Source organism: Culex pipiens, chromosome 2 (assembly GCF_016801865.2).
Source record: "Culex pipiens pallens isolate TS chromosome 2, TS_CPP_V2, whole genome shotgun sequence".
NCBI classification, from domain to species: domain Eukaryota; kingdom Metazoa; phylum Arthropoda; class Insecta; order Diptera; family Culicidae; genus Culex; species Culex pipiens.
Window position 1 is genome coordinate 118347785 of NC_068938.1, and position 72089 is coordinate 118419873.

Below are 72089 nucleotides of genomic sequence, written 5' to 3' on the forward strand. Positions count from 1 at the left end.
GATTCCAGAAGGTCCCGGTGGCATTTTTCGAGACGAGACTTGTCTGACGGGGAACGGAGAAGTAAATGTTGGTCCCGGATTAGAAGGAGATAAGTGAGTGGTTCGAACTAGAAACTATTGCTACGATATATGCGTCATTGCAAAATTTTACATTTTTTTCTGTTGTGTCTGGAAGGTTTTGATGACAACCAGTCATGCATCGGCACTAAGAGCTCTTCTTAATGGCACTTAACTGGGCCTGAGGGAGAGGAGCTAATCAATCGAAATAGCAAATTTTGAGAAATGCATAATAGCACGGTCTTGGAAAATCTTGACAGACCTAAAACTGTGACTCAAAGTATGACTCAAGTTTGATTGAATCTTCTTCTTACTCATAAGTTCCATTTTTTTGTGCGTTGCACAAGAATATACATAACCTCCGCAGCTGTGAACATATTTTTTTCTTTGTTTTTTTCCCGAGGGAAGAAGGGAGATGTGGGGCACCGTATGGGCCTTCATGAATGCACCCTGAATAATCCCGCCTGTCAGTTGACGAACAGGCGGGTTTACACCAACTGTAGCCGAGAGCAATGACAGCTGTAAGGGAACACGAACGTGTGTGTCTACCGAGGTAGCTCGGCCTCTTTCGGTCGGCAGCCTTTGGACGAAGCGGACGTAGGTAAGCGTTCGCTCTCTCGACGGCTCGGGGCAATTCCTGCTGACGGTGGCTAGTTTCCACAGTTTCGGTGGGCATATTGAATTGAGCCCAAATCCCAAATATGAGCTTGATTGGACGTAACAGGAGCTGGCGCTTTGTATTTGAATTTCAAATGGGATTTAACTCGTAAAAAAGACTTTTTCAAAAATGTCAATTTTTGAGGCACTTTGGCCACTTAAGCGTTTGTTTACAACAGTACTGGCGTTTCCTGATCCTTGCGCATCTTTTGGTTTATATAAACAGTATATGAATTTTGGAAGGTTGGTACTTACTTCTTTTATGATGAAATTTAAACTCGATTTAGACTGAAAAAGCGACATTTCAACAGAAAAGTGATAAAATTACACATTTTCAGAGGTAAAATTACACATTTTTCTGACATAAAAGATTAGGGGTAAAGATTTAATATTACCATGATTTTTATTTCTGTGTTACATTGCAGTTTGGAGTACCCAGGAGTTCGGGACAGACCTTCAAAAAACATTTTTTTCGAATAATCGGCCAAAGAAAGAAAGACGCAACTTTTGGTACCCAGACATGTATAGGTCATCGCTGAAATTTTAAAGTTATCGCAGTTTTAGTGGAAAAAGTTGATTTTTTGCCGATTTTGTCATTTTCGTGTTTTTGCGCGCGGCGCGTCGAAAAACACGGATTTTATTTTCAAAAAATCATATCTCAGAATCCTGTTAATGAACTCCTCCCATTTTTTAGTATGTTTTGTAAAAATGTCCGGGGAATCCGATAAAAATATTTCCAGACATGGGCTCTTTGGTCCAGACACCATTAAAACGGCATTTTAAAGTTTCATTCGACCTTTTCATAAGTAAGGATAGATTTTTGAAACTTCTTATTATTTTTCTTTGAAAAGCCAACTTATCACCTTTCATTTGCGTATAAGACAATTGAAATCGGTTGAAATGGCGAGGAGTTATGATTTTTTGAAAATAGTGGTTTTTGCGAAAATCGACGAAAATGGCCATTTTTCAGACCACCCTAAGACGGCGTAGGACACCCTAATGGCCAAACAAAAAATTACGGGTCTAATTATTTCGGCCAGGGAACCCCCAGAAAAATGTTGAGCCCGATCCGAGAACTTTTGTTTTTTTCCATGCTGTTTTCGTGGGGAATTGCTGTATATATATTAGGGTGGGTACGTTTTTCAAAAAGTTCTCGGATCAAGTTTTAGTATGGTTCCCCTTGTAGGGCATGCCCATAGGGACTTTCATGCCAAATATCAGCTCATTTGGTTGTAAACTGGCTGCGCGCATCGAGGTTAAAGTTTACATGGGAATTACTATGGGAAATTGGAACATTTTGTTCAAACGCTCCTACAGGCCTGGGAAAATCATGCGCCAACTTCTGGTATGGTCAGGCCTATGGGGAATGGTCTGGAGAACACTTTTCCCAAAGAGAGCATATGGATTCTTTGTCCCTAGACCGGGCGCATTGGCAAACAATCCGATGTCTCCGGAAACAACGGTTTTCCCTCAAAAAGCGTCAAATTTTCCTTAGCACACTATGAAAGCTTGATGAACACCGTGACGTCATATGTCAGACAGCTACCACGTGGTTGAAATATTTGCAAAAAAATACAAATTCGCTAAGCAAAGATTCTGAATTCGACTAAATAATATCAGGATTACTCGAAATGATCATTTTCATTTGCCGATGCGCCAGGTCTAGGGACAACGAATCCATATGCTCTCTTCGGGAAAAGTGTTCTCCAGACCATTCCCCATAGGCTGACCATACCAGAAGTTGGCGCGTGATTTTCCCAGGCCTGTAGGAGCGTTTGAACAAAAAGTTCCAATTTCCCATGGTAATTCCCATGTAAACTTTAACCTCGATGCGCGCAGCCAGTTTACAACCAAATGAGCTGATATTTGGCATGAAAGTCCCTATGGGCATGCCCTACAAGGGGAACCATACTAAAACTTGATCCGAGAACTTTTTGAAAAACGTACCAACCCTAATATATATACAGCAATTCCCCACGAAAACAGCATGGAAAAAAACAAAAGTTCTCGGATCGGGCTCAACATTTTTCTGGGGGTTCCCTGGCCGAAATAATTAGACCCGTATTTTTTTGTTTGGCCATTAGGGTGGCCTACGCCGTCTTAGGGTGGTCTGAAAAATGGCCATTTTCGTCGATTTTCGCAAAAACCACTTTTTTTGAAAAGTCATAACTCCTCGCCATTTTAACCGATTTCAATTGTCTTATACGCAAATGAAAGGTGATAAGTTGACCTTTCAAAGAAAAATAGTAACAAGTTTCAAAAATCTAGCCTAACATATGAAAAGGGCGTATGAAACTTTAAAATGCCGTTTCGACGGTGTCTGGACCAAAGAGCCTATGTCTGGAAATATTTTTATTGGATTCCCCGGACATTTTTACATAACATACAAAAAAAATTGGAGGAGTTCATTAACAGGATTCCGAGATATGATTTTTTGAAAATAAAATCCGTGTTTTTTGACGCGCCGCGCGCAAAAACCGGAGAATGACGAAATTTGCAAAAAATCAACTTTTTTCACTAAAACTGCGATAACTTTAAAATTTCAGCGATGACCTATACATGTCTGGGTACCAAAATTTTTATCATTGAAAGACGCAACTTTTGGTACCCAGACATGTATAGGTTTTAGTGAAAAAAGTTGATTTTTTGCCGATTTCGTCATTTTCCTGTTTTTACGCGCGGCGCGTCAAAAAACGTAGTTTTTATTTTCAAAAAATCATATCTCCGAAACGTACGGTTCGACATCGCCAATTTTTGGATATGTTATGTGAAATTTTCCGAGGAAACTGATAAAAATATTTTCAGACATAGGCTCTTTGGTCCAGACACGGTCAAAACGCCATTTTAAGTTTTCATACGACTTTTTCAATAGTTAAGCTAGAATTTTGGAACTCCTTACTATTTTTTTCAAATAGCCAAACTCATCACCTTTCTTTTGCGTCTAAGACAGCTAAAATCGGATGAAATGGAGCGGAGATATGATTTTTCAAAAAAAGTGGTTTTTGCGAAAAATGACGAAAATTGCCATTTTTTGAACCACCCTAGCACGATGTAGGTCACCCTAATGGCCAAACAAAAAAATACGGGTCTAATTATTTTGGCCAAGGAACCCCCAGAAAAATTTTGAGCCCGATCGGTGAACTTTTTTTTCGGTTTAGGCTCTTTTCAAATGGAATTGCTGTATATATATTAGAGTGTACTGCCCACCATTGAAAAATCGGCTAATATCCACTTTTGGCAAAAACGAGATATTAGCACCAGGTGGTAGAGGGCGTTTCAACGCATCTTCTGGAACTTGAATTTTACTGAAATAGTGTCTAGACTTGGCTGCCGATGCGAAAAACCAAACGGCTAATATGCCACTCTTATGGGAAATTACCTTGACGGAGATTTTGTGTCAAACACTAAAACGCGTTTTTCTCGGAATACTTGATTTGGCATAATAGCCGAATTTTCAATTATGGGCAGTGTAACAAAAATGACTTTTTGGCGGGCATTCAGGGGTTTGTTCAGGTGGGCATACTGAGCCTAAATCCCAAATATGAGCTTGATTGGACGTAACAGGAGCTGGCGCTCCGCCCTTCAATTTTAAATGGGATTTAACCCGTAAAAAAAGATTTTTTCAAAAATGTCACTTTTTGAGGCATTTTGGCCACCAATGCGTTTACCAAAAACATCACTGGCGTGTAGGCCAGATCCTTGCGCATCTTTCGGTATATATAACATTGAAGTTTGGAGCATCCTGGAGCTCGGTACAGACCTTCAAAGTTTGGCATTTTTTCGAAAAATCGGCCCCGGCAAAAAAGATATGCGTCGCACCTCGCGACGCCTGAGACGCCATTTGATTTTGCTGGGACCGATTTTTCGAAAATATGCCAAACTTTGAAGGTCTGTACCGAGCTCCAGGATGCTCCAAACTTCAATGTTATATATACCGAAAGATGCGCAAGGATCTGGCCTACACGCCAGTGATGTTTTTGGTAAACGCATTGGTGGCCAAAATGCCTTAAAAAGTGACATTTTTGAAAAAATCTTTTTTTACGGGTTAAATCCCATTTAAAATTGAAGGGCGGAGCGCCAGCTCCTGTTACGTCCAATCAAGCTCATATTTGGGATTTAGGCTCAGTATGCCCACCGGAACAAACCCCTGAATGCCCGCCAAAAAGTCATTTTTGTTACATCCTAATATATATACTAAAATTTTTCTGTGGGTTCCCTGCTGATATGCTGTTTTGAAGGTCTCGGGACCAAAGAGCCTATGTCTGAAAATATTTTTATCGGATTCCTCGGAAAATTTCACATAACATATCAAAAAATGGTGAAGTTATGTTTTCGTTACTCTGAGATACAATTTTTGAAAAAAAAACTGAGTTTTTCGACGCGCCACGCGCAAAAATGGGAAAATGACGAAAACGGGAAAAAATCGACCTTTTTCACTAAAACGGCGAAAACTTAAAAATTTCAGCGATGACCTATACATGTTAGGGTACCAAAATTTTCGTAACTGAAATACGCAATCTTTTTTTTTTGCGGGTAAATCTCATTTAAAATTCAATTGCAAAGCGTCAGCTCCTGTTACGTCCAATCAAGCTCATATTTGGGATTTGGGCTCAAACCCTTGAATGCCAGCCAAAAAGTTGTTTTTGTTACACTCTAATATAATATAGAAGCGATTTCCTCTAATAATTGTTAAAAACAATCAAATGGAACCCTTAAAGTTACATGTCCCTATCTCCAACTCTAAGTCCAAGCATGATTGGTTTCATACTCTGGCTTGTTCATCGCAGTCAAAACTTGCGCGAAGCACCAAGGGGGTCAAACAAGTTGGAAATGCAACTTATACCGGCTGTATCTCGGCGAAAACTCAAACTTGTTGCATTCGATCCGGAAGGATGTCAAAAATCACCTCCAACAAGGTAGATCCAAAACAGACGCGTCTACCCTAAGTTACTAAGAAAAGGGCATGCCGGTGAAGTTGCATTTCCAACTTTTTGACGCCGTTGGGGCTTGTAGCCCCAATAATCAAATGATTTCTTTTATCTCGAGGATAATGAGGTCAGCAAGGGCAGAAAAAGTTCACAAAAAAACTACAACAATTACTGAAGAAGGGGGATAGGAGAAGGAAAAGCTTACGACTATATCATAGTAAATTAAGTCAGATTTATGTTGGCGGCGTGGATCGATGTGTCGTTGAGGATTCAAACTATGCAGACATATGGAGCCTAACATTTCAAAAGGGCACATAATTTTTGTAAATAATAGTGTATTCCTTTCACTTAATTGACACTTTACATAAGGTGTGAAAGGGACACACTCTTGTTTACTAAAGTAATATGCCTTAATGAAATGGCAAGCACGAATATGTCATCATGAGCTCCGATAGGGCCAAGAATTGTTGCTGCTTATTACGACAGCTACTCAGACGGTGAAACATTTCCCGCGGAGGATGAGGAACTCCGACAGCGAAAACAGGTCTCCATCGGTAGAATCGACCTGCGCCGGGGCGGGTTCTATGCTGGCTGCTGCTACGCTTGCGTACGTTCGCGACCATCTGGGATGGATACGCAGAACTGTTGTCAGCAGCGGGTTTGGCAGATGAACTGGCAGGCGGCTCTTATTCTCCTGCTGCTCAATGTACGACTTCTGAGACGTGCACCCACGGAAGTTGGCGGTGTAGTTACCGCCACAATTGGCGCATTTCACGCTAGGCTTATGCTGAGGCTAATGGCCTAAATTGTATGAAAATCGATAACATTTTTTATCGTTTATTTTTCATTTTCAATCAAAGTAAATTTTTAAGGGGGTCTTTCACCAAAATTTGTGCTGATTTGGAGATTTTGTGAACAAAATGTTCTTTTTTTTTGATAAAAATGTCGTATTTGAAGAAACGTGATTTTGTTCTACACAAAATCCGTCGAAAATTTTACCAGGACCACGTGTTTGCTAAAGACGCCTGTTTTGATCGACAATTGAAAATAAAACTCAAATTTCAGCCCTCGTCCTGCTTGAGAAACGACCACCAAATGTTCAAATAGATCCGTGAATCCGCATAAAATTCGCTGTTTGTAAAAATATGGTTTTTATAAAAAGTTTATTTATTAGCACTTTCAAAGTAAACTTTTTTCTGTTGAGTGGAATGATAAACTTGAAGTGTAAATTATTTTTGCTAATGTTGCTGCAAAGTGTAATCTAATGAAATACCAAAGGATCTCAATACTTACCAAGCCTAGCGTATTCCGACTCTTCAGATGCTAGAGTATCATGTTATGTAGTAAACAATCGCCTTTGCCGCCATCTGGGACGAAACGGGACAGCTGAACCACAAAAATAGTGCATCGTACTCGTTTTAATATAACTGTCCCTTTTCAGACTGTAATCCCAATTCGCCCCAGTTGACGGTATCTACAGTAACAAATTGTTTCACAGTCAATTAAATGGTGCATAGTTTGGAGTTCAAAAAAAGGCTGAATGTTACAGCGTAGAAAAAAATGTTTGATTCTGATGTAGTTTATTGAGGGCCCGTATTATTTCGAATTCGTATTCTAACAATCAAATCATAATTGACCTAACATGACTAGGCTTGAGTCCTGAATAGCATTAAAAGGCACAGGGAAATCAATTCAATTTTGTTAAACGCCCAGCCTGCTGTGTTATGATGCGCAAGCGACTATTGATTTCTGAAATATTTTACTGTGAAACAATCAGCTGAACTAGAAGTGTTGAGAGTATATAAAATACGATAAATATCGAATAAAGGCGAGAAGGCCATTATTGTTAAATATTGGAGATGCTTTTCTTTACTGAATAATAGAAGGTTTTCTTGATATTGGTAAACTTTCGTTGATTTTTAAAATATGCTAACAATAGAAGCTGCTCTTTGATATCTAGTTATTTGAAAAAGTTGGTCACATTCTGATCATGAATTTTTAGAACTATAAACAGAGATAGTAAAAATTTGCTCCAAACATCCTGATAGAATGTCACACAACTGACGAACTCTTCCCTACCGAAACTTGCTGCAAAATTCTTATGTCATAATGTATTATTACTTTTCTTCTTTATTATTAACAATCGACCACTGCAGTGGCACTCGCGTCGTTTGAGACATAGTATTTCCAGAGTATTATTATAGCTATATTTTTTTCATTCACACGCGAAAAATTCCGTTTTGCTTACTTTATACACTTTTCGTGTTAACCCTTCCTTCAGATCTGCTTATTGAAGTCTAAATCCATTGCTAAATTGGTGTCGCAAAATTATGTGTTATCTACAGGTATATTTTTTTGGTGAAAATATCTTCTCTTCTTTCATAACTGCAAACGTTGTAGCCGTGTAGGTATTCATTTTTTAAGTGATATCTACTCTAGTTTTATAGATTTTTGTTTAATGATTTATTTCATTACAATGCCTTTTTTAATCTAAAAGATGCACTTTTGGCATAGCTAAAAGAGAGTGAATGTGCTATATATTCAAATATGTTTTATATCTTCTTTTAATACAATAATACCTCCTGGGGATAAGAATAGGTTGAAGAACGATGTATTTAAACTGATGGCGATTGGCACTAAGACGACATCTCGTTGCATATGCTCCTTCGAAAAAGATTTTTGTATCAAAACAAAACTTGTTTTCAATTTCATAACACAACTGTATCAACAAATAATTTAACGAATGGCCCCAAGGTACACGGAGAAAAAAGAGTTCCCAAAATCGTGAACAAGTGCTCATGAAAATGAAAACCACGAACAAAGTGTTCAAATTTTATGGTACGTTTTTCAAAATCGTACCATGGGATTTGAACACTTTGTTCGAGGTTCCCATTTTCATGAACGCTTGTTCACGATTTTGGGAACTCTTTTTTCTCCGTGTAGAGAAGATACTTAACAGGAAATGAAGTGTGATCAAACATTTAAGAGTACCTAACCAATGTAACAATTAAGATCCAAATTGCAATTAACTTCATTCCATGTGTATTCTCAAACCGTCGCTTGTATGCAATCTTGTGACACATCCGATCTTTTTACAACAGCCGTGTCACAAGATCTCACAAAGCGAAAAAAATCGTTAAGGATATTTACGGCTGTTTGTGTGCCTTCAATTGTTGGCTTGAAATCAAGTTTCAAAAAACAAGTGTGAAAAGCTAGTCGTCTTAGTGTGAATTGCTTTTCTTCAAATATAAATGTATATAATTTGTAGTTTTAGATTAATTATTGCAACGTTTGTATTGTGTTTTGGTAACTTTTTCTTGTAGGACAGTGCTTTCAATGGATGCTACAGTTCATTCAGCAATTTTAGAAGTAAATTTGGTGTTTATTAATGATTTATTTTGCTTCATTTTATGCAGGATAGTTTGTCAGCTGCACCTGGAACTTTTCAAGTACATTCTCACAGAAATCGGTTTTGAAAGCTTTGTTATGAAATAATTTGCAACGTTTCGTAATCATTGAGCGTAATATTTCTAAAAAAAAACTACGTTGAAACAAGTTTTAAGCCTTTTGTGGCATGACTTCGAATTTGTTTAACAGAGCATAAAACAAACTATGTTTGGCACTGCAGGCATTGCTTGTAAAGGCGAGTAAACAGTACGTTTTTGCTGATTTCTAGCTTTTCTGCAGAATAAATTAGCTTTAAAACTATCGCGTTAACAAGATTAGCTGAAATTTTACCTATGTATAGTTTTTTTGATTCACGGTCACACCTTATCGAGATTTCTCTAATTTATAAATAAATAATCTGATATCCGCTAAGTGGATAAACGGACGGTACAATGCCTCAAAACTACACTTTTTGCCTACTGGCTCTGAACATTGGTTGCAATACACTTTGTATTAATAATTAAAAATGTGAACATTACACGTTTTACTACTGACAAACTAAATGTATACCAAATCAGTTTCGGTTTTTAATTATTGAATAAGTTACAGTTACTTAGTGTAAAAAAATTGTCAGCGAGATTTGCCAGTGGAGGTTGCAACAGAAAATTAAAAAAAGTGTTCAGATAATAAACTTTGTTTAATATTATATTATCATAGAAACACGATACCGTTAAAAGGTACATGAACCAAAATCAATTACCAAATCACTTGATTTGACCATTTTTAACTTCCAATTATTTTTGGATCAGTCACAACGAATTATGTTTAGAAAACAGAAAAGATGAATAGAAATTTTAAAACCTAAAAAAGATGAAAATATAAAATATAGGTAAAAGGTTATTAGTTTGAGTGTGTCGTTTCTTACTTATTCTCACCCCAACTGAAGATACCTTGAACTGTTTTAGAGGCAGAGTGCTTCGGCAGATGAAAAATGTAAATTTGTTTTAGCAGAACCATTTCACAATTTTTAGTTAGCTACGTCTGAAACAAAGTTCTAATTTTGCGATTACGCTGTATTTAAATATTCTCCATGTGAAATTAATAAATTTCTATATGTTTTGGCTTATTTTTAACTAGTCGTGTAAATAAAAAATATAATCTTTTTCTTTCTTTAAGTGTTTGGTATTGCGTGATACGTTTTGACGTAGGTTCATTCTTTTCATACGCGAAAACGAAATGATAATAAAATGATTGCCAATTAAAGTTTAGATGAATCTGAGTCGAAAAAATATTTCAAATTTAGTAAGAAAAAGTTTTCGATAATTCAACAATTTGTAGAAACAAGAGTACCTCGATAGCAAGCAATTTTTTTATCTAGTTCATTGCTTTGTCTAGAAAAGGTTTCCTCCAACAAAGTAGCCGTTTTTCTTTGTAGATTAACCTTCTAACTAAGGAAACTGAAAACCAGTAACAAAAAGTACAAAAAATTTATATCACAGTTGCTTATTATCAAGGTTGCTTACTATCGAGGTAAATCTACAAATACCAACAAACATGAAATAAGCTTGTAACTTTCTGGAGAAGCTAACGGCAATTTAGTTCAAATGTTCGCACCTACGATCACTGAACCTGTTTGTACAGTGACCCTTCAACGATCCTTTTTTCCGATTCACATAAATAAAGTGATATTTTTTTGTAAGATTCTCTAAATTGCGAGAAATAAATACCAATCATAATCAAGTTGCTTAAATGACAAAAAATGTTGAAAAAATGTAAATTGTTATTTCGACCTCGACTGCTTCCATGTGGCAGTGTGTAACTTTGTCCAAACCGGCCGTCCTTCTAATATGCCATGCTGGTGCGACGGTTCCTCATCCCTCGGGATATTCCACCATGGGACATGCTCCGACCAATCTTACCCTCGCTACCCTTGCGTTCCCGAGCCTTCCGGAGGAGGTCCGATGTGCTTGGTTTGCGGCTCTCCAGTACGGAGCCACAGGAAGATTGATGAGCGCTGCCTTTTCGGCTACAACTGCCACCGACGCCACCAGCGCTCCCACCACCAAGGATGTCAGACGTGGACGACCGCCGGATGTTACCGGTGCTGACCGACAGATACGGTGAACTGCTGTGAGGAGATTGTGCCAGTTCCTGATAGTTTGTTTGAGTGCTTAAATATTGTGAGCTGGTATCAAAACTACGACGATGCTGCGGTGATTGAGCATAAGTTAGAAGCAACTTCTGAGATTCATCAGAAACCGGTTCTACTTTGAGATACGGTGCGCGAAGGATACAATTAGTTTTCTGAGTTGATATTGAATCATTGCGACACTTGTCGCTATTACTTTTGTGACCTTTAAAGGACAAGATCGACTTAAGACTCATGTCCAAAGATTTAAAACTAATTAAACTTGAATTGCGGCGAATCTTTGTTTTGCTATTTTTTACATTCTCTTCTTGCTCATTGACACTGACTATCATTGTATCAATTGACTTTTTATGATCTAATTGGCGTGCATTGTTATTATCTCTGGTTGAATTATTATCGTTTTTAGTAATTGTCGGATTACTATCTAAGCGAGTACTGGACAAAAGAGAAATTTCCAAATTGCTAGTCGACTCAGACACTTTCGCGTATTTAATGGTATTTTTTCTACAGCTGGTTTTGAGATTCTCGGAATATTTCGAGGACTTGGAGGAAAATTTGTTGCTGTCTAAATTCCCCTGTTGTCACTGAATTTCGCAAAAGCTGATTTTTTGAGACTCTTTTTGATCCTCTCCCATGCTGATGTCTTCTTCTTTTGGTGACTCTGCCCCGCAGGGAACTCCCGTTGAACTAGGAGGCCCCGGAGGGCAGGCTGATTGTCACCGAAGCGCCAGGGTTGAGATTGGGGGCGGTCTAACAGGCTTGTTGTCCAGGATGCGTTCGATTTCCAACATTACGCCCGTTGACAGCCGTGGCAGGAGCTGGGGAAAGTATTCAAATTTGTATTAAAGGTTGCATTTAAAACTGTAAATGTTTACGTTTATTTTCGAATTTAGGAATGATTTCTCATGTGTACTAATTAAGTGTAAAACTAAATTGTATGGGGTTCTGAGCCTAGAAGCCTAGCTGCCGAGAGCAACTCGCCGATTGCCCGTGCTCTTCTTTGCTCTCGCGACAAAAAGGCGAGAGCGAGCGAGGAGAGGAAAAGATTGAAAGTTCTCTCCCTTGCTCGCGAGCGAGCAAAGCTTTCTTTCTTCTCACTCGAATTTCATCACTGGCCATTTTTAAGATTTATTTTAACATCATAGGCGTTGCGATTAGGTTTACTTTTTTTTATGGTAATTTGTTTATGTTGCTTGCAGTTAACGTCCGTCAGTTACGTACTTTTTCTAAACAGCTAAACTATTCTATGATACTTAACTACCATCATCAGAAGTGACATTGGGTCTGGGGGGTAAGATTGGGTTATACAAAAATGCTGAAATTTGTATGACCCAATCTCACCCCAGACCCAATGTCACCCCTGTTGACGTATTCTAAATTAAATGGCCATAACCTGGCGGCCTTTCGTTATTCTCTACACGGAGAGACCGTGCCCAGAAATTTTAACAAGTAAAATTGTTGATTTTACTTTCGTAAATTTTAACAAAAACGTACTTGTTACTGCCAATATTCCGTTAAAATAAATAAAATTTAGTATTAATTTAATAACCTGTTTGTTGAAAATGCTAGAGGCAAAAAGCTAACAGATTTCCCGAACTCGAATGAACGTGCTCGACTGTTAGCTTTGGTTTTAGGAAAATCAAAAATTTTGTTGGTTGAATATAATTTACATTAAGTTAAATATTTAAAAGATGAACTTGGGTTTGTTTACGTCTGTCATTTGAAGTCAGGATTCGAACGAGAACGGTCGATTTGTTGAGTTTGTGATGTTAATTATGAAGTGAGAAGATGTGAAAGGTGAAAATTACACTATTTGGCTAATGTTGAAGTGGCAAATCAAAGTGTTGCAACTGGGGAGGTGGAATTGGTGAGTATGTTTGTTGATGATTTCTTTGCAGGTGATAAACTATGAAGAGCAAGAGGACGACCTTCGCCATGAGGACCTCCAATGCGAGTGAGTTGAACACGTTAGAAGAATGTTTGATGGAACGAGAGGGCAAAAGAAGGGAAATGCGGGCCGACTCTTCACGGATAGAGCAGCCCGGGCAAATTTAACAAAATGTTGGTTAATCCAAGTAAGTATGGGTTTATTTTTGCACAATAATTTATCTTATGTGATTCTTATTAGAAAACTGAATCATTAAAAAGCTTCGTGCTTACGACGGATAAAATCTTAATGAACCATTATTTTTTCAGAATCATCAATTATAAAATACATAGAAATGCCATGTGTACGCAACATAAACACCATAAAAAATAAAGATGAAGTAAAATATAAAAAAATATATATAAAATATAAAAAAGAAGATAATTATTATCTTGAAAGTTTTGTTGCAATACGACTGCTCAATAAACTGGTTGGTAAAACTCAAAATATTTTTTTCAGGAATCGGAGTACGTTGAATAAATTGAATCAAATGCAATGAAAGTTTGTTGCCAAAAGTAATTGTTAAATTAATGCAACCTTGGTAAGTAGCATTATTGATATTTCTTCTTTCCTCAATATAATTTCATTTATTTACGTTCCTTTTTTCAGTTTATAACCGAAATTAAGAATTTTGTATTAAATTACTAATACATTTAACATGTCTATTTGCAGCAAAAGGTTCACTTTAGTGAAAATTCTGTTTCCAACCACAAGAAAAATAACTAAACCTGAGACCATTGTAGATGATGATGACCTATCGGATGATTTCACAGTGATGGTAAGTGGATACAATGCTTAATTTTATACAACATAATAAAAATATAAGCTTAAAACATGGTGAAAATTTTGCTCGATTTTTATTTTTCAGGAATTCATGTTAAATTAAACATCTTTTTTAAATATGTTTACCAAAATTTGTAATATGCTTTTTCATTATTTTTAGTTTAATGCAACGTAATTTTTTAAAACATTAATCAAACTTTACATGTTTTATAACAACAGTTAAAAAAAAGTTTTGTTTTGATGCTTTTTAACAGTAACTTAAAAACTTCATGCAAAAAAAACAAATTAGTACAAAACGTTAAATTTTTAGGCAGAATTTCTGAGGCATTATTACAAAATTTACTGCAAATTCAATAAAATATTGCTAACAACAGCTAATTATTGACTACATGTACGAATATTTTTCTGTATTTAAGTAAGACAATAGTTAACCCTCTCCCGCCCATGGTTACTCCAGAGCACCAAAAGTTTGAACTCAAATATCTCGGAACTGACACAACTTTTCATTGAGCTTTAAGTTGCAGGTGTTCATGTAGAATGTATACTAACATCTCCCCAAATTTTATCAAATTTGGTCGAACACAAGCAAAGTTACAGTACGAAATGTAAACAAAAATGGGCAAATTTTAGGGAAATAAATAAGACCTGTTTTCAAAAGCCCGTAAAAATTACCAAACACAAAATTTTATGAAACAAAAAATGTTTTGCTATCATTTGAACCTTGGACAAGAACCCCTGTGAATAACATTGTGAGTTTGGACCAATTTTGAGTGTTTTTCAACCCTTTTCATTTGGTGCACCAGAGCACCACCTAGGCATATGAGCAACTAAATATTTAGGAGCACTTTTTTCTAAATTACAGAAAAAGTTTATTTTTACCAAAACAAAAGTTTATAAACATTTTGACTATTCATAAACAAGACAAAACATTGTTATTAGACCGATGATTTTATTATTTTCCTTATTTTTCATGAAAATTGTTGTTTGTGAGTTTTGAATGAGCCAATCAAAGAAATCTAAAAATGCTGAGATTTTTGAATTTGTAATTCATACTTCAGAAATATAGTCTTACAGCAAAGAATAAGTAGTTTTAACACATTTCGAAGCATTTTCAAACAACTGAACCAATAGATTTGAAGAAAACGAGATTTTGTGATTTAAAATAAAGTTGCTCATCTTCCTGATGGTGCTCTGGTGCACCACTTCAAATTCAACTTTTTTGCACCAATTCGATGTTTATGGGTCAAAGTAAAGTATTTCCTGCAATATTGTACCAAAATTTAGCCATTTACTATTTTTACGATAAGCAAACAGCTCTGGGCGTTAGAGGGTTAAAATATAGCTAGAAATTCGGCCCAGCCTATATCGCTAGATAATTAAAGAAAATATATATCGACACTTACATAAATTATGTCTAATTAAGAAATGTTTTGTTATAAAAAACTAATAATTTGCTGCATGCAAAAATATTTCGGTTAAAACAACGAAAAAAAATTGTTGAAAAATAGTTGAAAAACATTTCCCAGCCAGTTTTTAACAGAATATTCCACAATATTTCAGCTGAAAACAAGAAATCTTTAGTTAATTTTCTGAAAAAAAAATATTCAAGCAGTCGACTGCTTAAATTTTTTTCGGCCATTTAACCAACAAAAATGGCAATTCCAAGTATTTTTTTAGTTAATTTTAATTACCGGTGGTCATCAATTTCGGGTTAGCAAAATCAACAATCGATTGTTGAAAAAAAGCTGTGTAAAAAAATAACCCATACTTTTAGTTAAATTAACCAAGATTTTCTTAGATTTGCCCCGGCCGGTCTCTCCGTGTAGAGCTGCTCTAAATGCGGAATGATCAAAACGACCAAACGGCTGCTCATCGTTGTTGTAGACTTCAGTTATATACTAACTATTGATTACTGATCGCTCTAGAAAGCAAATAAGGTGAGATCCTCAAATGATCATCATTGGTGATTGTCATCTACGACTCATGTTGTTTGCTTTCTAGAGCGATCAATAACTGGAGTTTACTACAGCGATCGTTTTGATCATTTGGCTTCCCTGCTCTACAGTCCAAACAAACATGTGTCTATGACGAATTATTAAAATTTTCATGGTTGCCACTATATTTTGTTTTCAAATTAAAAAGGCTCTGCAAAATAATAAATATGTCTCATCAAAGGAGATAGGCATCAACTGACAATGCCTAATCTTTTTGTTTGGGTCGCAATTTTTAACTTCAAAGGGCCAACTTTATTACAAGAAGTTTGCCTACATGCCTATGATGTTGATATAAGTCGCTAATAATGGCTTATATGGCCAATATGCTTAAAAATTACCATGATTTAAGAACTGACTTTTTCTATACCAAAACGTTTGGAAAATCGAGTCCAATCGAGCTCAGAATTCAATTCATAAAAGATCAAAACAAATATTTTGATATATTTTAATGGCAATCATTTGGAAGTTAGACTAATCTCAGCCTGAAGAGTAGGTACGTCATATGAAGCTTACATAATTTCTAAAACAATGTGCTAAAATTATTCATGAACCAATGTAGAGTGTTGGGATATCGACATTAAGCATAGTTAATGTAAAATTCGTGAAAGATTGAAAAGATTTCTCTGAAGTTACAGATTCACAATTTCCATCAATCCTTCATCATCCTAAAACTTTACATTTCCTTCCAGTAAATTAATAAATTAAAAAAATAGAAGTTCATGGAAATGGAAATACTATAGTATATGCTACTAATAAAGTTTCCCACTATAAATAACAACAAACGTACCTGCAGGGCTTGCAAGCTTTGGTGCAATTGTTCCGGAGATGTTGCTCCCAGCAGCAAGCACTGCACGGGTTCGTGCTTGAGCGACCAGGCAATCGACAGCTGCATTGCGTTGCATCCAAGTTTTTCCGCTAACGTGCTGATATCTCTCGCTTTGTCGAAAATGCGGCGGGTTTCCTCCAACCGTTCCTAGTGAGAGGAGGAAAAGTTTGATCTTGTTCTGTACAATTTCTACGGCATACGGCAGAAACCTCTTTGTTTACTTCGTCTTCTGTCCAGGAATAGCTTTGACTCTTGGTTTTGAACGATCCTTTTGGCAACCAGAGACGTTCGGAATTCTGCGTATCCCCCAGACACATCGATAAAGGACCCCAGGCCATGAAACCGACGCCGATCTTGTTGTACATTTCGGGAAGATAAAGTTCGGCCTTTTCCCTGCAAAACATGTGATACTCGGCTTGCTCCACAATCGGTGTGACACAATTGAACTGTCTGCAGTTTGTGTAGGCTTCCATGATCTGAGTAACGAAATTAAACCTCGTGAAAAGAAACTTTTAAGACAATATTTAGTGAAGGAAGAGTTACCTCAACCGGTGACCACCTGGCTGTACCCCAATACATGGACCATCCTTGAGAGATGACATAATTCATGGCTCGAACAATTTCTGCAGTTTAAAAGATCAAGCTTTATCATGCAAATCAATGATCTTGCTATTTCAATACTAACCTTCCATCGGGCACATGGAGTCAGCTTTATGCACTAATATGATATCTATGTACGACAATTGCAATCGTTGTAGACTGGCTTGAACACTCTCTATTATATGTTTTCTGGATAATCCTCGTTCATCGGATCTGAAAAAAATAAATAAAATTTAATGTAGCTTTTACATATAATTTTAACCTTTGTCAATTCACATACTTGGTGCTCCAGTAAATTTTGGTCGTGATAACAAAGCTTGTTCGTTTCCACCCGGCTTTTTGAATAATTTTACCCAATTCAAGTTCTGCTCTCGTGCCTGAAATAAACACAAACTTCGAAGATGATTGAACACATAAATTTTAAAGCACCGAATACCTGAGTGAGCTTCGGAAAGATCGAACAAATTGATGCCACTGTCGATGGCTAGACGCAGGATGGCTTCCGCCTGTTCCTCCGAAACTCCGGGCGAAAATATGGGCCATGTTCCAAGGCCGACGTTCGAAACGCGGAGGCCACTTTTGCCGAGATTTTTGTAACGCAATCCGGGCGTGGCCGTGGCATTATTGCGCACAGGAATGGCCGGGTTCGAGCCCAAGCTTATAGAGCGACCTGTTAAAAATTGCAACAAATTTAAGAAATAATATTCCAGGGTGACTGATTATAACACTGATTAAAAGAATTCAAAATTGTGCCTTTTTGAAAAAAGTACATTGCCATCTTGACGATCGAGGGCGTAACGGTTTTTCTTAAATCTCTTTTGTAACTGTGTGTTATGTGAAATGAAACACGAGTATTCAGCACTTGTGGAATTATTTTGAATCGTAGTTTATAATAAAACAGAAAAGTATAAATAATTTATAAATAAACAGAAAAGGCATCTCTAGAAAATCATTTTTCAATAATATATAAAAATATCAACAATAGTTTCATGCAAATAATACGACCTTAATGTGTGTACATTAAACTATGATATAACTAATTCCTCGACAAAGAGGTTGAAAAAAGGACACAAATACAACAAATCAAATTTAAAACAACTCTAATGGCTAGGTTGTATACAATAAACAATCGATGAAAAGATGTATACCGAAATCTAGTTGAGCAGTCGTACCACTGAATTCCTCCATACAATCAAGTGATGCTATCGGCGCACGACACCTGGAAAGAAAAAGAGAATAATATTTGAAAGTTTTACAAAAATACGCACAGATTAATATGCTTTGATTACAATGATTACAACGATTATAACCGCATTCAAAATTTGAGCTCATTTTAACACGTTGATTGATGCCAATTGTAACATTTGCAATAGAACAACATAACGATTGAAATACTATTTCAAAACTTTATTGCAACAATTTTTGAAAAATAAAATGCAAAATAAAACATTAAAATCTAATCTATTTAGTCAGTTCAACTTTTCCTTAAATATGCCCAAGTGTTTTATATGAATATTTATATAATTATTTTATTATGCTGTCCAAATTTCTCCTAACCTAATAAGGTAATTTTTTGACACCCTTCAATATTTTTATTAAAAAAATTGGGTACACTGCAAAATGCATCCATCTTGTATTTTTAATCATCTGAAAAATATCCGAAAATGTTACGTGAAATGTTGTCAAATGTCCAAATAACTCTAAATGGATTTGATTTCCGTGTCAGGTTTGGGTATATCACATATGGTCGTACTAGGACATGTTTCATTAAGTATCTTGCGGGTTTACTCCAGTTTCATGGATTCCCTAGCCGGCTACAGCACTGTTGTTAAGTTTTCGGATGTAAATTCACATCCACTTTGGCCCCATTCGAGTTAATAAAAAAATTGTAAAAAATACAAATTATAGATGTGATTGACGTGTTTTGAAGCGTCCACTCTGCCAAATCGTCATTTGTGTGCTACATTCTGAAAACGAACATTTAGTACTTTTTGAGAGAATCGATTTAAGTCTGAAAAATTAAAAGATTTTCAAAACTGATGTAAACAAAAATATAAAAAAGCATGTGTCACAAATGTGCTTTGAAAGTACAAAAAATGTACATAGTAATTGCCTTGAAAATGTAAATCAAAATAAATTTAAGAAAAAAAAATCCATCAATTTGTATGACGTGACACAGATAGGACGGTAATTTTAATGAGAAAATGCTCATGTCACAAGCTGCGATGGAAGAATCATCATCAAAAGAAAATCTTTGAACGTTCATCAAGAGAAAAAAATCCGAAGGGAACATGGCTCTCCTTTTTCGTGCACGAATAATCGGTAAAAAAATCTAGAAAAATCATCATCTTGATTATTCGGCGGAACATCTTTTTCAATACTACACTTGCAAGTGTAACGTCACACGTCGAAAAATGACCTGTCACTATTTGTAGATGGACAATGTGTGTAAACAAAGCGAAATAAATAGTTGCTGACAAGGAAATTCACAAAGAAATCATCAACAGAATGATTTTCTTAGCGAAATTCGGGAGCAATTTTCTTTTGTTTGATTTTCCTCCTCTCTCTTTCGCGGTTGAAGAAGCTCGCAAGCGAAATTGTTTTTTTTTTGCAATTATTCCATCCCTGGTCACAAGTGTGTAACAGAAGCAAATTTCCGAAATCGGGTTGAAGAGTTTGTTGAGTTTAACAAAACGTTATCGTTTACTCATTTTCGAACAAAAGGGTCGTTGTCACAAAAAAGCACACATGCGATGAAATGAAGACATTCAATTCTAGAGTTTTTTTTTAATGGACCTATAAGCTATTGTCTTTCATATGTTTATGACCTTTTCGAAAAAAAAAACTGTAGATCCTTCTTAAAACATATAAAAAGGTAACAAACAAATTAATTATTACGGGGGAAAATACACTTATGGATCACGTCGCATTTGAATGATTCCTAAGATCAAACTTAAGGTCTTCTTTCAAATTTGTATGGAGAATCATACTACTTCATACGAGTCAAACACATTTGGACATTTTTATCAATGATTTAATCGCGGTGTTAAAAAAATCATGTGGTAGGATAAATTTTTGTTTGAAGCTTAAGCTCACACTCATTTCAAATAATAAAGAATAAGAAAAAAGTTTACAAAGCAAATACTGAAGACATTAAGTTCCTTGAGATTTAGTTTTATTCTAGTTTTGGTTCATACACCCTATAAATCCATTCCACTAAACAATGCAGAAAACCTACAGCTCAATCGAATACAAATTCGATAAAATTGGAAATTTTGACCAAAATTCTATAAATCTGAAAGTTTTATTTTAATGTTTTTGCCTTTCTTACTAAAGAAAGGTATAGGTTTTACTTTATGGCTGGACGTCATTTTCAACTTCATAAATAAGACGATACAGCATGCATATTAATCGGAAAAATCGCCAAAAAATCACACTGCATTGATTTTCGACGCTCTATCGATTCATCTTGACAGAACTCGTCTATTTCCAACCTCCGAATTTTGAGAAAATAAATTCCGTGGAGATCGAGTGATGTTCGTGTGTGTTAAAATTTTGCCAAATTTTGTGTCGCGTCGTTCTCAGCTCCCCTGAATCCGATTTTGATTCTTCTGGATGCAGATGAAAGCTAATGTGCTGAACCTGGGCGAGTTGCCGTTAAAATTTCGAAATATCCATCTGTTTTCGGCTGTGGCCAGACTTTTCAACAAAATACACAATTTTCAAATGCAAAAAAAAGGTAAAAAAATTGCATTTTCATATCTTTTATTTATCTCAAAAATTGCATTTTTCGAGCTCTACAACCTCCCAAATTTTCATCCAGATTCATAATATGGTTCTGGAGTTAGAGCCGTTTGATTAACCTACCATAAGAAAAAAAAATCCCTAAAAAAAGGTAAAAGCCCACCTGGTGACCTTCGCCAACATTTTTCGTTTCTAATTTTATCCGAAGTTTTTCCTACATTCATAGTACAGACCATGAGTGAGCATCTGAAACAAATTTTACATCAATCGGCTCCCGAACAACTTTTAGAACGATTTACTTTTTGCCTTTCTTACTAAAGAAAGGTATAGGTTTTACTTTATGGCTGGACGTCATTTTCATCTTCGTAAATAAGACGATACAGCATGAATAATAATCGGAAAAATCGCCAAAAAATCACACTGCATTGATTTTCGACGCTTCGTCGCCAAGTCGACAAGTTGTCAAGTTGAGCTTCGAATACTGGCGCGAGAATGCTGGTGCATATATGTTTTGGCTCGACTTATACTCGTTTGTAGTAGCTTGTCTACCGATGTTTCCTTCAACATGTAAGGTATCGTAGTTTTTCGGTTTCTTTAGTTCTGTCCGTTTTTGCATAACTGTCCAATGTTTTTGCAAAAACTTTTGTGACATAGGACATTCATCCGGGTACGAACAATTTGTTTCCCGTGTGCTCCTAAAATCGCCTTTAAGTAGGCTTCATTTTGACGTGATTTCGTAAGTTTATTTAACAGAGTTCATTGGATTCCAAAAGGAGCTTTCGAAGCTTCTAAGCTTTATATCGTTTTCAAAGTTTTCAATGCTCGCGACGCCAATGGCTATCTACCTAAGGTATTGCGATTGAGTGTGTAGTGGTGCGGTTGTAAAAATAGTTATCTCTGACACTCTCACTTACGTAGATGCTGAATGGCAAGCTTCCCACTGTGCGGTTTTGCTTTGCGCCTGCTTTGTTCGGTTTTTGGGCTCGTACCAAAACTAGAACACCAAAACCGCGGTGTGTGTCGTCACTGGCGCATGGGAAGCTTGCCATGCTTGCGTTTCTTATAAACGCTTGTTTGATTAAGAATTTGTACGATTAAAAATATTCTATTGGTGAAAATTGCGTTTTAAATTTCTTTTAGAAAACACATCATTAATAATACCTTGCTTTCATCATAAGATTTTTTGTATCAAGTCGATGTTATGAATTAAAAGAAGTTATATTCTTAAGTAAGAAAGGCTCTATCTCACCCCTGGTGAGATTGAATCTGATTTTTTTGTACGAATTGTAGGGTTGAGTAGTTGTTTCTTCTTTATGTTAATCATTTGCACATTATTTAAATAGATCATTGCCCATTATTTAAATAGACAAAACATTATAAAACACTGCCTTGTAAAATCTACCTCACTACGTTCTACGATTAACATGTTACGGCAAGGGAAGGTAAATTAAATCCGCTGCATCATCAAAGTTTAGTGAAGAAACGGATTCAACTTATCACATGCAATTAAAGCTAAGTTTTGCTCTATTTGCTTTTTTAATTGAGCGCCGTGTTTTGAGAAGTATCGGTATTTTTATATGTATATTGGAGAAAATATTGCATGATAATGTGTACAGATGCGTAATCTAAAAACGTGCTTCGAGATAGGGTTTCAAAGTGAGATATAATGGTTAAAAGCTTATTTATTGCTTCGATGAAAAACTGGCGTTCTTCTAGAAAATTATGTAAAGTGAAAAAGTGCTTTTATTAAACATTGCCAAAAACTATCAAGGTGTTGCGATATAAAAGTTCAAACATTACAAAGATTACTGCCAAAAATGAACGTATGTAAGCCGGCTGCTTAAGGTCTGAGTTATACGCATAGATACCTGTATATTGTTACTGGATTCGAATCCTCGCTAATATTGTCGTTATTATTGTTATTGTCATTGCCAGTTGCCGAAGCAACATTACATAATACAACCGACATTTTACGGGCTCAACTTGATGACGCCAGGAGTATTGCCTGGATCTTTTGTTTTATCTTATTTTGTTGTATTTTATTGTCTTTCCTGCCAACAGTTTTCAACACCTTCGATTTGTATAACTCTTCTACTCCTTGCTATAATGTTTAACCAATTGCTTTACATTTCCCTGCCATAGTCTTTAAAATCGTATTGCACAATTCACTTTCGTTTTCCATCACAAGGTAAATATCGAACAACTTTATAACAAATTGATTAAAAATACACCACTGCACTCTTACATTTCTGTGTCAGGCATGTCAAGGGAAACGACACAAGAACAAAAAAAAAATATTTTCGTCATCAAATACTGCAGCAATTAATCCATGCAGAGGAGGAGACTGCGTCTCTCAGTTTCAAGCATAGAATATAAACGCTGAACAATTAAATTTCATGTTCATGACACTTCTTTGTACGAACAAGCAATGACTTTTTTTTCATTTCATATTTTGTTTCGATTTTAACGCAAGATCATGCGCCTATTCATGTAGTCTCTCCAGCAACAACACCAAAAATCTCAAAATCGATTTCGCTTTGTTGTATGTACATTAAAAGAAAGAAAGTTTTTTTTTTCAAATTTATTATAAGATTTTATCGAATCTAATTTTGTATGTGGCTATCATATCAAAGTAAGGAAAATTGAATCAATCGATAATATGATTTAGCTATGACAATGTTCAATAAAACATCTACCAACTACAACTAACACCGAAAGGAAATTAAATGGTAGAGATACATTAAATATATTGGCTTTCTGTGGGGGATATTTTCATTCTTTGTCACTACGCATAGAAGAGATGAAAGAATAGATAGAATACAAGAATGGACATTTACACAATCAATATTTTCAATGCGGTATTTCACATGCAGAATGTATTTTTAATCACTAAAACTGGTTCGTATTTTCAGTAGTTACTAAAAGGGAAGGGGTTGGCTCACACTGGTTTTTGGATTATAATTATATGTTTTTGGAAGTTTGCCACGAAATCAAACACAAAACATTTTTACTACTGATTAACATTCAAACATCGACAGCGACTGACCCGTCTGGGCTTTTTGGCTATAATCGTTTTCGTAATACGGTTCATAATCCATTGTTAATGTCAAATAGTGCCTTGATTTTCGTAAAGAGAGCAATTAAACACTTCATTCTTTACGTAAGCAAGATTTTCACCACTGGCCGGAACCGGAAATAGTTCAACAACAATTTCTTCCTAGTTTCCTAATTCACTAGAACACCTAACCGAAAATTAATGGCAAAGAAACAGTGTAGCTTGGGATAGTTCAATTTTACATAACACACTGGGCCACGATTCTGCCTTTACTGCTGCGGTGCGATGCAATAAGTGAAAATTTTATCCCAATTTGCTTGCTTGCTTCAACTATCTCTCGAAAATACTGCAATTCCCGAATCTCGCTCTCTCCCGCACCGGGTCACATTTCTCGCTCGATCCTTTCTGCTCCCAGTTCGTTCTGCTAGCGAATTGCGGCACACATGGATTTTCGGTCTCACGTCGGAGGCAAACACTCTCGCGTGCTCGCGAAGGCACCATGTGCGCAAGTCTGAGGCGGAAATTAGAGTAAGAAAGCAACTTTTGGTGCATCCGTTTGAACGCCCCGGTTTGAATTTTGTGGTTTTCCCAAAACTTTTCGAAACGAAACGAAACTATTGGCACTACGCCCCCCGGGGCATGGCCTTCCTCTAACGTGGGATTTCTGCTCCAGCGCCTCTGACGAGACAGGAGAAACCGGGACCGACGTTTTACTTCACCATCCGATAGAAGCTCAGTGGATAAGGCGGGAATCGAACCCGCGTCTCATAGCATCATCGGGATCGGCAGCCGAAGCCGCTACCCCTGCGCCACGAGACCCAAAACTTTTCATTTGACTCAAATTCAAGTCAAATTTGAATGTGAATAATGTGGGTTATGTCTAATCAAGTGTGACACTTACAGAAACTTGTTTTTAAATGACTGACAGATAATTAATTTAATTTTTTATTTACACTTCCCGTGTTCAGGAAGCTGTTTGGCATCGATTTTGAGCAACTTTTGTTCCACGAAAAACATAACTTCTCTGGTTTAATGTTTTTCTTCGTTGATTTTTGATATGTTTGTATGCACATACATTGCAGAGTTTTTTTTTTATTGATAGCCTTTTCAGGCTGGTCATCAAGCTTTCATAGCATGCTGGAAAATTTGATGCTTTTTCAGGTAAAACCGTTGATTATACTCTCTTCGGGAAAAGTGTTCTCCAGACCATTCCCCATATACGGAGAAAAAAGAGTTCCCAAAATTGTGAACAAGTGCTCATGAAAATGGAGCATGAGCATGAGCATGAGCATGGTTGACTGCCAATGAGCTGCTACTCCGTTATTGACGGATCAGCTGAAGTTACACAATGAACCAACAGATGAGTAGTGGGAGCTAATCATCCTCACTGTATAACCCCTGAAGATCTCTGCTTTTAGTCAATACCGGCGCCCCCCAAGGAGATGCAGTTCAACAAAGGTAGGAATGTTAGTCCGATAGTCGAAGTTGCAGACTCATCAGACACAGAGTTTTACCTGTTGACACCGCGTGAGACCGTTGAATCCACAGCATCTCCTTCAAGCATCACGGGAAGTGGGGGAATTGTGTTAGTAGGGGAAGGAAAGGGAAGGTCAGTATTAATCTTGGTAGATGATATGACCGGAAAGTGAGAAGGACTTATCAATCGCGTATTTTTTACTTCTTACCGTCGGCGTGCCATCCGAGCAACGATGCTATGGGAAGGGCTTTCAAAACGAAATGAAATTTTTAGTCACGTATTATTCGTTATCATGTAAACTTCTTTGCAACAGACTTTACCACGTATTTGCCCAGTTTGGACCGCGAACAGCCGGCTCAACTATAGAAATTCAACACGACGACACGAATCCTTCTTTCAATAAATTCAAGAATCTTCCACTACTTCCTCGCAAGTACTAATTTAATCCTCAAACGCGTATTCGTGTATCTTCCCGCCGGCGTGCTTTCTGAGCAACGATGCTTTGAGAAAGTCTTTCAAATGAAAATGCATGTTTTATTAACTATTCGACGACGAACCTTCCGAGCGGCGGTGCTATGGAAAGGGATTGAACTTGAAACAATGTAGAATATAATATTACCACGAATTTAATTAAGTGTCTCGAAAATTTTCGCAAAGAATACATTATTTCCTGTTTAAGAAACAAACGGCGACTACGATTATTAAAGTTAGTACGAATACGACTCGAATTGTATCCAACAGCTTAATCGATTCAAGAAACTTCTATCGAAAGACGAACGAGAACAAATTTCACCGCGAAACTGTTCGTATTTTTTTCAGTTAAGTCCAGTTTTTTAACAAACGCGCGCGCGACGGAGAGAACCCGACGATCGACTGGCCAACTCGAAGGCCCAAATCAACTCAGAACAAGTGCTCATGAAAATGGAAACCACGAACAAAGTGTTCAAAATCGTACCATGGGATTTGAACACTTTGTTTGAGGTTCTCATTTTCATGAACGCTTGTTCACGATTTTGGGATCTCTTTTTACTCCGTGTAGGCCAGACCTTACCAGAAGTTGCCGTTTGATTTTCCATCGGTTAAAATGGCGTGAAGTCATGATTTATTGAAAAATGTAATTTTTGCGAAAATCAATAAAAACGATAATATTTTGAACCAAGCCACCTAGCCTAGCGGTAGCTCACTCATTTTTTCACTATTATCGAAATTTGTCTCGTATGATATCATAACCATTCCAAAACTTAATCCTCTACTGCCACATTTTTTTCCATTTAAAATTATCATTTCAACTCAAAATATGACCAAAAATCGATTTTTCGACACTTGGGGAAGACCACAATGTACGGAGTTTCGTCCGTGGACTTTTCCTTCCGCTTGATGACATGCACCTCCAGCGCGTCCAGCTTGAGATCCCTCTTCAGCAGGTACTTGACCTCATCCGGTTTCAGTTGATCAGGTAAACCACGAACAACGACCCAGTGAAATCGTTCGCTTCTTCGGCCGTGGGTGTAAAATTCCACTTTCTTCCTTTGGAGGAGCTCCTGCAACTTGTCAAAATCTTTGACAGAGAAGCAGGTCTCCTTGGTTCCAAATCGGGTTAGTTTGTAAATCAGATCTGCTGGGCTGGCATTGTTGTTGTTTTTGTTTTCCGCTTGCGGGCTGAACTTGTTGTTGTTGAGCAGATTCTGCTCCACTTTGATATCGTCCTTTTTCTTCCTTTTGCGCTCGTTCTCCTCCATTCCTCGGAATGTTGGGGCGGAAAGTCCACTGACAGTACCACGATGGCGAAACATGAAGCTTCTCAACTCCCTTCTTAAACGTTCACGTGTTTTGTAAATTGCCCCTAAAACCATTAAAATATTAAGGGAGCGTACTTGCATTACGTAACAAAACATTTATATTTTTAGACCCCCAACACCACCTTTTAATACACTTCCCATAAATTTTTTCAAGACGATTCTTTTTTCCAGTGATTTGTTAGGATGTCTAGATAATCTCAAAACTTTGCAGAACTCAATTAATGCCTTCATAAGTGCAGTACTTCTGGAGACGCGCAGTCCTGTTTTTTCGCCATATTGTCCGTTTCTCTCGAAGGTACACGCCACGCGGCATATCAGAATGTGCCGCAGACACTGTTGCCAGCGATTTTCTGCACTTTTGGTGCAATAAAAAACATACCCGGCAACAATGCCATGCAATTCGAAGAAGAAGATCAACAAAAACAAAACGCACAGTATGGGATTTGACAGCGCGCATTTGCCGAAAGTGCGGCGCGTCGTTTCGAGGCTGGTATGCCGCGTGTCTTTTTCGGGAATACGCGCAATCATTTTCGTCTCTTTTGTGTCGCTATTTGTGTGCATGGGGTGATTGGTTATAATAATTGAATAATGCCTTCATAAGTGCAGTGCTTCTGGGGTCGCGCAGTCCTGTTTTTTCGCGATAATTTTCGTCGTAAATGATCGTAAAAATTTATTCCAACTGGCAGTTTTAGTATTAACTCATCAAACTATCGACTTTATGAAAAGTAAAGCGTCAGTTATTTACTATTTTTGAAATTTGCTCGCGTTATCTAAATTGTTAAAACAGTAAAAATATACTGATAAGTCCAGCCCATAGCACTACTGCTCGGCTGGCACGCGTTCGATCAAAAAAACTTTTTAAATAATCAACTATCTATCTTTCCGCAACCGACTGCCTAAGATTTAAAATTTTCAACCGATAAACAAAATGCTCATGGTCACATTACTGCCACTCGTGAATCCTGACCTCATACCCATCTACTAACCCCCTCAAAACTCATGTGATACTTTGTCGGAGATGCAGTCGATTGGGCGGTCTCTATCACTCAAGTATCGGACTAACATTCCCATCCACTTCCCCGTGACCCTACCACTGGTGGTGGCCGGCGCCGGTATTGATCAGCATGATAGGGGCCTTTGAGAAGTTGCGAAGCGAGGAAAGATAGCACCCACTCATCTTCCACGGCTCGTGGATGTAACTTCTGGAGGTCCTGGTCAATAACGGAGTAGCAACTGCGGGTGGGCACCTATGCTTATGCTTAAACTTTGCAGAACTCAATTTGATCAAATCTGTAATTTTTGCGATCAAAAACATCGTTCCAACTTTTTTTTTTGCGTGTAAAAAAAATCGCCGAAAATTCCACGGAGGCAGTTTTTTTTTTTAAAAAAAAAAAGGTCGCAGAAATCACATATTTGTTCAAATCAAGTTCTGCAAAATTTTAGGATCATCTTAACATTCTTACAAATCCCTGGAAACAAGAATCGTCCCGATTGGTTGAGTTGTGCCCAAGAACCAGCGAAATGTAATTACCGTTCCAATTTTTTTTGTGAGGCTTGAGCGTCCGTGTAAGTTGGCCATTCGTTGGGCGTTCCAGTGTTAATAAAATCAAAACCTATAGTTGTTCAAACTAACAAAAACTATGATTTATGTTGAAACTAGAATTTCGTGACGTTTGCATCCGATTTGTTGGCCAATTTTACACTGAAAATGAGAGCAGAATTAATGGCGAAACATGAATTGGGTCAGGATTGAGAAAAAGTCACGCTACATATTCCTCTCTCAATAAAGAATACTTGCTCAAAATAACGTTTCAATATTGTTTCTTATAGGAAATTCTTTGTGTAAATATGGGTATTCGGCGCCGTCGCTCCGTGCCATACTTTCATACACTTAGGAGCCCAGGGCGGCGAAGTCCTTGTAGATAAAAAGGAAGACACTAGTGGTTGGTACCAGCAATGGTGGCCGACAGCTATAAAGTCAACTTCGTTTTTTTTAGGAAACTTAAAGTATTTTCCGAATCTGTGATAACATATGTACCTTTTCAAAATATGGTTTGAGTTATAAAAGCATAAGCATAAGCATAGGTGCCCACCCGCAGTTGCTACTCCGTTATTGACCAGGACCTCCAGAAGTTACATCCACGAGCCGTGGAAGATGAGTGGGTGCTATCTTTCCTCGCTTCGCAACTTCTCAAAGGCCCCTATCATGCTGATCAATACCGGCGCCGGTCAAATATGGTTTGAGTTATAGCCGAAATACTGAAAAAAGAAAAGCCAATGCGTTGCAACGTCACGGCGGAATGTGTATATTACTGATTCGGATTAGAAATTTAATTTTCTACAAGTAATTACATTTGTACTGGATAAACAAGTTGCGATTGATGATTGGACAAATAAAACAAACGAATGAATATTTAAAATGTTTAGGCTGAAATAAACGTGTCGTTTTTGTCGCCGAAGAGAATGTGTCATCTAGAAAAACACTTTGAATGGGACAATGAGTGGAAACGAAGAATGTATTCTATACACGATGTTTACATTAGGAGTGAGCAGCGTACAAACTCACATTGATCCATTTACATTGTTTTGCTTGATATCATGTCTGCACGACGAAGTCGGATTTTGAAATTTAACTTAAAATATTCAAAAAAATAAAAAATAAACGATTTCAAAGATTTTAAAATAAACTTTGTCATGTTCACGGAATCCACTTGACGAGTTTGCCTTAAAAAAAATACGAGTTTTAACTCAAAAAACCCTAAAATTCCGTTTATATTTTAAATTATATTCAGTCATTATTTCATTGCTTTTACTTTTAATGATTTCTAAGAATAAATTTTTTGCAAGTCGGCCTTCGTGATGCACACGGAACCAACTCGACGAGTCTTTACTCCAAACATGAGCCGATTTGGCCTTCATAGTAATGCGATATCGTGGCAGCTGTTTTTTGAACCTGTAAAAATCAAATTGCCATGCATCAGACGGTTGTTGTCCAAATTTAAACTGAATTTATATTTTGAGCAGTTGAAATTGTAAAACATACACATCTAAAAATGTAGTAATCCAGCTGCGTGTAAATGGCCTGGGTGTAAAATAAATATTGTATTATTTTATGCAATTTTATGTGATTTTACACCGTGAAATATGTAGCCCATCAGTATGGGAAACCTACTTGACCGAAATGTCAAGCTCATATATGCGTTTATCCTTTCAGCTTTTCATCGGTCTGATGGCCGAGTGCCGAGGCCGAGTACATGCAGTGTGTAATGATATTTATGAAAATTACTTTTGAGCGCATAACATTACTTAGTAATATGACCGATTGACATGTATGTAATCCCTTAAGATTGTTCCTATCTTTACAAAAAAAAAACTATGAGTTTTGACCTTTTTACAGGAAACTTGTATGATTTGGGATGAAAATAACATGTCTTTATGAAAGTGATTTCAAAACTGTTCAAATTTGAATATTTTCCAATTTATACTATGTTCAAAATTGCTGAAGATTTTTGTAATTTTAAAGCACGATGCAGGTCTAATTTTTGGCTGCGGGTTTAAGTCCCGTAAAAGAACCGATTTTATTTGTTCATTTCATGGCCCAGTTGATTGCTGAAAATCGTCTTTTTTTCTTTGAATGTTGTTCCTATATAAAATCGCGATTATTTTGTAATATCTTTTAATTAACGAGTGTATAGCAAAAAATGAGAATTTGTTCAATACTTTCTATCAAAAAAGTAAAGAGCCTAATTTTTTTTTCTACGAAAATTTCTCTATGATTTATGTATCTCTATTTTTTTTTTCTTGCTTGAATATGCCACCCCCAGACCCAATGTCACCCCTGATGACGGTACAGTATTTTTTCTGTAACTGCCCAGTCACGACGTTCTAGCAGGATTCTAGCAGAGTTCTTACAGAGCTGGATATTCTTAGAGCATTCTAGCAGAAATCAAGCAAAACAATGCCAAAGAGCCGTTGTGGGTTTGTAAACAAAGAGTGTGTCCTGCTCACGCTAGAGGATGTTTACATCTGGCATGAAAGGGATACACTCTTTGTTTACAAACCCACAACGGCCCTTTGGCATTGTTTTGCTAGAAATGTTCTATCGTTCTAGCAGGATTCTGACAGAACCAGCTCTGCTAGAATATTTCGTGACTGGGTGGGTGTTGTTAAACTGGGCACTCGATAAGCAGACAAAGCAAAAACAATCCTGGTTTTTAAGCGAAGATGGCGTTTGAATGGTGAACGTCCGAAATGTCAAAATCACGCAGTGGTACCAATATTCCGAAAAAAGTGTGCCATGGCATGACAGCCACATTTGTTTTCTAATGTTGGTGTTACTGCGCGATTTTGACATTTCGAATGTTCGCCATTCGAACGCCATCTTCGCTTAAAAACCTGGATAACATAGCGAAATGATCGAGGGGTCAGTGGATGCAAATATGATTATCATCAAATAGAAATATATTTTATGGTTTCATGAAATTGCATGTTCAACGGAAAGTTGAAGGATATGGTCTGGACACATTTTTGGGGTGCTTAATTTTTTTTGTTGATAAAATATAATGCATCGATGTTCCCCTTGTCATTTTTTCGATCAGCCCAGTTAGCAATCAGCATTCGGTAACTGGGCTACGTTCTTAGCCCAAAAAAGGACAGTGCCTAAAAAGTTTACAACACCACAAATTCAAAAATTTTGTTGGTTGAATAAGGTTGAATATAATTAATAATTGGTTAAAAAATTTAAAAGATGAACTCTGGAGTTTTTTTTTTTTTAAAAAGACCCGATAAACCAAATTTTCAGGTTTTGCTTTTTGGGTGTTTTTTAATACCCCTGACTCAAGTCGTTTTCAAAAACACTCAAGAAGTCAAAAACATCAAATTATTCGCTCTACAGCATTGCCTTGGCGTTCTCGATTACGAGATTCCTGCTCGAAACTAGGTGTTCGAAGGCTTGATTGTTGAGGCAATTGCAAACCTCTTTTTACACCTAAGCTTCCATCCACCCCGGGATTCGAACTGACGACCTTTGGATTATGAGTCCAACTGCCTACCAGCGACTCCACCGAGGCAGGACCCAGGGAGACGACTCCTACACCCGGACTGAGCTAACGACCTAACCCTCTAGGTTAGACCGGGGCCAACATTTACTTCCCTGTCCGACGGAAGGCATGATCAGACAAATCTCGTCTCAAAATTTTCGATTTGTTGTTGTTGTGTTGTTAATTATGAAGTGAGAGGATGTGAAAGGTGAAAATAACACTATTTAGCTAATGTTGAAGTGGAACATCAAAGTGTTGCAACTGAGGAGGTGGAATTGATGAGTAGGTTTGTTGATGATTTCTTTGCAGGTTATTAACTATGAAGAGCAAGAGGACGACCTTCGCCATGCAAGGGAATGATGGAACGAGAGGAATCACAAATCCGCATAAATAATTTCAAGATTGTTCAGGTGTAAACCGAAAACGTGATCAAAAATTAAAGTGGAGGAATAAAGCTTTAAACTGCTTATTTAATTGTCGGTGTACGCATCCTTTTAATAATTTTCTGGCGGGGGCTCCCTTATCAAAATATTTGAAGGAAAAAGAGGGCAGTAGAAGGAAGATGCGGGCCAACTCTTCACGGATAGAGCAGCCTGGGCAAATTTAACATAATGTTGGTTAATCTAAGTAAGTATGGGTTTTTTTCCCAATAATTTATCTTATGTGATTCTTATCAGAAAACTGAATCATTGAAAAGCTTCGTGTCTTAACATTAATGAACCATTTTTTTCTTTCAGAATTATCAATTATAAAATACATATAAATGCGTACACATGGCAACATAAAATATAGAGATGATGAAAAATATCAAAAAATTAAATGAAAATATATTAAATAAATAAAAGAAGATAATTATTATGTATCTTGGAAATTTTGTTGAAATACGACTGCTTAATAAACTGGTAAGAAAAACTCAAAATATTTTTTCAGGAATCGGAGTACGATGATTTGAGCTTAAATCAAATGCAATGAATTTGTGTTCCCAAAAGTAGTTAAATAAACATAAGCTTGGTAAAGAGCTTTATTCATATTCTTCGTTCATCATTTCAATCTATGCAACATTTAATTGCGTTCTTTTTTTTCAGTTTATAGCCGAACATGAATTACTTCTAAAGTGACTAAAAAATTTCATATGTCTGTTTGCAGCAAAAATCTCTGCTTTGTGTGAATTCTGTGTCCCACCAAAAGAAAAATAACTAAATCACAATGATGGTAAGTAAATACAACTCTTAATTTTATACAAAATAATAAAAATAAAAGCTTAAAACTTGGTGAAAATTATGCTCGATTTAAATTTCTGAGGAATTAATGTTAAATGAAACATCTTTCTTGGTATCTTTAACGACATTTTTTTATTACGTTTTTTTAAACTTTTATTTCAAATTTATGCAGGGTAATCATTTAAAGCATTAATCAAACTTTACATATTTTATAACAACAGTTTGTTTGTTCTTTTGTTTTGTTCTTATACTTTTCAGTCTGCGATCAGCAGAGAAGCGAGCCTGACGTGCGTCCCTCACACACCATAAAGTGCTAAAAAGTGCAAAAAATGCCTCACGGCAAGAAAAAGAGGCGGTCTTCACCAGCAGATTTGAAGAAGCTAAAGAATCCCGAAGCGCTACCTGCAAAGCCAGGCAGTTTGGGCAAGGACGCTCAAAATTCGTCTGGAAACCCGTTCGCTACCCTCCCTGTGGACGTGAGCGAGAAGGAAGAATTTGAACGACGGGAAAAGTTGCCACCCATTTTTTGTGAAAACATCGTCATCGGATTCGGTGCGAAAATGGCTAACCGGGTTCATCAAATCTGGTGCTTTACGAGCTTCCATTCGCTTGTGTGCTGATGGACTCAAAATTCTGCTACCTACCAGAAAGGATTACAACTACGTTCGGGATTTCCTGAACAACACAAAGATTGCATACTACAGCCATGACGATCCAGGTAAACGCCCCATGAAACAGGTCCTCCGAGGCCTGTACGACATGGATGTGAGTGTGCTGAAAGAAGAGCTCAAAACTCTGAAGTTGAACGTGATTGAAGTCTTCAAGATGACGAGACACAACAAGGACATCAAGTATCGTGATCAACTGTACCTGGTTCATCTCGAGAAAGGATCGACAACGCCGTCTGAGCTGAAAGTAGTTCGGGCAATTTTCAACATCATCGTGACTTGGGAACGTTATCGTCCAGTGCACCGTGACGTGACACAGTGTTCGAACTGTTTGCGATTTGGACATGGTGGGAGGAACTGTTTCATCAAGAGTGGTTGTGCAACCTGTGGAGGTGAGCACAAAACTCAAGCTTGCGAAACAATCAACGAGAACATTGAAGCGAAATGCTTCAATTGTGGCGGCGACTATTCTACCAAGAATCGAAGCTGCCCAAAACGCGCTGAGTTTGTAAAAATTCGGCAGCAAGCGACGACGAGGCACCAACCAAATCGTCGCAAAACACCACCTGCATACACGGACGTGGATTTTCCTGCTTTGGCGTCGCCAGTAGCAGGTTCTGTTCGAGTAGTTCCAAATCTGCCGCCATTGCCGTTGAATCAGCGGCAAAAAGTTGCAGAGAATACAACACCTCCAGGCTTCAGTCAGCAACCGAGGGAAAACCAACCAGCATCAACGGATGAAGGCAGCAGTGACCTGTTTTCACCACAAGAACTTCTGAACATTTTCATCGAGATGACAACAACACTGCGTGGGTGCAAAACTCGTGCGGAACAAGTAAGAACGCTTGGAGGATTAATCTTGAAATACAGTTCGTAGTTTACTTGTTCTAATGGTTTTGAATATTTCAATGAATTTACTTATTTTTAGTTTTAAGTTAGGATTAGTTGTTAAAGATTTTTTTTTTCTTTTTTACCCAAATGTATTCGATTCAATGCAAAAATGTAAAACAATTTGAAGTAAATAAATGAATGTGAACAGTTAATAATAAAACGAAAAATACAACAAAGATGAAGAGCATTTAGCCATACCACTAAGAATGTAAATGAAATGTAATTATTATAAGATAGTTCAATAAAGACATATTTAATTTCAAAAAAAAATTCTTATACTTTTTACCAGTTATTTAATTACTTCATGAAAAAATAGTATAAGCTGTTGCAGGCCAAGGGTGTATGATACTGATGATACTCGTCGGTTGACAACACCCAGGCGAGGAACATCCCGGAAGGAGCCCAACTACATCCGTAGTGCTGTTTGGACAAAACAGCATGGCTCTGGTTCCTTGCAAGTGTCCTATTTTCTTACCTCCACGTTGGCTTGGTTTAGTCATCATGATGACAAGGTGTAACCTAGCTGGTGGCCTGTGGAAACGACTCGTAAACCTTTGACCAGCGAGGGTCAGAGTAGAGACGGCTAGAAGAAAGGGGCGCGTCAATGTGGGAAAGGGAAGTAATTTGTGATTGTAGACGGTATTGTTTTGATTCGCAGTATGTTGAGTCAACTGCTGTGGATGTACCTGAAACATCGCACAAAGGGGTTTCTCTTATCTTCATTCTCAGCTACCACCTATCTTCTGTTTATTTTGTTTCACTGATTTTCTAACGCGGCTTCTGTTTACTATCCTCCATTTGATTTCGATTTTACTCATTTGATTCTCTTATTTCTCAACGCTTTTCCACTCTATTTTACTCAATTTATGGAATGATTAGAGGATTAACACAAATATTACTATTGTACTTTTGAAAAACTTTTCTAAAATGCTTAGGACCAAAATATTGTAACAAAACACCGCGACAGAAGAAATAGCAACAGATTAACACGACTCAACAATAGGGAAGATTTCAGGAGAAAACAATACACAGTAAATAACAATTAGTTTTTGAATTCAAACTAAAAATATAACAGGTTTTGCTTTAATGAAAGTTAATAGGCACACTATAAATGGTTAGGCGCTTATACTTGCATCAAACCCTACGTAATGTACCACCCCCGGCCGAGTTAAAATGCGTAACCGGAAAAGAAGGTGTGCATGCCTGGCACGAACACTCAAAGCGTGTTCTAGCGTGTTGCTCGTACTGACTCAGAGCAAGGGTGAGATGTAGGTGTAAGGGCAGTGCGTGTTCATCGGGAACCTAGTGCATAAGATCGGTCAAGGCCCGTTCTTACACTGAAAATTGCGAATTGCGAATTGCGAAAAAATAGAATAAGCTGTTAAGATTTTAGCCAGAATAAATGCGAATATAAAACACCCAGCATTTGTTTACGAGGCAGTATTACAAAATTTACTGCAAATTCAATAAAAAATATTGCTGACAACAGCTGATTATTGATTACATGTTCGAATATTTTTGTTATTCAAGTAAGACATAAGTTGAAAATATAGCTAGAAATTCAGCCCAGCATGTATCGTTATGTTTTTAAAGAAAATATATATCGACACTAACATTGATTTTGTTTAATTAAGCAATGTTTTGTTAAAACCCCTAGTAATTTGCTGCATGCAAAAATATTTCGGTTGAAACAAAAAAAATGGCTCAGAAATAGTTGAAAAACATGGTCCAGCCTGTTTTTTACAGAATATCCCACAATATTTCAGCTGAAAACAACACATTTTTAGTTATTTTGTCAAAAAAATATTCTAGCAGTCGATTGCTAGAATTTTGTTTCGGTCATGTAACCAACAAAAATGGCAATTCCAACTATTATTTTTAGTTACTTTTAGTTACTGGTGGTCAACAATTTCGGGTTAACAAAATCAACAATCGATTGTTGAAAAAAAGCTGTGTTAAAAATGGACCCATACTCCTAGTTAAATTAATAAAGATTTTCTTAGATTTGCCCTGGTCGGTCTCTTCGTGTAGTTTGTACCCCGTTGGTTTGACAAAGTCAAACTAAAAAGTGACAGTAGTTTGGCAAAGTCAAACTAAACGATTGGTAGTGTGTGTGAGCTCTGTGTAAAGGGGATGTCAAACTTAAAAAGTGACCCCGTTCGTTTGACTACAATTGGTGTCAAACCAACGGGGTTTTTAGTGTACAACTATTTACTAATTTGAAGTTTCATGTGCTCTTAAACTGCTGTCCTTTTTCATAATGTAGCTCCGATTTGTCCCTGTTGACAATTATAATTCAAAGGGAGGGGAGAGGGGCTTTTATGGCTGCGTGAAACAACAGTAAAAGTTTTTTTTTTTTTTGAAAATGTCCAATAAACCAAATTTTCAGTTTTTGCTTTTTGGGTGTTTTTTAATACTCCTGACTAAAGGCGGTTTTAAAAATACCCAAAAAGCAAAATCTGGAAATTTGGTTTATTGGACCTTTTAAAAAAAACTCCAGAAATATGCTAAGAGAAAAAGTGGTTAAGTAAAACAAGTTTAGGTAGACCACTGATAAATCGACAATGATCACTTACATTAACTTTTGATATGCCTCTGACTGTGAATGCGAGTAGGTAGTTGACAATTCACTTTCAGTAGAATCTTGTCGGTTTTGTATAAATTCAAATGGTATTGCTGGTGTCGTCTCTTGATACTCTACGAAAGATGTCTTGTTCAACATAGCTGCATTTATTGTTGGTGCTTGTTGAGGTGATTCTTCCTGTAGATCAAATTTGAATAAAGAATTGTACAAATTCGGTCTTAGAAACACAATGTAAGCCTACCTCAGAGTGATCTTTAGTGAGTTCTTCCTGCTCGTTGAATGACATTTTAGTGGTGGCATCAGTTTCATTTTTCGTACCGGGAGATTTTTCATCCGAACTTTTTGTTTCCAACTCAAATAAATTGGGTCCTTCTGCCTTACCAGGAGTGGTTGCGGTTGTTACAAGCGGTAACGGTGCTGTCTGTCGATCTGTTCCCAACTGCGCTTGCCGTTCCCTTTCCTGGGCACGACGTTGATTCAGTAGTTCGTTATCAAGCTGGCGAACCTCGCGGGCTTCACGCTAAAAAAAGTTTTGATGCAAACTTTTAGAATGTCTCAACATAGGAAATCAAGACTAATTACATCATATCAGAAAAAAAACATCACAAAACTCATCCAAGTGACTTCGTGCTCAAGATATTTTTAGATTTGGATTTTTTTGTGAAACATTGAAAATTAGTCCGGTTTAATTTAGTTAGATTTATCAAGAATACTTTTGTAGAATTTGATTAAGATAAAACTTTGACTGTTTGACTCGCCACAGTTTACATCAATGGGTAACAAAATCCCTCGATTTGCGCAAAAAGTGATCATCATCGGTTTAATGTTTCTTAATAATATAAAATGTAATATCTTTTAAATTAACGGGTATCCAGTAAAAAATGATAATTTTTTCAATGCCTTTCTATCAAAAAACTAAAGGGCCTATTTTTTCTTTTCTACGAAACTCGTTTTAAAACAATTCAACTGCAAGCCGAATCAATCGATCAGAGTTGTAAGAATCTTTAAATTTGGATGAACCCAATTATGCAAACTACGATAGAATGACAAAATCAGCTAGAAAAACGACATTGACATTAGATCTATATGATAAGTAATGTTAAGTTTTTGTAAAAAATATGTTAGAACCATGAATACATAAAAACATATAAATTATATAATAGAACATTACCTTGAATATAGCAGCTTCAATTTTCTGATGCTTTTGTTGCTCTCGTTCAGCGTTTTCATTCTTCTGGCGCTCCTTTTGTTTCTCCTCCTCGGTAGGTCCTGCTTTGGTATCTGATTAGAATGTTTCGAATGGAGCGGTATGGTTGAGGGTAAAAGGGATCGATAAGGGGGAAAATATAGTAGAACAAGTTTTTGCTCAAAACAAATCATTACTGGTACATCTCTGGGCCAATGTTTGTGTGTATTCCATCAACTGAAATTGTGATACTCCATTGTTTGAACACTCGGATGCAATTTTACGACATCATGTTGGCAAACTAAAACAAGTGCAACATCCCACAACACCAACAGGTTCTTATTTTGCAACACTCATGAACTTGAACTCTTCACGAATCTGTTTTTTCAACGATCACAGCTGCAAAAGCAACGTGATTTTTTGTTCTGATTTTTTTATTGCAACAATGAAATACACAGTTCGATTCAAGTTGCAGGTCTGTTATGGTCGTTATGTATCATTGAAGATGGTAAAATATTTTTAATTAATTTATTTGAAATTGGGGTGCAATCTACCGTATGCGTGCATTTTTTAGGAACACGCCCAATAACACCGTTTATAACTTTAGAGTTTTTTTTATTAGGTCCTATAAACATATAAAAGACAATAGTTTATTGGTCCTTTTAAAAAAAACTCTGGAACTGTTTCTACAATTTTAATTATAAACTTCATACCTCCCCGAATCACGTTCGGTTTATTTCGTTTATTTTGATAAATATACTACTTATAAACGCATAGCTGCCCCACGGGAAATTTGTGGTCAAGTTTTGTTAAAAAAGCGTCAACAATAACATTTTAGGATGTTGAAGCCAAATTGTTCAATATGTTTGAAACAATTGCAAACAGTAAATTGTAAATAGTGGAACGGTGGGACAAGTATGCGTTTATTGTAAATAACAGTTGAAAAAATACTTTTTGTTTTTCATTTACTTAAAAATGCACATGAGACAAATATGCTTTTGAGGAAACAATCTGCTTTAACATTCGGATATTTAGATTTGTTTCTGAAGATTTTTTTTCAAAGGTTAACTTAGTTAAAATCTGCAGCAAATCAAAGAAACGTGATTTGAGGAGTTCTAAAGTCGATACACAAACTTATTCTAAGGCCTGAAACTTATTTCAAGATTGTTATACAGTGAACTTATATTAGATCTAAAAAAAAGTGTTTAAATTGGCGTAAGGATAATATTACAGGCCATTAACTAATGCTTGCTGTTGCAGGCTAGAATGCTGTGAAATTTCATGCAGCTTGACTCGAAAGTGTTAGTATGTTAGATGTATAGTGAACAATGTATGGAATAGTTATGAACGCTCCCAAGGGCCTGGCAACGCAGATCGGGAGAAGTCTTTTTTAATACCGTAAACTGAAGCGAAAAGTGGCTGCTTGGGTATCCAGAGATGAATTTTAACATTAAGCTCAAACAACGTGAGCATGCCAATTATTTTTTTATATGATTCACTTGGTCAACAATTCAATTCTTTACACTGAACATAACATGTTTAAAACAGCTGGCCCCACTCAGCCATAAGACCTTAACGCATCAGTTTATTAAACACGTCACGTCAGCGAATACCACGTATCTTTTTTTCGTTTCTTAAACTTATACAACAATAACATGAGAGAGCAATAGTTTGAAGAAATTAGTACTTCGAAAATAGAAACCATAGTTGCAGTGTTAATTTGATTTTGGCGAACCGTGGTAAATTTCCTTGAAAATTCGACGTTGGCGTCGAATTGATCGCGGTCGATATTGTCGCCGCGGCACTAAACCGAACTGAGCAAGTTTAACTCTCGCGACGATTTTCTGTCGCGAAATTTCTGTCAAGCATGTTTAGGTGGTTTTGAATCAGTGTGTTTGCTTTTTTTGTTTTGACGGCTTTGGATGATGAGAAAAACGTGGCTGATCTTTTCTGATCTGCCAAGGAAATGGAACGTTTTAGATTAAATTATTGTTTAAAATCTTGGTTTTTAGTTCTACTACCACTAGAACTGTTTCATTTGGGGTAATTTATGAAGTTCAGTCAATTTCCAGCTTCAGAAAAAGACGCAGAAGGGAAAAAGTCTTGGTTAAGTTGCTGATTACGGATGGATTTCCGTCTGAATAAAACAAAAATAAGTGGCCTCATTGTCGAGGGACCTCAATCCGGTCCGTTGTGTCCTCTCACCGAGAGAGTTTTGCTGATGCGGGATGTTGCGGGTGTCGATTGAATAAGCTCTATAGAGTCAAAATGGGAAGACCCAGCCACCAACTTGAAAATCAAAAGCGCTGTAATTGTCCTCTCCAAGCTAGACATCATAAAATGGTCCATCTGGATGATCAAATCCACGCTCACAAAACGATTTCCGGTAGATTTTCGTGATCGATTCCATGCTCCGTGTAAGACGCGGCGCGAGTCTTGTCGCAGCTCAACTGGCGACATTTCAGTTTGGTGCCGCGGCGAAATTTTGTTTTGGTTTCGCGTGTGACATTTGGGGTACACTCAGAAAAGAAACAACAGAAAATTGCTTCGCGAGATGATGAACACTCGCGCTGTTAATTCGATTTATTTCAAAAACCACAATACTTTTCTACCACAGTTTTTTGTGTGATCAATGTGGTAAATGCTTAGGTGGATTTTTGACAGTTCGAAATATTTCAAGAAAATTTACCGCGGTCAATCAAAATCAAATTAACAATGCAGCTCATATCTTTGAATACGGATAAATACGTATGCTGGTAAACATATGGAAGAAGGAAAATAAATTCGTAGGATTATGTAGTCCATTGAACATTAATGCGATTTTTATATATCACCTTTCATTGACTAGCATGACTAGAATGGTCTGCGTGAACACATCCCAAAAATAAATAATGAGAAGAGACATTCCTATAACCGATAACTTTAAATTTATTTTAATCCCAACCTGATCCGCATATCATGAAATCTGTTGCCTGTCCATCTGGTGTTGTATAAAAAATGAAAATGTTGACGTTAGATTTCTTTGGCAGGACGAATATTGAAGAGGTAAGAGTATATTTTCGCCGTATTCAAAAGATAATATTTAGCAGATAGTATTTCGGAAATTCAGTAATGCCAAATTTTCCTACGAAAATATGCTTTTCATCTGATGTAACTAGAAGATGTTGAACCTGAACTAGGTGCTTTCCATCAATTGAATGCTGTTGAGTAAACACATTTCTTATCACATGTAACAACACATCAAGTGGATAATCAGTACAAGCGAAGGTTTTAATAGTCTTAAAACATAAACGGGGAACTATTATGAGTGACCAGGGGGAAGAGTTTATTCCAGGAAACCAACTTACTTGAAGAACTCCCACCAGATGCTCCCGGCGGAGGGAACGAAAACCAAAACTGATGAGCCAGTTTGATGAACTGTAGACGAAAATGAATACACGGGTTTGAAAATGTTGTAAAACAAATGACACACATGAACTATGCAATGTGTAGAAGCATGCAATTGATTACAAAATATTACAAAACTAAACGCACAGCATGTTCTTATTATCAATCAAAAAGTAGTGCCTGTAAGCTAAGTAAGCTTGTGCATTAGGCAATAATAAAGTTTAACGGAACTATCGAACATTCTACCAATTCTTAGAGATATTTCACAGCCAACATGCTATTGTTATGATTTTTTCTAAACATAAAGGTGACAAAAAAACTTTTGAAACAATATATGAAATACTACAAGTGCAAATGAGTCCTCCAGAAAATATCAAATTTCATTAAGTGCTATGTCTCACGCAAAGATGTTAGGGTCGAAATGGAGTTTTTTTTTCCGACGGGTTTACAGCGAGTCAATTATTTGTCCGAAACCACACAATTCACAGCACTCTTAAAATATAAAATAACAATTGTATAAAAATAGCTGTTCATAAACTAATGTTTTGATAAGCTTTACCTGAAAAAGTACATTAAAACCAATTTTCAATGTAAACTTACTAAACAAAGCTAAAATGTGAGCTTATCTGGTTTATAAGTAGTGCCAGTTTCGTCTGAATATCTGCTTCAGTATGCTCTTTTAGATTCTTTTCAAGGAAAACTCTTAAACTTCAACCGAATGATTTCATTCTCAACAGTCTGGACCCGAAGTCTGATTTTTCTGTTACATTCTTATTGGAATGCGTATAAACTGTAAAGGGAGCTGCAGGCACCGTCTCCAGACAGTTAAGGATCTTGTAGGAGTTTTATCTGACGAACATTTTTTTAGAATAAATCTGGACTTTTTTTCATGACGTCCTATTATAATATGTAAACATTAACTATATTCCGTTTACAATGATGGACATTGACATAAAAGCCGTACTGTTACAAAGATTTCTGTAGATCCGCGGTTGAATTTCTTGAAACATTTCGTTGGCGTCGAATTGTCAAACATTGTTCGCGGTAAATACTTTTCTACCACAGTTTTTTGTGTGATCAATGTGGTAGATGATTTGCTAGATTTTTGATAGTTCGATAATAATCGAATTATTTCAAGAAAGTCTACCTCAGGTTTACGGTGTGGGGGAGATACACTCAACGTTTACATTAAAAATAACTTTAAAAAAAACTAAATAATTTTCACAAAACCAAAAAGGTTATTTGTGAAAATGATACTTCTGGAGAACCTATAATTTGGTCAAATTTGAATATTTTTTTTTTAAAGATTTCTACAAATCATTGAAGAGGTGATCCCCCAAAAATCATCCAAAAAAGAGTATTACATAAACGGCATAGCTCACATAACAATTCTAATCATAAATCCCAGCCGTTGTTAGATGAATATTGAAGCTTCCCAATCAGTAGTTCAAAGTAATTTTTCTGCGATACAAAAAAAGGATATCAGGTCTAACCACTTTCCCTTATTTTAAGTTGGTGATAACTAAGTCACTTATCATAACTTATGTAGTTTTGAAGCTACAAAGTACCCTAATACTGCTCTCCCTCTCCAGATTACAGACGATTCAGCACAGTTGACGGTTGAGTATATTTTCCTTTAAATTTTACTAATATTTATGTATGTCACTTAGGTTTGAGGTTAACACCAATTTATGAATAGTTTGAAGAAAGAAATGTGTTTTTATTCCATCTTAAACCAATTAAAATCAGAGGTCATAAAAAAGTGCAACTTTTAAGTGGTAATATATGGTAAAGAAAATACTACTTATTCGTCAGAAAAAAGGGTGTAGAAAATTGAATGGTTACAACACTCATTCTATCTTACCCTAACGAAAATTGTGTGTTCCGTTTATTCTTCTAAAGGTAAAAAAGCATCCGATGTGAAGAGAAAACTTTTATTTTTCAATGATAATCGTTCAACACAAACTACACACTCTGCAGGTGTTTTCGCCATCCTCACTACACATTTTAGAATAAACTCAGCCGCTTCGAAGAATTTTTCTGCACTCCATCACCGCCCTCCCACCGCACACCACCACCCAAAAATTTTCTTGATTAAGTAATAGATACTTAATCATTGCACTCAATAGCTAATGTTTCGAGGAGAATTTCGACATTGTGCTCAACAGATAGTTCTCACTAGTTATTTACACAAATTAATCGAATTAAACTAGATAATCAAACAACACTCCACATCGATAGCTTTAGTATAAAACTAGGATAGCAGTAATTTTTACGACGACTAAAAATAGCCAAAGATTTCCGCTGAAGAAAAATTAAAAACAGGTATGCAACAGTTATCACAGATCTGCAAAAGAACACTCATACACTGAAGTTTTACAGCAAAACTTACTTAATGTAATCCTGTTTGTATATACTTTAACTTTACTGAAAGTTTGATTTTGATTCCGAAAGGTGAACCATAAAGATTTACACTTTTAAGAAACAGTACGGCGCATGCGCCATGCTCAAGGGGTAGCTAAACGCAAAAAACGTTAAAGTAACAAGATACCGAATATATCCAACAATGTGTTAAGGGGTTACTAGCAATTATGATCTAAACCGTCCCAAATGCTGGGTGAAAATTTCTGCGACATTGGTGCAGATTTAATTGTAGAACACCAATGACAGCAATACTGTTTAAAAAACCCGTGACATCAAATCAGCACTTACTCCCCGGAAATCTTTATATTAGAAAAAGAATGATATGGCCGTATTTGTACCTTTGATACGCCTACATTTTTTGAAAATCGCAAACATGAAAAAAGATTCGCAAGGCACTAATCTCGTGGTGAACGGACACTAGAGCTGCGGTATTTTTTACTACCTAAGCTCAGAGTTATTTCAAAACAAAATTCATAGTCTTTTTAAAGACTACCTGAGTTTTTTTTCCAAAATTCTAAAAAGTCTTTTCAAGACTAACCCCACCTGAAATTTTGTTGTATTTTACAATTTCAACACGTATGAGACCAAGAATGCTCGTCCATTCAAGGCGGTCCTGAAAGGTCTCTCCAACGACTTATCGGTGGATGAGATCCAAAACGAACTTAAGATGTTGCTTGGCTTTGCCCCATCCCAAGTAATACCAATGAAGAAAAAATCAAACGGGAATATTTCTCGCTTTGGTTTGACTTCACAATTTTATCTGATTCATTTCAACAGAAATGAAATCAACAATTTGAAACTTTTGGACAAAGTTCAGTTTTTGTTCCATGTACGGGTGAAGTGGGAGCATTTTAAGAAACATGGCGGTAATGGCCAGAACCTGACCCAGTGCCGGCGTTGCCAGGCATTCGGTCACGGTACTGATCATTGCGCTATGGTTCCAAAATGCATGGTTTGCGGGGATTCTTCTCACGACAAGGACAATTGTCCCGTGAAAGAAGTCACCCAATTTAAATGTTCAAATTGTGGTGGAAATCACAAATCAAATTTCTGGGATTGCCCCATCAGAAAAAAGGTTTTGGATTCTCGTGTTAAGCATCAGCCGAAATCCAAACCGAAATTTTCTCAAAGTCAGGTTGTACCTGCATCTTTAAATCAAACGTTCGTGCTGTCTCACTCGAATAATACTAGAAATACCCCTACCGTGGAAAAGTTAGGTAACAACAATTGTATTTCTTATGCTAACGTCGTTTCGGGTTCGGGTTCATCCACGAATTTTAAATCCTCTTCCTGAAATTGGGCAGGATCTCGGCGATGTTACGTTTGAAAAATGACTTTTTTGCAAAACTCACTGTTTGGTTTGATTCAAACAATGAGTAATGCTACATCCATGATGGAAGCAATTTGGATGTAGATTAGATTAAAATTTGCGAATGATGTTGTTCTTACCCTGAAGTTTAATCATGGATCAAAGTTATTCCATCAATGTTATGAATTTTAATGCTCGCTCTTTAGGGTAGGGTAGTCATCAATGAGACACTTTTGGTTTTCAACTTTCAACGATTTTTCTATTTTTTTCATCAGCATGTTTTAATAAGCTTTTTAATACATTTTCTTTCTTTTAATGTGTTCTAACATGGACCAAAATATGAGATCGATCCGACATCTACAGCCAGAGTTATTCAACTGTCTCCATTGTTGACGCACTTGGCAGGAACAATGAGACAGCTGGGGAACAATGAGACACTGTATGAAAATCAATATTTTTCTTGTAAAACATCATGTTTTTGTATTGTTCCATAGTAAGGGACTTGCCTTGAACATTTTAGAGCAATTTTACCAACATGAAAGTTTAATTAACAAAAGTTATACTGAAAAGTATTTAAATGTTGTTAAATCCATATATTTACACCAAATAACTTTGTATTTTTGGTTTAATGAGGTAAAAACTCTAGAAATATGCAAAAAATCACTTTCAATTCATGTTTTGGAAGATTTCCATAGATTTTGAAAAGTTTAATGAAGAAAAATCGAAGTGTCTCATTGTTACCCATGGGCTGAAATGAGTGGGGAACAATGAGACAGCCCTGGATCTGGGTATATTCTTAATTTTGGCCAAAACTAATGAAAGGACATTGTAGCCCAACTCAATCCCTATGGAACGTCGAAAGAAATTTGAATAAATATTAGTTTTGGTGTAAATGGCAGCCTACGAGCGAAAAAGTATTTTTTGTCCAAAATTTACATTTACACCCCAGAATCAAACATTTATGAATAACTTTGTAAGGGAGCGTCCATAACCAAAGCCACTATTATGGCAGACGTGTATCCAGTAGATACACCTTTCCCCAAAATATGAGCCTGATTTGTTGAAACTACGACTTGTGAGAGCCATTTTATCATTGTTCCCCGTGTCTCATTGATGACTACTCTACCCTAAAGGCGAAATAAAATGAATTTTTCAACTTTTTACGAGTTCATAACGTGCATGTTGCTGTTATAACCGAAACATTTTTAAAAACTGGCACTTATTTGAAAAGTGATCCAGATTATAAAGTTATTACTAATAACTAATAACCGAATGAATCGAAATGGCGGTGGAGTTGCAATAGTTATCCACCGTAGTATGACTTATAGCACGTTACGTGACTTTAAGTTGAAAGTTATTGAAAGTTTTGGCATTGAACTTGAAACTTCTTTTGGGAAAATTATGATTGCAGCTGCATATTTGCCTTTCCAATGCACTGGGGAAAATAGAAATTATTTCAAAGGGGATTTGAATAAACTTACTCGGCATAGATCTCGATTTTTGATCATCGGTGATTTTAATGCTAAACACCAATCTTGGAATAATTCAAAAGTAAATTCCAATGGTAAAATTCTATTCAGAGATTGCACTTCTGGTCTTTATTTGGTTTATACCCGAATGGGCCAACTTGCTTTTCTTCATCAACAATTGATTTGGTTTTGACAAATCAAAGTCAGTATTGTGGTCCTTTAGTGACTCATGCTGATTTTGATTCTGATCATCTTCCAGTAACTTTTTCACTTTCTCATGAAGCAGTCACCAGACCCAATAGTTCTGTGTTTAATTACCACAAAGCTAATTGGGACAGATATCAGCATTATATTGAGAATAATTTAAATCGTGATTTTGTTTTAGAAACCAAAGCTGATATTGATTCAGCCTTGGAATCTTTAACTAATGCAATTTTGGATGCTAGGTGATTCTCCCATTATTGATGACGATCTTCAGCTTTTGATTCGTCTGAAAAATGGTCGCCGAAGACAGTATCAACGTTCTCGTGATGCTGCACTGAAGCGAATTCAAAAAGATTTGCAAAAGGTTATTGACCACAGATTCACTCTCCTGCGAAATGAAGAGTTCGCAAGAGATGTCGAACAAATTAAACCTTATTCCAAACCTTTTTGGAAACTTTCAAAGGTTCTTAAGAAACCTCAAAAACCAATCCCTTCTTTAAAAGATGGTGATAATATTCTATTAACTTATGGGGAAAAGCTCAAAAGCTTGCTCAGCAGTTTGAGAGTGCTCATAATTTCAACTTGAATGTTTTGAGTCCTATTGAAAATCAAATTTCAATAGAATTTCAGAATATTGTTGAACAAGAATTTTCATCAGATGAAGTTTTTAATACGGATCTGAATGAAATAAAATCTATTATCAAAAAATTTAAAAATATGAAAGCCCCTGGTGAGGATGGCATTTTTTACATTTTAATTAAAAAATTACCAGAAGCAACTTTAAGTAGCTTGGTCAAAATTTTCAACAAATGTTTTGATTTGGCATATTTTCCCAGTAGTTGGAAAAATGCCAAAGTAATTCCAATTTTGAAACCGGATAAAAATCCTGCTGAAGCCTCAAGCTATCGGCCCATTAGTTTGCTTTCATCTATTAGTAAATTATTCGAAAGAATAATTCTTAATAGAATGATGACGCACATTAATGAAAATTCAATTTTCGCTGTTGAGCAGTTTGATTTTCGCCTTGGGCATTCAACTACTCATCAGTTGTTGAGAGTTTCAAATTTAATTCGAAGCAACAAATCTGAGGGCTATTCTACTGGCGCTGCTCTTCTAGACATAGAAAAAGCATTTGACAGTGTTTGGCATAAAGGTTTGATTGCGAAATTGAAAAGGTTTAATTTTCCGATTTATATCGTGAAAATTATTCAAAATTATTTGACGGATCGTACTCTGCAGGTATGTTATCAGAACGGCAAATCTGATCAACTACTTTTACTTGCCGGCGTCCTTCAAGGAAGCATTTTGGGTCCAATTTTATACAATATTTTTACTTCTGACTTGCCTGATTTGCCCCCAGGATGTCAGAAATCACTTTTTGCTGATGATACAAGCATCTCCGCCAAAGGTAGAAGCCTTCGTGTCATCACAAGAAGATTACAAAAAAGCTTGGATATTTTCAATTCTTATTTGAAAGAATGGAAAATTACTACAAATGCTGCAAAAACTCAACTTATTATTTTCCCTCACAAACCAAGGGCTGATTTTCTTAAACCAAAAAGTCATCACATTATAAAGATGAATGAGGTAAATTTAAAGTGGGAGGATCAAGTGAAATATCTTGGACTTGCTTTTGACAAAAACCTTACTTACAAGGGTCACATTGAAAGTATCCAGGTTAAATGTAACAAATATATTAAATGTTTGTATCCCCTTATAAACAGGAATTCTAGACTTTGTCTCAAAAATAAACTGTTAATTTATAAACAAATTTTCAGACCTGCCATGCTTTATGCTGTGCCGATCTGGACAAGCTGTTGCCTAACCAGGAAGAAAAAACTTCAGAGAATTCAGAACAAAATTCTGAAAATGATTCTGAAACATACTCCCTGGTTCAGCACCAGTGAACTTCATCAATTAGCCGAAGTTGACACTTTGGATGTTATGTCCAATAAGATAATTGATGCATTTCGACAAAAATCATTGCAGTCTTCAGCTGCATTGATCCGCTCTTTATATGGTAGTTTATAAGTTAGTTTTTAAGGTATCCCTTTTCCCTTTTGTACATGTAGGACCTCTTACTTTGAAATCACTGAATAGCGAAAGCTACAATATTTCATGAATAAATAAAAGTTGCTAGTATTTAAAATTGAGGTGAAAAGTCATCGATTGTGATTGGACACTCAATAACATTTTAACTGAATGAATGTACATGGAAAAGAAAACTGAATAAATAAAAATTTAAAAATAATGAAAAAAGATGATTCATACAAGGCTTATAACCCTGCATGAATTTCAAAGATTTTTGTATTTTTTTCATCAGCAATGAGCTTTTTGTTGCATTTTCTTCCATTTAAAGTGTTCTAACATTAACCCAAATATGAGATCGATCCGACCTCTACAGCCAGAGTTATGCCACTGTCTCATTGTAGACGCTCTTGGCAGGAACGATGAGATAGCTGGGGAACAATGAGACACTATAAGAAAATCAGTACTTTTCTAGTAATACATCATGTTTTTGTATTGTTCCATTGCAGGTGACTTGCCTTGAACATATTAAAGCAATTTTGTCAACTTTAAACTTTAATTAACAAAAGTTATACTAAAAAGTATTTAAATTTGTAAAATCCATATTTAGAAGGTTACCTTGAAACTTTTTTTCTTCAGTAGATTAACTCGATTCCCGCAAGCTCTGTTCCCAACTTTAAATTAATCAGCTATTGAAAGGTAGTCCACATCTCAGCTTAGGACAGCAACTTCACACATGGAATGCTTAAACAACGAAATAAATGAAATGAAAATTAATCCATGTATTTATACCAAATAACTTTTTATTTCTGGTTAAATAAAGTTAAAACTCAATAAATATGCCAAAATTCATGCTTTGAAAGATTTACATAGATTTTGGAAAGTTTAATGAACAAAAATCAAATTGTCTCATTGTTACCCATGGGCTGAAAAGAGAAGGGCGCAATGAGACAGCCCTGGATTCTGGGTACCTATATTCTTCATTTTGGTCAAATTGGGTGATTTTTGGGTCTTCCTGTACACCTTCTTAAAAAACTACAGAAAATTATTATTATTAAAAAACCAGTAATCATAATTTATTGCTATTTTCATAATAATAAATTTCAAATATCTATCGATATTGTTTTCCCATAAGATTCAATTCAGAAACAAAAAAAAACAAAAAATTTGGGTTAAGAGCTGGGTGCTGAAAAGTAAATAACAAGGGGAATGCGTAATACTACCTCTCTCTGGTATCAATACCAAATTTTGGTATTCCTGGACCCTTTAAAATTTGTCTTAAGGATTATGCAAGAGCATAATGTAGTATAATACCAATTTAAGGTATTTTTTTGATATTGCAAAATTGCAGAATTTGTCAATGGTTGAACACTACATTTTGGTATTCTTTTGGTATTACAGTACACTCAAACCCCGATGGTTTGCCACCAACTGTTGTCAAACGAACGGGGTCACCTTTTAGTTTGACACCCTTTATATAACTTTTTACACGGAGTTCACACACACTCCCAAACGTTTGTTTTGATAGTGTGAGTGAGCGCCGTGTAAAAAGTGACAGTTCGTCACTTTTTAGTTTGACTTTGTCAAACCAACGGGGTACAAACTAAAAAGTGTCAAACGAAAAAGTGGCCAACCACCGGGGGTTGAGTGTATTTTATCAAATTCCTCTGAAACTATGGGAAAATTTTGACCAATTTTGACAAAATAATTAATTTTGCGCTAAAATGATGTCTCAAAGCGAATGCCTCCATTGAAAACTGGAAATTTCAAACTTGATTTTAAACATTTTTGATATACCCCCTAAAGAAACGACTTGAAATTGTGGAAAATTTTCCAAGTCAGGATGGCACATTTTGGTATTATTTTGGTATTAAAGTGTTATATCAAATTCATCTGCAACTATGGGAAAATTTTGACCAATTTTGACAAAATAATTAATTTTGCGCTAAAATAATGTCTCCAACCGAATAATTTCATTGGAAACCGGAAATTTTAAACTTGATTTTAAATATTTTTGATATAACCCCTAAAGAAATGACTTGAAATTGTTTAAAAAAATTTAAGTCAGGATGCCACATTTTGTTATTATTTTGGTATTGAAGCGTTTCATCAAATTCCTCTGAAACGTTGGATTTTTTTTTTATCAGTTTTGACAAGATAATTAATGTTTAATTTACTTGAAACCCAAAAATTTTATAGCTGATTTTCATATTTTTTTGTTATACCCACTAAGATTTTTTTTAAAAACGTTGAAATTTCTCTAAGTCGGATAACCAAATACGGGTCATTCCACCTGAAGTGTGCAAGAAAAAATGCAAATTTAAAAATTACCATCTCCGATTCTGCTCAAATTTGGCAGAGCTGTTGAGACTATCAAAACATGCAAAAATCCCGAATTTCATCCAAATCGGACCACCCCCTCCATTTTTGTACCCTCCCAAAAAATCGACTTTTTGTCGATTTTTGAGCAAAACCCCTATCTTCAAACGACGATAACTCAGGAACCGCAAATCATAGAGGGTCGGTCTTAGACTCAATTTTGAAGGAAATTGGACGTAGAATCTATTTCCGTGATCAAAATTTAGATTAAAATATGTTTTCTACCTGCATTGCGCAATTGAAAACTTTAAATGGTCGTATCTCAAAACAGCCCTATTTATTTTTTAAATTTGACCTCACCATCGTATTCTCCGGCCAATTTTACATAAGAATCACTTATTGACAGATAGGAATATGTTTCGTTCCAGAGATATCGAATTTTAAAGTTTTGAGTATTTGTGATTACCTAAATTAGCTACACTCGCCGCATATGCTAGAAGCACTCGGGCGCGTTGATCAATAACTGCTACCTGTTTATTTATTGAAATAAGATTTCATCCCAAATAATCATTAGTTAATTAGTAGGAAACTGCTGTATAATCTTAAATTAAAAAAAAAGTATACGGTGCATTTATGTGCTAGCCCACAGGACAGAGCAAGAATGACACGCAATACAGGGCAGAATGGAATTCACACAGAGCTAGCAGGAAATTGCAATTGATCTTGTAAGTAACACTTCTTAAGAAAAAGTGTACGATACATTATCGTGTTAAAAATTATGAATTAACATGAATTAAACTCTCGTGAAGCATGATTAAGGAGGAGGATTTCTGGAAAAAAAAGAAAGGCTTCATCCATAAAGTACGTCTCGCTAAAATCAGCCAAAATTTACCCCCCCTCCCCCCCTTTGTCACACTTTTCCTATACTTAAAACACTCAATGTCACACTTGCTCAGACCCTCCCTCCCCCCCTAGAGCGTGACATACTTTATGGATGACGCCAAAGTATAAAACTGAAAAATGTGAGAAAATCACAAAGATTAATTTGATTTATGATCTGATTAAGATCAAATTTTTTAGTTTCTTGTTTTTGATTTTTTTTGTTTGTCAATCATTTCGAAATCTTGGAAGACGATGCAGCTGTGTCCACATGTATCAGAAAAATATGTTTTTGTTTTTGAAATAAAATGTATCAGAATTGAAAAAAAATTATCAATTATTCAGATGAAACTGGCTCACAATATAAAAAATCGGTTTTATATGATCAATCTTTCAAACCGTATGGCAGATTTTGAAGTTTTTGCTGAATGGCACTATTTCGCTACCGCACATGGCAACCCATGATAATTATTTCATCTACTACAGCCAGCTCTACATTTATTCTTGCTTTAAATAAAAGAAGAAATTAGGAATAAGGAAAAATATGAAATTATATTATTTTCATATTTTTCCTAATGATATGAAAATGATAAAATTATATTGTAAAAACGCTGTAGCATTTGCAAATAAATATTAAAAGTTCAAAATTTACTTAATATGGTTCAAAAAAACTGAGATCAGCAAAAACAATGCATTTAAAATTACCCAATAAATAATTCTTAAACAAAAAAAAGAAATCGTATAAAAAAATAAAAATAATTCATCATACAGAACGCCAGGTAGTAATTATTGATCAACGCGCCCAAGTGCTTCTAGCAGATGCGGCGAGTGTAGCTAATTTAGGTAATATCAAATACTCAAAACTTTAAAATTCGATATCTCTGGAACGAAACATATTCCTTTCTGTCGATAAGTGATTCTTATGTAAAATTGGCCGGAGAATACGATGGTGAGGTCAAATTTAAAAAATAAATAGGGCTGTTTTGAGATACGGCCATTTAAAGTTTTCAATTGCGCAATACAGGTAGAAAACATATTTTAATCTAAATTTTGACTACGGAAATAGATTCTACGTCCAATTTCCTTCAAAATTGAGTCTAAGACCGACCCTCTAAGATTTGCGGTTCCTGAGTTATCGTCGTTTGAAGACAGGGGTTTTGCTCAAAAATCGCCAAAAAGGTACAAAAATGGAGGGGGTGGTCCGATTTGGATGAAATTCGGGATTTTTGCATGTTTTGATAGTCTCAACAGCTCTGCCAAATTTGAGCAGAATCGGAGATGGTAATTTTCAAGTGCTGTTCCGCTTCGGGTGGAATGACCCATATTTTGAAAAACGAGTTAACCATCAGATTATTGAATTTTGGTGAATTTCAATCCTTATTTTTCAATCATGTTATTTTTCAGAATCTTCAAAAACTTCAAGTACGGCCGTTCATCAATGACAAATGAATTCGATGTGATGAAGAATATCACTAACAACAACAAGGAATCATCAGGTGAGTAGATTTGGCAGTTGCATATGGATCATTTACGTTTTTTCACTAACTGCAATTGCTGCACTAAAAATGGTATGAAAATACCAAATTTTGGTATTACTTATGCAAATACCAGCGACCAAAATGTGCCTTTGGTTGCCCAATAATAGATGGTAAAATACCAAGAAATCAAACCAAAATCATGTATGTGGAAGACCACAGGAATACCAAAACCTGATTTTCCAAGGGCGTGGGAATACCTAAAAATAAAACCATGGCAATACCAAGTTTTGGTATTCAAGCAATGTTCAAAAATCCAGAAGACCTCAACTTGGTATTGAAATGGTTTTATTTGAGGTATTATTTTACCCTTGGAATAACATGGTTTGGTATTGTTGTGCCCTTCCACATACAAGACTTTGGTATGATTTCATGGTATTTTACCATCTATTACTGGGCAACCAAGTGCACATTTTGGTCTCTGTTATTTGCCCAAGTAATACCAAAATTTGGTATTCCCGTATTATTTACCCCTGCTCGGGGTGACGGGACGACATCGTAAAATTGGATCATTTTATACACAAAAGTGTTGTGTGAGTTTTTGGAAAAATCTTTTTCTACAGTTGTTTCGAAATTGAAAAACGATTAGGGCTGGATGTGTTACGCTGTTCGCTTTGTAAGTGGAAGGTTCTGGGTTCGATTCCCATCTGCTCCTATCGAGAAATTATGGAAAGAAGGAATTCTGAACGGGGCGGGGTTCGATCTCCCGTCCTTTGGGTCAACAGACAAAAATGCTAACCACCAGACCATCGAGGCTTAGTTGACTAGAAGGATTAAGAATGCTATAAGAATCCAAGAAACTTGATTGGAATCTGAGAACCTAAGAACAGGACAATGCACAATATTGAATGCAAAGTTGAATTCAAGAACTTACGGAGGTTGCATACTCGTTTGGCGAATATTGAACTTGAACGATGAATCCTGGCTTCTTACTAACCCATTCAAATCTCACGTGATACTTTGTCGAAGACGCAGTCGATTTAGCGGTCTTCATCACTCAAGTATCAGACTAATATCCCAATCCACTTCCCCATGTCTTACCACTGGACGTGGCCTGCGCTGTGCTTGACTAGCATGATAGGGACATTTGAAAGTTGCGAAGTGGTGATGATTGGTTCCTACTCTTCATCTGTGGTCCACGGAGCAATTCTTGGAGGTCCTGGTCAATAACAAAGCAGCAACTAAGGGTAGACACCAATGCTATGCTATGCTAACTGTTTCGAAATTGAAAAACGAACATTTTGCTTCCTGAATTAAGCAATTTCGTCAAATTTTGTTGATTTGACAGTACCCAAGTAACCGCGAGGCACTAAATAGCGGCATTAAATCTGCATTATATTGGCATTTAATACCAGCAAATATTGCTTCAAAACATTTAATCAGCACTTTTCCCTTGAGAAATATTTCAAGTGGCGCACAGTGATGCCGATTTAATGCCTCACCGAAAGCTCGTATACCTTCTTTTCGTGACGGGACAACGCAGATATTTGGGTTTTGCTCGCGTTGTCCCGTCACGAAATGAAGCAACTGTCAGAATCTCCTCAAAATCAGTTTTTTATACCAAATTCATTCGAATTTATGAATTTGAATGACTACCCGAGCGTTTGAGTGTTATATTGTCTAACATTAGTGGCAGTCCATTTTTTTAAATATCGTTATTGTATTCAAAAGTCAAGGCATGGGGTCACTGAACACGAATATGAGCCATAGAATATTCCAAAGTACCTACTCAGGCAATGTGCAGACCAATATGGCAGACAATATGGCGAAGCTAGAATATTGGAAAGTTTTACAGAGAAATGTATTGCGCGTATTCCCGAAAAAGACACGCGGCATACCAGCTGAGCAGTTCTCTACGGAATCGGTCTTTTGCCTTCCTCACTGAGGTAAGGCTATAATCCTGCTCGAAAAATGAACTTTTGAAGAACAGCTCGTAGACCTATATTCATGTATACCTATCGACTCAGAATCGAAAACTGAACAAATGTCTGTGTGTGTGTGTGTGTATGTGTGTGCGTATTCCTCTTGGTGCTCAAAATTCTTGCCAAGTTTTCTCGGCACTGGCTGATCCGATTTGAGCCAATCTAGTTGCATTCGATCCGGTTTGGTGCCCCATACTGCACTATTGAATTGTTTGAAGATCCGATAAGTAGTTCAAAAGTTACGTATAAAAAAGTTCCAGAGTTGCGAATCGGATCTCACATAAATGCATGTAAACTTTGTCCAGACCCATCACCCGACCCATCGTTGGTTAGATTATCAAAAGACCTATCCAACGAGTCCAAAACATTGAAGATCTGGCAACCCTGTCTCGAGTTATGACCACTTAAGTGATATTTATGTACTTTTCTGAAGCCGGATCTCACTTAAATGTATGTTAACTATGTCCGGATCCATCATTCAACCCATCGTTGGATAGGTAATCAAAAGACCTTTCCAATGAGTCCAAAACATTGAAGATCTGGCAACCCTGTCTCGAGTTATGACCACTTAAGTGATATTTATGTACTTTTTTGAAGCCGGATCTCACTTAAATGTATGTAAACTATGTCCGGATCCATCATCCAACCCATCGTTGGATAGGTAATAGAAAGACCTTTCCAATGAGTCCAATACATTGAAGATCTGGCAACCCTGTCTCAGGTAATGATCATTTAAGTGATATTTATGTACTTTTTTGATGCCGGATCTCACTTAAATGCATGTAAACAATTTCCGGATCCATCATCCGACCCATCGTTGGTTATGTAATCAAAAGAACTTTCTAATGAGTCCAAAACAGTCTCAAGTTATGACCGCTTAAGTAACATTTGTGTATTTCTTTATTGAGAAACAAGCCTTACCCGAAAACTTCGTTCTGCCTTTTTTTCGTTTGTTGAAGTTTTTGCTTCTTCAGCCTCCTGTGATCTAAATTTGATTTTACGTAACTTTCTCCATATAATCTGCAGATTTTCCGGAATCGGTTCCAGAGTGGCCAAAGTTATAACTTTTTGGCGTAAGAACCTATCTTGGACTTATACAAACCCAACGCAACAAATATCACCTCGATCCGACGTTTCGTGTTGAATTGATTCGCGTTCGAACAAAACCGTCGAAATTTTTTATATATATAGATAGAAGATAGATAGAAATTGTGTCCAAACCCATCATATCACCAAATGTTGGTGAAAAGTGAGGAAGGCAACAACCACATAGGTGGATTAAGTTAGTTTTTTCTTTAATTTTAATTTTTGTATTTTTTAATCCGACTGAAACTTATTTGGTGCCTTCGGTATGCCCAAAGAAGCCATTTTGCATCATTAGTTTGTCCATATTTTTCCATACAAATTTAGCAGCTGTCCATACAAAAATGATATGCAAAAATTCAAAAATCTGTATCTTTTGAAGGATTTTTTGATTGATTTGGTGTCTTCGGCAAAGTTGTAGGTATGGATATGGACTACACTTGATTGATTTGGTGTCTTCGGCAAAGTTGTAGGTATGGATATGGACTACACTGAAAAAAAATGATACACGGTAAAAAAAAATTTGGTGATTTTTAATTTCACTTTTTTGTCACTAAAACTTGATTTGCAAAAAAACACTATTTTTAATTTTTTTTATTTTTTGATATGTTTTAGCCAACTTTTCAGAAATTTCCAGAATGGGCAAAAAATCTTTGACCGAGTTTTGAATTTTTGAATCAATACAGATTTTTTCAAAAAATCGAAATATTGGTTTCAATTTCAAAAGGGCCAAACATTCAATATTACGCCCATTTGAAATGTTAGTCTTGATTTTAAATCATTGAACATATTTTTTTCGAAAAGATCGGAAAATTTCACGAATGTTTCATGTTTTAACATTGTAAATCGAAACTGTAGTTGCTGAGATATCGACATTAGAAAATGGTGGGTTGTTTGGGTGAGACTTAGAAATAAAATCGTTAAGAGTGATTACATGTCTGCAATCCCTCCATTAAATAGAGCTATTTTTTTAAAATGTTGGCAAAAATATGAAATTTCCATCATTTATACATTTTACAACTTCTGCTCACAGATATGTAAACGGTAAACAAGTGCTAAGAATCGGTCAAATGTAAAATTTGTTAATTGAAGAATTGAAATTTAAGCTAATGCACGAGTTTTATTTTGATTGCAATTCATACAAGGAAAACTTAAATAAAAAACAAGATTGTATTTTTAAGAAGATTAGAAAAAATGCATTAAAAAAATGTTGCGTTTTCGTCAAACTTGCTTAAGTATTGTCAATAAAAGCAGAGAGTAAAACATAAATTGTTGTTCAAAGAATGTTTCCTATATCAGTTCCAAAATTTCAATCAACTTAGAGTACTGCTAGATTTTTTGAAATAAATTATAAATAGCAAATTGCATGATAAATTCATCCAAAAAATGGTAAGAGTTACTTAAAAACAGATTGAATCCAGTAGGTGGGCAAAAACTGGAGCAGGGCGAAAGCTGGGTCCTCTACCCTATTTGACAACATATTCAATATTTGACTATACAATCCAGACTTGATTATCCGAAGCCTCGATTATCCAAAGTTTCGATAATCGGAAGTTTGATTATCTGAAGGCTTGTGAGCAATTTCTCTTTTCGGTGCCATTTTGTTCATATAATTTTCCATACAAATATGGCAGCTGTCATACAAAAAGGGTATGTGAAAATTAAAAAATCTGTTTCTTTTGAAGGAATTTTTTGATCGATTTGGTGTTTTCGGCAAAATTGTACACTCAATGTCAGAAGTATCCCTCAAAAGGGTACTTTCAATCCTCAAAAAGGATACTTTCTATCCTTTTTTTAAAGTTCACCCGGCGTCACCCTTTTAAAAGGGTATGTCAAATTCAGTACATTTTCGATACCCTTTTAAAGGGTGACGACGGGTAAACTTGAAAAAAGGATACTTTTTATTTTGAGTGTAGGTATGGATATGGACTACACTGAGAAAAATGTACACGGTAAAAACATGTTTGGTGATCTTCATTTCACTTTTTGTCACTAAAACTTGATTGGCAAAAAAACACTATTTTTTTTTTTCTGATATGTTTTAGGGCACATCAAATGCCAACTTTTCAGAAATTTCCAGATTAAGCAAAAAGTCTTTGACCGAGTTATGATTTTTTAAATCAATACACATTTTTCAAAAAATTGAAATATTGGAAATAGATCCTGGGCAAAAGGAAATTTGATCCACGAGAACAAAAATTACGAAATTCCATGCATTTTTGGCAGGTTGCTCAAACGAAACCATAACAACGTTTTTGCCTAGGTATTTAAAAACGTGGGTTTTATAGAAAACCTAGATATGGGTATCAAAAGATCGGAAATTTTATGCCCTTTCCGAGGCCACATAGGTTGACTTGTGAATCGTGGACCGGTTCGGATGCCGGTGTATTTTCCGACGACGGGTTGGTACGAAATTCCAACGAAAAATCTATTCTAGCGATACAAAGACCCCCAAAACTGTGTTATACCCACTCCAGAATGTATATTTAGCAATTCTATGGTAATATATTGCATATTACATATATGACATTTAAGTAAATTAAAAGTTTGCAAAATTAAGTTAAGATAAGTTTTATATAGAACTTCCAGAGTTATATAAACTTTTATACTAAGTAGTTAGTAAACTTCAATCCAAATTATTTTTTTAATCAGTCAAGGATGCCTATTTAGAGTTGGGTGATAGGATTTATGGTGATTTGTCGACAAATAACATTATTTATGTTAATTTTTCGAAAGGTGTACAAACTTTTTGACAAAGAACTTTGTCCTAAGGTTTCTATACGTGGTGTCAATCCAAAATTTTCGCGAAGCGAAAACGTTACGTGACGAATTCCCCTCTCGGCAAATTTCCCCTCTTTTTGGTGCACGCTGGTTGGATGAACGAACGTTTCCCAATCAGTCGATCGAGAGACGTGAGATTGATGTATCTAAAATCTCCCCCACTCCACCTCATAATTTTCGGATCGTCGACGAGCCAACAAAACTCGGCTCGGTCGGTCCCGAAAATTCATTCTATTGCTGGACGACGACGAGGACACATCAGAAGCAGATGGCCTGGTGGCCCGGTAGCAGACGGCCTGGAGGTCCGGGAGCAGATGGCTTGGAGGCAAGGACCAGCTAAGACATGCCGGTCGCGTGAGTCGATCATTGGAACTGGCCACCACCTGGAGTGGCCGGAGCCCCGCGGATGTTCCGATGGGGGGACATTTGCCGGATCGTAAGAGTTGGGGCAATATGGGTATCAAACTATATGGTTTTTGATACTGGATATGAAATTTGACATTTCGGCAGTAGTGGTCACAATCCGGAGTGGCCGGAGGCCCTGCGGATGTTCCGATGGGGGGACATTTACCGGACCGTAAGAGTTGGGGCAATATGGGTATCAAACTTTATGGTTTTTGATACTGGACATGAAATTTGACATTTTGGCAGTAGTGGCCACCACCTGGAGTGGCCGGAGGCCCCGGGGATGTTCCGATAAGGGGACATTTGCGGAACCATAAGAGTTGGGGCAATATGGGTATCAAACTTTAGGGATTTTGATACTGGACATGAAATTTGATGTTTCGGCAGTAGTGACCACAATCCGGAGTGGCCGGAGGCCCCGGGTATGTTCCGATAAGGGGACATTTGCGGAACCATAAGAGTTGGGGCAATATGGGTATCAAACTTTAGGGATTTTGATACTGGACATGAAATTTGACATTTTGGCAGTAGTGGCCACCACCTGGAGTGTCCGGAGGCCCCGGGGATGTTCCGATGGGGGGACATTTGCCGGACCGTAAGAGTTGGGGCAATATGGGTATCAAACTTTATGGTTTTTGATACTGGGCATGAAATTTGACATTTCGGCGGCCACAATCCGGAGTGGCCGGAGGCCCCGCGGATGTTCCGATGGGGGGACATTTGCCGGACCGTAAGAGTTGGGGCAATATGGGTATCAAACTTTATGGTTTTTGATACTGGGCATGAAATTTTACATTTCGGCAGTAGTGGCCACAATCCGGAGTGGCCGGAGGCCCCGCGGATGTTCCGATGGGGGGACATTTGCCGAACCGTAAGAGTTGGGGCAATATGGGTATCAAACTTTATGGTATTTGATACTGAACATGAAATTTGACATTTCGGCAGTAGTGGCCACAATCCGGAGTATCCGGAGGCCCCGCAGATGTTCCGATGGGGGGACATTTTCTGGACCGTAAGAGTTGGGGCAATATGGGTATCAAACTTTATGGTTTTTGATACCGGACATTAAATTTGACATTTTGGCAGTAGTGGACACAATCCGGAGTGGCCGGAGACCCCGCGGATGTTCCGATGGGGGGACATTTGCGGAACCGTAAGAGTTGGGGGAATATGGGTATCAAACTTTAAGGATTTTGATACTGGACATGAAATTTGACATTTCGGCAGTAGTGGCCACAATCTGGAGTGGCCGGAGACCCCGCGGATGTTCCGATGGGGGGACATTTGCTGGACCGTAAGAGTTGGGGCAATATGGGTATCAAACTATTGGTTTTTGATACCGGACATGAAATTTTACATTTCGGCAGTAGTGGCCACAATCCGGAGTGTCCGGAGGCCCCGCAGATGTTCCGATGGGGGGACATTTTCTGGACCGTAAGAGTTGGGGCAATATGGGTATCAAACTTTATGGTTTTTGATACCGGACATTAAATTTGACATTTTGGCAGTAGTGGACACAATCCGGAGTGGCCGGAGACCCCGCGGATGTTCCGATGGGGGGACATTTGCGGAACCGTAAGAGTTGGGGGAATATGGGTATCAAACTTTAAGGATTTTGATACTGGACATGAAATTTGACATTTCGGCAGTAGTGGCCACAATCTGGAGTGGCCGGAGGCCCCGCGGATGTTCCGATGGGGGGACATTTGCTGGACCGTAAGAGTTGGGGCAATATGGGTATCAAACTAATGGTTTTTGATACTGGACATAAAAAGTTGCATTTGGCCATTATCTGAAATTAAGCAGTTAAAATATGCTAATGCTAAGCAGTTAAAATATATTGCTTATTAGGCAGGAAGTAATAAATAGACTACTGCAATGCACATTTTTTTGTGCCACTGTGAAAATCTGTTTCTGGAAATTTAGAATAACTATCTCGTAATCATTAAGAGCCCTGTAAAGGGTAGTTTTTAATATCTGCTGTTCAAATTTCCTTTACTGCCGCCGATTGCTTGCAACAGCCTTGCAAAAACATTCCCGCATCTTGGTAACTTTCGAGTGGTGAAGGAAAGTAAAATGATTTCACTTCGATTTCTATTTCATCTCCACTTGCAATTTCCGTCCCCTTAGTTCGATAGGACGGTTATTATAAGGGGGGAATTTGGACCGGACATTCTAATCGAAAATTTCAACAATCATCTTGCAAAGTTCTTTGTCATACTGGTCATGTGTAACATAACCACCTGCACCTTTTTTTGCACCTTTTTTGATTTCTGTAATAGTATTTGTTATATAACTTTTTATGGAAATCATCTTTTCATGTGCTTTTTATAGCAAAATGTTCGGCATGAGTTTCTGAACAAAACGTAGTACTAGGTTTTTGTCAAGCTTTAAATTGTTTACACGTTTCATCACAAAATGTACCTAGTGCCCAAGGAGTTTAAATACTTTTTTAAATACTGTAGTTTTTTTCCGAGACCTTAGGATAATTCAGTCTGACTGTAGTTGTACCTAAAAATAGCTATGCTTGATAATTAGTAAAGCTTTAAGCAATTTTTTGCCGTTGCAAATATTTTTAAAAGTTGGCCACCCCTGATTTAACTCCACTTTCTCTTGTCGTAGAGGGTTCATATTTAGCATAAGTTCATTTTATGTACATACCTAGACAAAAAACTGCTTCCTAGAAGGGAGCGGTCCACTATGGGCCATCTCCATACAAACAGGCGGCCAAATTTTTTTTTTGCTTTTTAAATGTTTTTTTCATACAAATTTGGGTAATTGTATGGTATTGAAATGATATACGTCGATTTTTATGACTTTCCATGTTTTTCAATAGTTGATTGTTTATAATAAATAGTCTTTTCATATATTTGCAAGTACGACAGAATTGCGTATACATTGTATTGCAAGTTTATATTATTAAATTATGGATAAGCTAATACATCGCCACTTTAAGGACACAACCCCTCCCTCCTCTTTCTTTCACCCCTCCCCCCCTCCCCTCCTCCCCTCCAACAAAATTTTGTTTAGCGTAATAAATTCATTTTAAGTCAAATATTTATTATTTACTGCTGAGCAACTCTCTACGAAATCGGCCGATTTCGACAATTTTTATTTTTTGTATTTTTTATTTGACTCAAACTTTGTGGAGGCCTTCCCTATGACCAAATAAGCTATTTTGCGTCATTGGTTCACATATACAAGTCTCCATACAATTTTGGCTGCTGTCCATACAAAAATGGTATGTAAATATTCAAACAGCTGTAACTTTTGAGTGAATTTTCTGATCAATTTGGTGTCTTCGGCAAAGTTGTAGGTATTGTTGAGAACTTTTGAGAAAAAAATAGGTTCACGGAAAAAAATTGCAGATTTTTTTATCAACATTTTTTTTACTAAAACTCAATTTCCCAAAACACGTATTTTTTGATTTTCGAGATTTTTTGCTATGTTTTAGGGGACAAAAATCCGCAACTTTTGAGCCATAGAGAAACATGGTCAAAAAATCTGCTGCCGAGTTATGAATTTTTGAAATTTTTTTTTGGAAAAAATGGAAGTTTCATGCAAAAACAAGTTTGACATTACTTTTTAATGCAAAATTGAATTAGCAATCGGGTATTAATCTTCAAGCAATTCCAATATGGCGACTTGTATCAGAAAAAAGTGAGGCATTTTCGCTAGTTCTCACAGTTCTGTGTTCTGCGTGCACGTCCGCAAATATCGACCACACACACACTAACACAAAGCGCCACCAAGAGGCAAAAGGTAGTTACGAATATTTTTGGCAGTTTTGATAAAAAATATGCGGTTTTGCAAAACAAAATAACTAAACCAACTTTTAAGTGTAGTTCGACTATCAAACTTGTAACTCGTTGCTGATTTGTTAGGAATTTTTTTAGAAATATATATATATTTTTTTTTGCAGCGCCCCTTTTGGGCGGACATTTCTGTTGTCACCTTTTGGTTCCTTGAATTAGCCATGGATAATTTCACAGTGTAATAAACAGGGCAGCTACCACCACGCGGCGCTACCGTTTTGATTGAGAAATGATACAGGTTTTTCAGACGAGTTTCTATCCCGTACCTTGACCCCTTAAACAAGTGGAGCATCAACACTTCCCGTCTTCCAAATCCTCTACACTCAGAAAAAAGTACTGGCAAAATCCATAAGAACGTCAGGATTTTATTCAGATGTCATAGACACATTCTCCGGCAATGTACACCTCAGGATGAAATTTTGAAAAGCGTGTATGAGCTATTTGGATATTTTTCCTCGATTCTAGACTACTTGAAGCTTCAAAAATCATGGTTTTCATTAATTGATCATTTGAATATAATTTTGTACAAGTTGGTTAAGTAATGCATCAATTCGTGATAAAATCATCGTTTTAAAACATTTTTCTAAAAACTCCTAGTTTTCAGCGAAATAAAATCCAAAAATTATTCTTTTGATTGCATTTTGTAGGTTTATAGATGTACTAAAAGGAAATGTCATGGATTTGCAGTTTATCTTAAGTTAAGTATTTTTTCAAACTAGTGTAAGTTTACCATTTTACTGCGTTGCAACGTCACGAAAAAGGGACAGTTGTTTATGCCAACAGAAAACTAAACATTCAATCATTTTGATATTTCGGATGCTCTTTGTACTTGGAAAGAGCTTTCAAATGCAACGTAAAGCGACTAAATTGGTTGTTTAGATCCAAAGTTACAACAGGTTTAAGTTTGCGTTGCAACGTCACGAAATTTTAAATCATATTGGTCACATGGCAAAAAAGGTGTATGTGTAGTTGTTTGTTGAAGATAAAAGGATACTAAATATTATATATATTTTTTATATAATGTTTCCGAGCATATTTACAGAAGAATTGTACATGGGTCATTCACAAATTCCGTCACTTAAGCTTGTATGCAACTCGAAAAAAGAAGGTATTTTACGAAACTTGTTGAACAAATCAAAATAGACCGATGTTCACAAGGGGGGAAAATTAAAAAACTTTCAAAAATGTAATCACGTTGTTTCCTGAATGGCCCCTTTATGATAAACTGATTTACGTGAGGGTTCATTCTAATACAACGCAACGTTTTTTTTCATCACAAACCCTTATGTAGGCCAAATTACAGTGAAATTCACTAAACAATAAAAACCACGTGATTCAATTGTTTTTTTTACAAACTCTTGTCACTTTTTTGTTGGACGAACCCTTACCTAAATAAGTTGTATGCAACGTTTAGTTGTTCGCAATTAAAAATGTTATGTTGCGCAGATAAACACTGTTACTATTTCCTCAAATTTTATTTAAAAAGCACAGAAGTCAACAAAATAAGTTACGTTGTTTGCAGATCACCCCTTAGGGGCCATCAACAAACGATATGGGCACTTTATTTATAAATATCAGCCCTCCTGAAAACTTGAAGCTCCTTACATCCCTTCTAAAACTTCCACGTGTTTTGTAAATTGCCCAAAACCATTAAAATATTAAGGGAGCGTTCTTGCATCACGTAACAAAACATTTATATTTTTAGACCCCCTCCACCCCCTGGTAATACATTTCCGATACATTTTTTTTTTGTTCAAATCATCGAATCCCCCCTCCTCCCCTTTGATATAACGCCATTACGTAATGCATGGACGTCCCATTACATGGATAGAGGAGGGGAGAGGGGAGGGAGGGGTGTCCTTCATGATAATGAAATAATACAAATATTTATTTTTACTTTGAAAGCGCTTTGAAAAACTTCGTAAATCGTACTAGTACTGTGCGGTATAGAAAGGGGTGGGGGGGTCTAACATGGGCGGGCCAATCAATTCACATGTCCTTGTACTGTCTATTAATGTCTTATAATAAAATCTTATCCTACAGTTGTTCAAACTAACAAAAACTATGATTTATTTTGAAACTAAAATTTCGTGACGTTGCAACGCAACGAAAAACCCTGTTTTCAAAAACAGAGCGTTGCAACGTCACGAAATGTAAGTGGTCTTTAAAAATCGGGGTTTGATTTTTTCGAAAAACTAATGATTGCATTCGATTTGTTAGCCAATTTTACATTAAAAATGGAAGAAGAACTCAAAATTTGCCGTTTAACAGAGCAGAGTTAATGGCGAAACATGAATCGAGTCAGATTTGAGAAAAAGTCACGCGTTGCAACGTCACGCTACATATTCCCCTCTCAAAAATGGAATATTTGCTTAAAATAATGTTTCAACACTGTTTCTTATAGGAAATTTAATGCCCTTTCCGAATCTGTAATAAAATATATACATTTTCTATGTATTTTTTGAGTTACAGCCGAAATACTGAAAAAAGAAAAGTCAAACCGTTGCAACGTCACGGCGGAATGTGTCCATAAGATTTTCTTATGGCTAGGAGGAGAAATTTGACAAAGCCGTCAATTAAGATTTCCATTGAGTTGTCTTATGACATTCATAGATGGAATTGTGTACAGAATATATGGCAATGCTCATGGAGATCATATTAACAAACATCATTTTTTATAACCATTTTTTCTTATTTTTTATGAATAAAAACAAACATCAATTTCAATTTTAAACGTATATATTTTTAAATTATCGTATTATAACCAAAACTTCATTTCCTTTTTTGCTTCGAGGAGATGTTTTCTCCGACCTTCGACCAGTCGCTGCACGGAACTGTCCTCATCGATGCTATTCTACGGATCCTTCTGGAGGATGCTGAGGAGGGCCGTCGTCGGAACCAACGGTTGTTAATGTTACCTGAAAATACCCAAATAAAATATTCAACTTCGAACCAAAACCCACGAAACACCCGTCACAGAACTTACCTGAGTCTAGGAAGTCGCAGTAAACAAGAAAATTGATTCGTCCGATCAGAAACTCATAGCGGCGGAAGCAGCTTTGTGAAGTTGTTACCGGAACGTTTTACGGGGCGATTTGGAGTCGCGAGGGTTTAAAATTGTCTGCACGATCCGTCCTTTTGCCATCTTGAAATGTCAAAAAATTTCACACTAGCATCTTACGCGAAAACCATTGACAAATTACAGATGAATTCCATAAGAATTTCTTATTAAATCCATAGTCTATCAACAGTGGACCAAATACATAAGTAAAGTTTTGTTATAACCATATGAATTTATAGTGACGGTCATAAGATTGTCTATGAAAATCGCGAGAGGCTAGTGGATACTCAAATCAGGCAGCACATAAGATGTACAGTATGTAAAAAAAGTATTTACACCCCTTGGGCACTATGCACATTTTGTGATGAAACATGTAAAAAATTTAAAGTTTGACTGGAACCTAGTACTACGTTTTGTTCAGAAACTCATGCCAAACATTTTGCTACAAAAAACTCATGCAAAGATGTTTTTTTATAAAAAGTTATATAACAAATACTATTACGAAAATAAAAAAGGTGCAAAAAAAGTTTGTACACCTTTCGAAAAATTAACATAAATAATGTTATTTGTTGACAAATCACCATAAATCCAGTCTCCCAACTCCAAATAGGCATCCTTGACTGATTAAAAAAAGAATTTGGATTGAATATAAAGTTTACTAACTACTTAGTATAAAAGTTTATATAACTCTGGAAATTCTATATAAAACTTATCTAAACTTAATTTTGCAAACTTTTAATTCAACTAAATGTCAATATATTACCATATAATTGCTAAATAAACATTTTGGAGTGGGTATAACACCGTTTTGGGGGTATTTGTATCGATAGAATAGATTTTTCGTTGGAATTTCGTACCAACCCGGAATTACGTCGTAGGAAAATCCGCCGGCATCCGAACCGGTCCACGATTCACAAGTTAACCTATGTGGAATCGGAAAGGGCATAAAATTTCCGATCTTTTGATACCCAAACATCTAGGTTTTCTTTAAAACCTACGTTTTTAAATACCTAAGCAAAAACGTTGTTATGGTTTCGTTTGAGCAACCTGCCAAAAATGTATGGAATTTCGTAATTTTTGTTCTCGTGGATCAAACTTACTTTTTGCCCAGGTATTTAAAAACGTAGGTTTTAAAGAAAACGTAGATGTTTGGGTATCTAAAGATCGGAAATTTTATGCCCTTTCCGATTCCACATAGGTTGACTTGTGAATCGTGGACCGGTTTGGATGCCGGCGGATTTTCCGACGACGTAATTCCGGGTTGGTACGAAATTCCAACGAAAAATCTATTCTATCGATACAAATACCCCCAAAACGGTGTTATACCCACTCCAAAACGTTTATTTAGCAATTATATGGTAATATATTGACATTTAGTTGAATTAAAAGTTTGCAAAATTAAGTTTAGATAAGTTTTATATAGAATTTCCAGAGTTATATAGACTTTTATACTAAGTAGTTAGTAAACTTTATATTCAATCCAAATTCTTTTTTTAATCAGTCAAGGATACCTATTTGGAGTTGGGAGACTGGATTTATGGTGATTTGTCAACAAATAACATTATTTATGTTAATTTTTTGAAAGGTGTACATACTTTTTTAGCGCCTTTTTTATTTTCGTAATAGTGTTTGTTATATAACTTTTTATAGAAATCATCTTTTCATGAGCTTTTTGTAGCAAAATGTTTGGCATGAGTTTTTGAACAAAACATAGTACTAGGTTCCTGTCAAACTTCAATTTTTTTACATGTTTCATCACAAAATGTGCATAGTGCCCGAGGGGTGTAAATACTTTTTTTACATACTGTAGACTTAAGAAAATCTTACATTCTTTTTCCTCAGTGTATCCTTGTCCCTGGTGCGCAGGCATGCCAGATTTTGAAGATTTTCGGGCACATCACAAAAACGCAAATGAGTATGGGGTCGTGCATAAACCACGTGGTCTCCTTAGGGGGGGGGGGGGGGGAGGTGGTCCGAAATCCGACCGAAAAAAAACCATGAAAAGCCATGGGGGGAGGGGGGGGGGTCGACGGCTGACCACGTGGCCTTTAAAAAAAATCTCTTCTTAAAAAAAAATACGCGCTTTGAATTTACTTATATGCATACATTTTTTGTTACACTTCAAAACCATACAATTATTGTGTTTAAAATTATTACTTATATTTCAATGTCATAATATTTTCCAATTCAATATTGAATTATATATTTCGGCAGATTCATATCAATAGAGTTATCTACGTGCGCATGTATTGCGTGTACGTACACGAAAAAAAGTGAGGTTAAATTTTGTACCCGCCAGCACAACAAATGGCGTGCTAGTGTTCGTGAGAACGGGCTTAGATAACTCTATACTTTGAGCCTGTAATTGAATGTACACTTTTTAATACTCATGTAACTACGTTTTGCAAAAGTCTGAAAGCTGTTAAAAAAACAAAATGACAGTATCCAAAGTTAATATACCCTAAAAAATGCGTACCAATATGCAAACACAATTTCATTTTTTTGTTGATGGTATCAAGTAGCTAAAAATGTGCTTGCAAATTTGCATTGAAAGTAGATGTAGTCTTCGATAGTTCTATTTTGTAACAACTTAAAAATAGTAGTTTATGCAACAAGTTGCAAAAAGAGGATTTTTTCAGCACGAGTCGTACATTTATCCAACGAGGTTCACCGAGTTGGATAAATACGAAGAGTGCTGAAAAAATCAAGTTTTGCAACGAGTTCCATACAACATTTTTTGCAATTCCAAAAAACACACACTGAGTGAAATTTTATGTCAAATTTTCATGTATTTTGTCAATAAATCGTTTAAATCAAAAAAATGTTGAAAAGTGTTACTTTTCGAAACAAGTGCTGAAAAGTTCAACTTTTCAGCACCCATTTGAGTGCTGAAAAGTAGAACGTTTCAGCATTTATTTTGAAAAGTGTTGCTATTCGATTCTGTTATTTTTGGTACAGAAAAGTAGGCTATTTCGTCGTTCAAGAATGACAGGAAAAGTAAGTAGTTTCACGACGGAATTGCAAAAATAAATATTGCTGACAATTTTATAAGATTTTCGTAACAAGGCAAAAAACTAAATATATTTATAAATGAAGTGTCTAAAAATGATTCTCTGCGAAAAAACAAAAATTCTAAATCTCAGATCTTAGCTAATTACCGTAGCTGGTCCTATAAGTGATCGAAGAATCTTAATCGAAAGATTTCCTTTTGACACTTAAAACAAACTCAAGATATCTTGTATCTCCTCTCTCATGCAATATTTTTTTAAGTACAAAGGAACTAAAAACCCCAATTTCAGGATTATCGCGCAAAATTTCAGTTTCACTACCTCATTTGCAAGTGCGTCTTACATTAAAAAATAACCAGTAACGAAAAAACGAACGATACATACTTTAAGATTCACCAAAAAATTTGATGAATATTTTGGTCTAAAATATATTCCTTATTTCATGGGTTACACAATTCGGATTGTTATATTACATAACATTTCATAAAATACACGTTTACTATCCATCGTCAAAGTTGTAGGTATTTTTTTTAGTTTTTTTTTATGTTAATAGGGACCATCTCTTGAGCCAAAGAGAAACATGGGCAAACATTTTAGATTTTGAGCATGAGCATGAGCATGAGCATGGTTGACTGCCAATGAGCTGCTACTCCGTTATTGACAGATCAGCTGAAGTTAAACAATGAATCAAAAATGGTCAGTGGGAGCCAACCATCCGTTCACTGTTTAACCTCTGAAGATCCCTACTTTATTAGTCAATACCGGCGCCCTCCCAAGAAGCCTGCAGTTCAACGAAAGGGAGGAATGTTAGTCCGATAGTTGAAGTTGCAGACTCATCAAGCACATAGTTTTTCGTTATATACTTGTTGATACCGCTTGAGACCGTTGAATCCACAGCATCTCCTTCAAGCATCACGTGATTATTATTTTTTGGGTTAGTAGGATAAGGTATTGGCTTTTCGATGCCTCCCGAGCTACGATGCTATGGGGAGGACTTTCATAACAGACCCGTCGGTGAGCCTTCCGAGCAACGAAGCTATGGGAAGGTCTTTCTGGTTAACACACAAAATCACTCACACACAATTATTTTGCTCCACTATTAACTCGACGATCCAAAATGTCAGTGCGTCTTTCGATCACTATATAGAAAAGGCTTTTTCACCATGAAAAATAAAACCATATTCGAAAAAATTTTACACAATTTATCCGACGCCGTGCCTTCCGATCAACGATGATATAGGAAGGGCTTTGAAAATCACAAACAAAGATTACTAAAGCACAAAAAAAACACCAATTACTCAACGAAAATGACGCTCAAGACACAAATAATTCAGTAAGGCAAGCGCCTCGCTGCCCGCAATCGACACACACAATTCACGACAAAAGGCACACACAAAAAATCACTTTTCACTCCAAATATTTTTTACGACCACATGCTCCCTTTACAAATTATGCACTCACCCCATACGAACAGCGACACAAAAGCACA

At 36.3% G+C, this 72089-nt stretch overlaps 1 protein-coding gene across 1 annotated transcript; it reads right to left on the reverse strand.

The window, feature by feature from the left end:
• Positions 1–7185: 7185 nt before the first annotated feature.
• Positions 7186–44863, reverse strand: LOC120419394 (voltage-gated potassium channel subunit beta-2). Its single transcript, XM_039582066.2, has 13 exons — positions 44751–44863; positions 42319–42388; positions 38957–39066; positions 38027–38305; positions 37778–37962; positions 18457–18527; positions 17745–17978; positions 17589–17685; positions 17394–17521; positions 17252–17331; positions 16918–17184; positions 16670–16855; positions 7186–11996 (listed from the first exon to the last, which is right to left on the reverse strand). Exons 4-13 carry the CDS (start codon positions 38069–38071, stop codon positions 11895–11897), a joined length of 1395 nt encoding a protein of 464 aa, XP_039438000.1. The 5' UTR covers positions 38072–38305; positions 38957–39066; positions 42319–42388; positions 44751–44863; the 3' UTR covers positions 7186–11894.
• Positions 44864–72089: the final 27226 nt, after the last annotated feature.

What these genes read in the sequence shown, in the direction of transcription:
- LOC120419394 (XM_039582066.2), bottom strand. Translation starts at nt 38,071, where the DNA reads ATGTCATTCAACGAGCAGGAAGAACTCACTAAAGATCACTCTGAG. An exon ending in CCAGGTGGTCACCGGTTGAG is followed by an intron (nt 17,185 to 17,251) that starts GTAACTCTTCCT and finishes TTCGTTACTCAG; the next exon opens with ATCATGGAAGCCTACACAAA. An exon ending in AAGACGAAGTAAACAAAGAG is followed by an intron (nt 16,856 to 16,917) that starts GTTTCTGCCGTA and finishes TCCTCTCACTAG; the next exon opens with GAACGGTTGGAGGAAACCCG.